This window comes from Vitis riparia, chromosome 10 (genome assembly GCF_004353265.1).
Source record: "Vitis riparia cultivar Riparia Gloire de Montpellier isolate 1030 chromosome 10, EGFV_Vit.rip_1.0, whole genome shotgun sequence".
Lineage (NCBI taxonomy): Eukaryota > Viridiplantae > Streptophyta > Magnoliopsida > Vitales > Vitaceae > Vitis > Vitis riparia.
Genome location: NC_048440.1, coordinates 8,045,440 through 8,117,528, shown reverse-complemented (window position 1 = coordinate 8,117,528; position 72,089 = coordinate 8,045,440). Strand labels below are relative to the sequence as shown.

General features: G+C 34.0%; 1 protein-coding gene across 1 annotated transcript; it reads left to right on the top strand.

Annotated features, from left to right (window-relative positions):
* The first annotated feature begins 27,523 nt into the window (after window positions 1–27,523).
* Window positions 27,524–71,636, top strand: LOC117923493 (exopolyphosphatase PRUNE1-like). Its single transcript, XM_034841807.1, has 13 exons — window positions 27,524–27,681; window positions 29,395–30,019; window positions 56,658–56,842; window positions 57,015–57,095; window positions 57,174–57,215; window positions 57,314–57,355; window positions 58,753–58,839; window positions 61,339–61,465; window positions 61,567–61,647; window positions 68,299–68,424; window positions 69,149–69,213; window positions 69,941–70,046; window positions 71,295–71,636. The coding sequence occupies exons 1-13, from the start codon at window positions 27,664–27,666 to the stop codon at window positions 71,393–71,395; spliced, it is 1,686 nt and encodes a 561-aa protein (XP_034697698.1). The 5' UTR covers window positions 27,524–27,663; the 3' UTR covers window positions 71,396–71,636.
* The last annotated feature ends 453 nt before the right edge of the window (window positions 71,637–72,089 follow it).

The window sequence follows — 72,089 nt, the reverse complement described above, 5'->3', positions numbered from 1 at the left end:
AAATATATAGTAATTTCTCTTACCTCAAAGAAGCATTCAAAAATCTTGAAGAAAATAATCATAAAGAATCTACTTTTCACCTAACATAACATAAGAGAAATAACTATTACTATTTATTTATTATCTTAGGTTTGACAATTCTAAAAATTTTAGGTATTCAAATTAATATTTTTAATTATGAAAGATAATTTAATTAATCTAGTCCTTATTTAAGTAAAATTAATAAATTTCTAATTCACCTAAAAACTTTTTGTTTTTTTTTTTCCAATTTATTTCTAAAAACACAACATAATTTAATTAAACTATAATTCATTTTACTAATTAAATTCTATACTATTTATTAACTTACCATCCATCATTAATATAATTATTAATAAACCAACAACTACCTAACCTGCTACTTCCCCATTTTCAACATCTTACATCCCCGTTTTCAACACTTAAGATATTGTGACTATTTTCTTTTTCTTTATTCTTCTACTTACTACCACCAAAAAGTCATTTACAAGTTATATAACACTGTCATACTTACACGGACAACTTGTACTTTTTTGTTTTTTTGTATTCCTTTCTATTCTTCTAGCTCTTGTTTTCTCTACAGTTACACTTCCAGAAATCACGTAAACCCTATATTGTCTAATAATTACTATACACAAAAACCACAAAACCTATTATTATTATTAGTATTACACTTCCAGAAATCATCTAAACCTTATTTTATTTTATTTTTGTAAATTCCTTTGCTTAGATCTATTCATCTAAAAATTCGAATTTTCTCTATTTTTATCAATAAAACAATCTATATTCATAATTTCCAATATTTTGATCTAAAAAAAAAATCAAATAAACTAACCTTATCCTAGATCGAATTCTTCCAATGATTTTTTTTTTTATATATAAAAATTAGAAACTAATTAACAAATCTAAAATAATAATTTAATAGTTAAAATCTTACTCAAAAAAGACTTCAAACCCTATACCTCCAAACCTTCAGCTTTATGTTCTCCAATTCTCTAATTTTTTTGTTAATAGGGTTTTCTGAATAGAGAAGATAAGAAAGAAAAGAAAATCTAATTTATACCTAGGACTATTTATTGCAAAATGACCTTTCTACCTTTATTAAAAGTATTTAATTACTTTTTTTTTAACTACTTTACCCAAAAATTAATTTAGGGTATTACATTTTCCCCTCTTTAACAAAAGTTTAGTCATCTTTAACAAAAGTTTAGTCCTCTAAACTTGACATACATGGGTCTTGAAAAAAATGTAAATGTTTTTCTCTCATCTCCTCTTCTAATTCCCAAGTGGCTTCTTGAACAATGTGATTGCTCCATTGGACCTTTACCAACTTGACAACAACATGACATAGTACATTGTCCATTACATCTCCAATCTAAATTAGTACTTCTTCATAAGTCAAGTCCTCAAAAATTTGAATAGGCTCCAACTCCACAACATGAGAGAGATAAAAAACATATTTCCTCAAAGTCAAAATGTGAAATACATTATGAATCTTAGATGGGCTTGGGAGCAAAATCACTTTATATGCCAAAGTGTCTATTCTTTCTAATATTTCAAATGGACTCACAATTGAGAACTGAGCTTTCCATTTTTCCCAAATCTCATCACAAACTTCATATGAAAAACTTTTAAGAAAACATGATCACCTACCTTAAATTCCAAATCTCGCATGCGATTGTCAACATAACTCTTTTGTCTACTTTGAGTTTCTTTTAATATATTTTTTTTATCAAGACAATCTTTTCAACAGTCAACTACATAAGTTCAGGCCTCAAAAGTTTCCTTTCTCCAACATCATCCTAACAAACAAGAGATCGACATTTCCTACTATACAACCCCCCAAAAGGTGCCATCCCAATGCTAGCTTGCAAGCTATTATTATAGGCAAACTCTACTAAAGGTAAATAATCATCCCAATTACCTTTCAAGTCTAAAGCACAAGTTCTCAATAAGTCTTCCAAAACCCGAGTTATCATTTTTGATTGACCATTGGTTTGAGGATGGAAGACAATACTGAAATTTAACTTAGTGCCAAGAGTCTTTTGTAGACGATGCCAAAATCTAGAAGTAAAACAAAGATCCCTATCGAATACTATAGAAACAAGTACCCCATGCATTCTTACAATCTTCTTAACATATAAAGAAGTCAAACAGTCCATAGAGAAGTTGAATTTCTTGGGCAAAAAGTGAGCAGACTTTGTCAATTGCTCAACAATCACCTGAATAACATTATTACCACCTAAGGTTCTTTGCAATCTTGTTGCAAAATCCATAGTAATATGTTTCCACTTCATTCAAGAATATAAAGGGGTTGTAAAGACCCTGTTGATTGTTGATTTTTAGTTTTCACCTATTGACACACCAAACACTAAGCCACAAATTGTACAATATCTCACTTCATACATGACCAACAATAATTCTATCTCAAATCATTGTACATCTTCGTTTTTTCTAGGTGGATCACAAGCCTAGAACAATGTGCTTCCTCTAAAACCCCCCTTCTTAAGTCTCCATTATTTGGGACACAAAGTTTAGTCCCAAATCACAAGATCCCATTATCTGATAAAACAAAGTCAGGCTTATTGCCCTTTTTAACTTTCTCCACGAGTTGTACTATTTTCAAATTATTATTTTTTAAGGTCTCAATTATCCCAACTAAGTCTGGTTGTACTCCAAAATTCGCCACAAGTGCTCCTAAGTTTAGAACTTTAATATGGACTTGAAAACTTCTCAAATCCTCTAATAATCACTTTGACAACCTCTAATAGCTCCTAAGGAACCAACTAAATTCCTGCTCAAGGCATCAACTACAATATTTTTGCTTCCCTAGATGATACTTAATAATACAATCATAGTCCTTAAGTAGTTATATACATCTCATTTGTCTCATGTTCAATTCCCTTAAGGAAAACAAATACTTTAAACTCTTATAATCTATGAATATTTCACAAGTTTCACCAAAAATAAAATGTCTCTAAATCTTAAGTGCAAAAATCACTATAGCCAACTCCAAATCATGAGTGGGGTAATTTCGCTCATAAGGCTTCAATTGTCTAGAAGCATAAGCCACAACTTCCCATATTGCATAAGGACACAACCCAAACCTTAATGAGAGGTATCACTATACACCACAAATCCCCTTAAACTTGAAGAGATAGTCAAAATAGGAGTTGTCACTAATCTGCTCTTCAACTCTTGAAAGCTATGTTCATAGTCATTAAACCACTCAAACTTAACCACTTTCTGTGTCAACTTAGTCAAAGGTGGGGTGATCTAATAGAACCCCTCAATAAACTGCCTATAGTAACCAACAAGTCCCAAGAAACTTTAGATCTCAGTCATAGTACTAGGTCTCCTCCAATTTGCTACAGTATCTACTTTTCTAAGGTTAACTAAGATGTCATCCTTAGTTACCACATGCCCAAGAAAAGAGACTCTATCTAATCTAAACTCACACTTTTTCAATTTAGCATGCAACTACTTATCTCTTAGGATTTGCAATACAATACTCAAATGATGCTCATGCTCCTTTCCATTCCTTGATGAAACTATTTTTTTTTTTTTTGAGATTTTTATATATGATAATGTTGCTTGGAAAAAGCCATTTTCATAAAATTTTCAGTAAAAACTATCATTTTAACAAGGATGAAAATATTGGTTTTTACACATATATTGGTAACCCAATTTTATGGATATATTGAGTTATATTGAGAAATATTGATGGATATTTTAACATAAAATATTGGTGAGATAAAAATTGATCAAAACTCATGGAAACGTAAAGAAAATTCTAAGAAATGTATAAGAAGTGATAATAGATATTTTAAGGTTGTTTTGTTAAAAAAATTGATATGTGTATAATATAGCTTATGACATCCAACAATAATGTACATATTTAAATGTACATTTTATAGAAATTTATCTAATTTGGATGCATTTAATGGTTCGACCTTTAATTTCATACATGGGGTCATGGGTTCTCACTTCAATTAATTTTTCATTGTAAGGATGAGATTCAATCCCATATTGGCTAGAAACAAGACTTAAAATAAGTATTTAACCAAAAGTACCAATACATGCCAACTATGGCTAGTAGGTTGGGCTAGGCTTAAAAGAGCTTGTTGCGATGTGAGAGGTATCCATTGGGTAGGTCTATGAAAGCCTATTTCAAAATTTGGAAATTCAAGCTCAATAAATCGACGACATGGCTTAGAAATCATTGGAAATTTGGTGAAAATCAACTAAATATTAATATATCACCAAAAAATTGACAAAAACAAACGTGAATATAAGGATAGACTAGATGGTCGAGATATCAAGGCTTGTTATCATGTCGGTTACCTCTGATACACAATATTTTAGTGATATATTGCCAAAATTTTCTAACATTTTAAACCATGCATTTTATGACTAAAACTAGAAAATCATATTTTGATTTAGTTGAAATTTGCTTTCAAAAGTATTTTTATTGAATTCAAATGAGGGTTTTGAATCATTTATATTGTAAATTTAAAGTAAATGGATAAATAAATAAAAAATAGTAAATGAATACATTTACCTAAGCAAGGTTTTGGAAATATAATCGTTCTCACAGAGGGTTGGATGCACATCAAAAAACGATGTAGTAATAATAACTATTCTTAAAATAAGAACCTTCAACCTAAGGTCTTACATATAGTAGTAATAATATGTATAACTAAATTTACAACCCTAATTTTGTTTCAATATCTAACACCAAATAACATAAAACACTCAAAAGACATAGAGGTTTTCACATTGAATATAGCTAACATGTTTTCAAACTTCACATAATGCTTCTAGTATCTTTGCCCTTTTGTGCATATTTAGATTTGTTTGAAGAATCATTTTTAGAAAATAATGAGTTATAGCTTAATAGACAAGAGTTTGTTTATAAAAATTAAATATATAAGACACCATTTCAATGTTTTTCAGTAACACCATAGAAGAATTCATCCCAAGACATGTAAAATCGCCAAGCTATACATTTATTTTCATAACCATAAATTTTTAGGGGCCTTAACTCGAGGATATATGTTTATGCCCCTATAATATTTAAACATATGTTTTCTTGGGGTTGTTTTAGGTATTTTACCTTAGGGTACTTTACTCTCTTTCTTTTAAGGATTGTCACTTAGGGATCATTCCTTTATATTATTTTATAAGGCCATCCTTCATGGTGTTTTTTCTCAATTGCTTAGTGTCTCAAGCATTTTTTTTTTTAGGATAGAGCCCTTAAAAGTATGACATGATGTAATAAATTTGAAAATTTTTATTTATTTAATGATATTCCAATTTCACTTTTATCTATCCTTATTCCATGTATTATACTTTATGAGCATTCTTGCTTACATATTTTATATTGTGTGTGACTTAGGTGCATTAGGAGTAGCACAAAAGATTCAAGTCATAGGTTCCTTGCAATTAGATGACTTGTTCATAGTTGATTTGTGGATTTAGGTAACCATTAGAGATTGTACTGCACCACATCCTAATTGGAAGGATGACTGGTCTTGGCTATCGAGATGAGTTTCCCATGGTGAGTGCACTAGTATGCATGTTTATACATTGGACAAGACCTACAATGAGTCATGACTTGAGGCTATCAAGTAGTTATGACCTCACCAAGCTGTTTTATTATATTATCTCTCAATCTTGAGAGAATATTGAGCTTGTGTTAAAGTTATTAACGACTTTGACCTACGGGTGAGATCGTAAGTTAATCATATATTCCCTATATTGATGTAAACCAATAGTAGTAAGTATTCTTTATAGAAGCACCATGATATCTCATGGGATTGAAACAAAATGTTCCCTTAGGTGATCCTAAGGAGATGTGTTCATGGAAACTATGTCCATAATAGTTCCTTAAGTGGAACTTGACATAGACTCTTTGAGAAGCTAAGACATGTCAATTGAACACACAATATGAGGATTTGTAACTTAAGGATAGTAGAGATAGTCATGAAAGACTAATAGTTTTCATCTTGTTAGGCTACGAACACCAATTCATGAGGAAAATGAATGTTATAGATAGTAGGTCACAGACCCAAGCACATAGTGTCTTGTTGTTATTTGCATAGGATACTAGAGTTCAATTGAGTCTCTATAGTAGAATGTTGAATCAACTTCAAAACTAGATTCTAAGGGAGTCAGTACTCCAATGGGTCCTAGTAGTCCTCACTCAGAGTTCATATACCTTGTTGAAATAGGTTATGAGGTCGGATTAGCTCTAGGTCCACTTTTGCATATAAGGGCATTTTGGTAATTGCACAAAGTTGCACAAGGGTAAGTGCACAATGTCTTTGGATTGGGCTAATTGATTAATTAGTATGCCTTGTTGGGTTAATTAATCTAAGTGACCCAAGCCCATGTGGGCTCAAATCACTTAAATCTAGTTAAGAACCCTATAAATACCACTTAAGGGTTAGGGTTTCCATTAGTTTTGTCTTCCGCCATCTAGAGAAAAAGAGAGAGTCATAGCCTTCACCTTTCTTTCCTCCCCATTGGAAGTGTGCCAAGAACAAGGTTGAGTTATCGAGTTAAAGATCATGGGTTTACTAGACTTTCAACAACTTCAAGATCATCTTCAACACTTGGAATTTAAGGTTTGGGAACATCCAAACCTAAAGGTTAGTACTTTAACCCTAAAAAAATCAATTTTTATTTTGTTTAAATATTGGTATTACTTCTGTTTCTTATAACTAAGATTTTCTATGTTGCTCGTGATGCAAATTAGAGTATATTCCATATACAACAATTCATATCTAAATAGAGAACCCATCTTATTAAAGAAAACCTAGATCTAGAGAACATATCTACATAGAGAAATCAATATAAATATAAAAACATTAGATTTAGAGAATGAGTGTTTTATTTGCGATTTGGTTGTTCCTGGATCATATCTAGTTGGTGAAGAGTCAATATGGATGTTGTAGACCAACAAATTCCACTTGACTATTCTTTTTCTTGAATCCTAGCTCACAAGTAGGTAGAATCCCTTTTAAAGGGGTGGAGTCTAGGGTTCTTCTCTCTAAAAGTTTATATAATAGAAGAAAATCTCAAAGTCTTAACCTCTAAGGAGGTTTATATAGGTTTCCTTATGGGTTTAAGTGACTTAATCTTATCTTGGGCTTAGGTCACTTAATCTAGTCTACTTAGGTCATAATTAATTAATCAATCCTATTGGGCTCTAATTAATTAATTAGTTTAATAAATAAATAAAAAATCATTTATAGCTCTTTTGCAACCTTAAGTATTTACCAAAATGGCATTTATACACACATATGAATGTAGAACCTAAACATCCCTTGATATCTATGTCACAAAGGAATAAGCTCGAGTAAGGACCATTGAGACTCATAGGAAAATATTAGCTTTCTCATAATCCAATTCAAAATTTGACTTCACATCCCACTACTAAGAGCCAACTATACTCTAACCTCCTATGATATTAAAACAAAGTACTAGAACTTGGGTCTATGTCCTTCTATCTAGTATATGCAAGCTCCCTTTGAATTGATGTCAATAATTTAAAGAGGTGAATGTTATCAACCTCTCAAGATTACATTTATCATCCTTGAGCATCAACTTCTTTTATTATGTGATCAACTAATATGCTTTAACTCTTTAAGAGCCTATGTCAAATTCTAATTAAGGAATTACTACGAGCATATATTTCCTTATCACATATCCTTAGGATCAATCAAGGGGACACATTGTCTCAAAATTATAAGATATCATGGTGCCTTTCTTGAGTATACTTGATGTCATTTGCCTTAATCAATAGTGACCCTATCCACAAGGAATATATACCTTAGGGTGTCACTCATAGTTCAAAATCATTGAAGATTATGGCACTAGTTTAGTATCCTCTCAAGGTTGAGAGCTCATATAGCTTAGTAGCTTGGTGTAGTCATGGCTATCCAATAGTTAATGTCATGACTCACCATATGTCTTATCCAATGTGTAATCATACACAAGAGTGCACTTATCATGGAAAACCTATCTCAGTGACTAAGAAAATTCATCTATCAAATTATGAGGTAGTGCACTACAACCTCAAATGGATTGCCTAAATCCATAGATTAGTTGTAAACAACTTATCTACTTGCAAGGAACCCATATCTTGGATTTTATATGTAACTACTAATGCATCCAAGTCATGTAGAATTCAAAATATGCCAAACTTGAATGTTCTAATAATATAATGCATGAATAGGATATATAAATTGGGAAACTAGAATCATACTATAAAAAAATCTATTATTATTACATTATGTTATACATTTAAGGGCCATGAGCAATAAGTTTTAGCATACCAATGAATATAACTAGTCAGTATATATCAATATTTTATCAAAAATGAATAATTCAATATGTTAACTATTTTCATAATTGATACAAAATCCAAAATTATTCTAAAATGATAAATTCTCTACCTATTAAGCAAATTTATTATTCTTTAACTTTTAGCTTTTCTACTTTGATTTCCTTTTCAATTTCAACTCTAAGTTTAGAGAAAAATAGAGAAAATTTCAATATTTTCTTTTTTGTTTTCTAATTTCTCCCTTACATGTTTAAGATTGCTCATCAAAGAGACATAACTATAAGTTAGTAGCTTACTTATTTCTAGTTGCTACCATGTGTCACAAAATTAGTCATCCTAAGTTTCCTAATCCGACTTTCCATTTATACCTATTGTAGCCCCTTTTTAATTGATTTTGGTGTTGCCAAATGACTACAACAACTATCATATATGATGCTCAAAGTTTGATAAGTTCTTAGCCACATAAATAATCAAGCAATTAACTAAGCGTTAGTTTATATTGTTGTTGAAATTAGTAGCTTCTTTGTAGAGAAATCCTACTATTATGATCCATCATTAAGCCATTATTCTAGCTTACTTATCATATTCCTTGCCTAGCTAATAATTTTCAACTATGTCTTCTTTTCAAAATTTGTTGTTCTTAAAGCATTTACTTACATAAAGAGACTAAGTAAATTGATATTAAACTTTTAATAATTTTAAGTCATTACATGTTGCATTAATTTAATTGCATTTTGTAGAAGTTTTTAGTGCCTTACCATGGCCTAGACCCCCTACACATATCTAGACTTATTACCAAGTACATTAAAGTAGATTTGATTCAAGGTCTATTGTATTAAGTTGACAAGGATGACTTAGAAGATTGACTTTGCCTCCCTAATATCCTCTCCCTGTATTACTTTACAAAGTGTTACATATGTTACTTATAAAATCATAATATCTAAGTCAAACCTATAAATAGAAGGGTTGTGTACATGTAGCTCCTCACAATATGGTGTCATCCATGCCCCTATTGTCTCTTTAAAATGAGTCTTTTTTTATAGAATATAAGGCTTTTGCTAAGTCTTTAAGTCTTTCCATTTTAATGAAAGACATATTGAAACTTAACATTGATAATGATAAAGAATTAATTATATATATAACAATAAAACTAGTTAACCAACTCATATTGAAGCCAAATAAAATACTTTGAACTAGCATAATGATTTTTAAGGAGTTCCTTACTGCCTTTGTTTGAATTTTGAAAATAGTTACTAATTAATAATAAATTTGTCTAACCTTAAACTCATATGAAAGGAAAATGCCACATATAACTTGTCAATCCTACTTATAAGTAGGATTTTAATTAATCTCCGATATGTGGTATTTTGATTTTCTCATAAGAGGAAATAATATAAAATAAAATTATTATTTTACCTCTTCATTCCATTAATCAAGTCTAATGAATCATCTTTACAAAGCTAGAGACTCTATTTGTCAACCCCTTCCACAACACTAGGTGATTATGTCAAACCTTTACCAATCTTATTTTTGTTTTTGATTTCGTCAAACCTTTTATAGCACAAGGTTCAGACAAAAAAAAAAAAAAAATGGTTTCTAATTTTTAGAGTTATGGATGTTTATTAGATTGTTAGATATGTGATTCATCATTGTTCTTTACAACTAAGGTTCCAACAACTTTTTGTTGCATTTCTTATCAGGTTTACCTTCTTTTTTCAATCTTTCTTCTTTTACTTCTTTCTTTGTCTTTTTTTTTTCTTTGAAAATTTGTAGTGGTTGTTTTGTTTATAATTGCGATTTTGTGTGGGTTTGTATTGATTTGAAAGTTTTAGGTATTTTTTGGGATTATGCTAGATATTTGATTTTGACTCAAATATAATTAAGATAGTAATTAAAGATAATTACCAATCTCTAGAGAGATTATGCCTGAGAAGTTGGTTCTTCTCATGTCAAATTTTAAGAGGCTTTTCAATTCACCTATTTTAGATAGAATATTCCTTTCAAATCAGTTTCCATTTAGTAGAAGAATTTGCAAGCTTGATAAATTTTCAACAAAAGTTGGGAGGAACCCAGATAAACAATTGTTTGAGAGATCTAGTTAGACAAGTTTTGAGGGTATACATTGTTTGTTTCTTTTAGAAACCGCCTAGTGAAGTAATTATTCTATAATTCCATGAGTAGTAGCTAAGGCAAGTATAAAAAACCATTCGATATAATAAATCTACTCAAATAATTTTGCTCTAATTAGACTCTCAATAGAGTCTTACATTGATCAAGATCACTTGGTAGAGGCCTAAAATGAAAATTATTAAGTAAAATTTGTATTCTTAGTCTCCTTCCAAAGCAAAAAGATTTAGGGTTGCCTTTTTTTCCATTCTAAATATAAACCTTATTAATACATCCAGATAAATTATTTCTAACATACTAATTTGTATTTGGTATTTAGGCATAATTGGAAACTGTTTCTATATACAAGGAATAAATATGATTTATTTTATCTTATAACAAAAACAAAATCTTGGACGAATGTTGAAAGAATTAATAAGAGTCCTAGAAAATATTAGGAATGCAATGGAAGGATTAAAAAATTGATCTGGACGAATCATTAGGAAAAATGTAGGAGTGAAAAGGAAAATACATGGAATAATGTTGTAATTTTCTCCTACATGTATGTAGAAGGCATGAAAATAAAAAGATACCATTGCCATTATTATTTGAAGACCACATGTGATAGGACTTAATTTGAATTTTGTAAACACATTCCAACCCAAAGGGCCTCAACATTTTTTTTAAGTTAGTTGCTTTTTTATTGCATTTATTTTGTCTATTGGGTAATCCAATCCTTGAAATTTCAATAACTCTTGCAAAAGCCATTTTTTGGTTGTTTGGTTGATTAGCTGATTGAATAGAAGCATCCAACATTGATAATAATATTTTATCAAGTGGATAAGATAGGTATAATTTTTAATATGTGTTTAGATAAAAAAAAAAAAAAAACAAATTTTATTCAATACATATCTCTTTCTTTGAATAAAAATATATTACTTCTATTTGAAAAATTAATTTTTCTCACATTACTAGCAAGCCAAAGCTAATGAGGTGTAAGATATAAGAGTTTATTAGTTGAGAAAGAGCAACATCGAGAGTATTTTTTTTCCCTATCCTTATATAGTATTTTTTTTTTAATCTTGTAAATTATTCAATTATATTTACAATAAATACTGGTAAAAAATCACATAAATATAAGCTCTAAATCCAATAGAATTTTTACTTTAGGGTTTTGTTGAGAAATAAAAGTTGTTTTGGATATATTAAAAAAAATTTATTTGGATCTATTAATAAGATTTATATTCAAATGGATGTCTAGAGAATGTAAATATAAATTTTAATTTATTTAGGATTTGAATTTTTTTTCATTTGTTTAAGATTTGAAAAAAAGAAAGATAATGTAGACAAAATATAGGAATTTATCAATCAAGGAAGAGAAAGATATAGGCAGTTATTTGGGACGAAACAAATTTTTAACCTATTAGAAGATTCGTTTACTAAAAGGTGAAAAGTAAAATTTAAATTTTTAATTGTCCCTTGAATGATTCATGTTTTGCTTAAATTTTAAAACCAATATCTTGATTTGATAGGTAGAATTATTTATACATATAGTGATGAATTAGATTACAACTTCATATTTTGGCAACCAACATGTAGTATAATTTTTTCCTTTTTTTCTCTTTTTGTGATCAAGACTCTTGCACAACTATGGACCTTATTGAGATGGAAAGGAAAAAAACAACTTACCTTGAGTCTATATATCATAGAGAACATAATTGATATGTTTACTGCATTTGATACTATTATAAGTGTTATCAAAAGTGAACATTCATGAAAAGACCTACAAATAGAGTATTTTTGTGACTTGAAAATCTTCATCAATTGATTATGAGAGTGATATAGCATGTATATGTTAGGATAGAGCCCTTAAAAACATGACATGATGTAATAAACATGTGGATTATTATTATTTATTTAATAAAGTTCCAATTCACTTTTAACTATCTTATTTCCATAGATTATACCTTGTAAGCACTCCTACCTACATTTTTTTACATTGTATGTGACTTGGTTGCATTAGAAGTTACGGTTCCTTATAAATGGATCACTTGTTCATAACTGGTTCGTGGGTCTAGGCAACCCATTAGAGGTTGTAGTGTACCACCTCTTAATTAGAGGGATGATTGGTTTTAACTATTCGAATGATTTTCCCATGGTGAGTACACTAATGTGTATGGTTACATGTTGAAAAAAGACTCATCGTGAGTCATGACTTAAGACCATAAAATAATCATAATTTCACCAAGTTGCTTCATTGTGTTGTCCCCCAACCTTAAGTGAATATTGAACTTGTGTTAAAATTAGCAATGACTTTAACTTATGGGTGAGATCATAAGCTAATCATATATTCTTTATCGAATAGGTCACTATTGATACAAGATGGTAGCAATGACTATTTTCAATAGAGGCACCATGATATTTTATGGGATTGAGATAAAGTGTCCACTTGAGTAATTCTAAGGAGGCATGTTTATGAAAACTATGGTCATAATAGTTCCTTAAGTGAGACTTGACATTTGCTCTCAGAGATTTAAGACATGTCAAGTTGAAAACACAATAGGAGGATCTCTAACTCAAAGATAATAGAAGTAGTCTTGAAAGGTTGATAGTTTTCACCTTGTTAGACTAAGGATACCAGTTCATGATGAGATTGAATGCAATGGATAATAGGTCATGTGGACTCAAACACATTCACTATGAATTTTGAACTCACCCATTGTCCATATCGTTTTACCATGTTTTTGAATTTGAAATACGTAATTTTTATTCAAAATGGGTAATTTGAACTCAACATTTTCCAAAAGTATCCTTACATTCCTTTGAGTTTTAAATGACCAAAAACCATTTCAAATTTAAGTTCTCGATTTTGAACTCACCATTCTTTTCTGCCCAGTTCACTTGAAATATGCATAATTTTCTTATTTTAGCTCCGATTCAAACATAGTTTAAAGCGTTAGACTTCTAAATTCTCAATATTTAAAATTATATATAGTTTTCCCAAAATTGACCTCAAGAATTGCTCTATATTTTAACTCAAATTGAAAGTGTATGCTACTATCAGATTTTGAGTTCCAAATTTCCATGTGAACTTGATTGTATTTTCTTCCAACCTCCTCCCATTATAGTTGTTTGCCCTCTATCCCACGTCATTCCATTTGTTACTAGTATTTCATCCCTATGAACTACTTATTACACCCTTGCTTGGACTCTTAATGGTTCAGAAGTTCCAAGTCTCTCAATTATGCATGTTTAAACCATTTTACTTCCTTGGTTGATAATGACTTTTACACTTATCATATTTTTTTCATCCCTTAAACCTAGAATTAGACTCAAAATAGAAGTTAAATTCATAAGTAAGGTCTTAGCATCAATTTGAATTAAGTTAGATGATTTAAGCTTTTTATATCGTATAAATCGTGTTATATATGTGTCATTAAAGCACATATTTTAGCTCTAATAAGAAATACTTCTCAAAAAGCTACTATCTCCAAAGCAAAAATGATTTGGGTTGAAAAATCAAAATGTACTAACTCTCAAGGACCTAAGAAAATATAGTTACCTAAATTTACTTGACTTATCTTGTAGGGCTCAAAGAAAGACAAATGGTTCTTGGATAGTGGTTATTCAAGATATATGGCCAAAGATGGGTCAAATTTTGCATTTCTTACAAAGAAAAAAAAGTAATTTTGTGAATTTGGGAGATACTACAAATGGGAGAATAACTAGACAAGGAAATGTTGGTAACAATGGTTGTTCCCTAACTGAAAATATCTTACTTGTTGATGGTTTAAAGCATAACCTCTTGAGGAATAGTCAACTTTGCAATAAATGTTTTAAAGTGACTTTTGAATCATCTCATTGCATCATTAAGGAAATTCAAAATCACCAAAACATTTTTATAGGCCACAAAAGTGATAATGTTTACACTATTAATATTAAAAAAATATAATGGTTATAACAAATGTTTTTCTACCATGCATAATCAAAGTTGATTATGGTATAGACAGTTAGGGCGTGCTAACATAAACCTCATATCCTAACTTAACAATCATGAACTCATAAGAAGCCTTCCCAAAATTAATTTTCAAAAAGGTAAAATTTGTAATGCTTGTCAAGTGAGAAAGCAAATAAAAATTTCTTTTAAAAACAAAAACTTCATTTCTACATCAAAACCTCTAGAACTCTTTTATATGGATCTCTTTGGTCCCTTTAGGATACCAACTCTTAAAGGAAAAGTTCATGTCTATGTTATTGTGGATGAATTCTTTAGATTCACATAAGGTCTTATTTTAAAGTAATAATAAAGCTTTCTAAGCATTCTTAAGGTTTTGCAAAAAGATTCAAAATAAAAAGGGGTTTACTATTACTTACATAAGAAGTGATCATGAGGAAAAAATTTGAAAACCTTGATTTTGAAACATTTTGCAATGAGCATGGAATAGACCACAAGTTTTTTGCTCTTAGAACTCAACAACATGGGTTAGTTCAAAGAAAAAATAAAACTTTACAAAAAATGACAAGAACCATGTTATATAAAAATAATTCACCAAAATATTTTTAGATGAAAATAGTTAATACTACTTGTTATTTTTTAAATCATGTTTTCTAAAAAGGGTCATTCTCAAGAAAACTCTTTATGAATTTTGGAAAAAAAAAACCTAACATTGGTTATTTTTAGGTTTTTGGTTACTAATGTTTTTATCTTAAACACCAAAGAAAATCTCGTTTTTTTTTTCTTTGCAAAATCAAATGTTAGGATTTTTATTAGATATTCTTTTTCTAACAAAGCTTCTAAAGTTTTAACAAAATGATTATGGTTGTAGAGGAGTCTATCCTTGTTATTTTTTTATTTATGAATCTAACAATATTTTTCAAGAAAGAGTTAATGTTGATGATAAGCTAGGCTTGGAAGATTACATGGAAAGACTACTAATTGAAGATGGAAATCATCAAGAACAAAGGGAGGCTGATCCAAAGAATGAAATATCTCTCTTGGCACTTCCACCTCCTCAACAAGAGCAAGAAGAATCAAGTTAAGATCTTCCAAGAGATTAGAAGCTTGTCATCAATCATTCACAAGACTAAATTATAAGTAATCCATCTAGTGGGGCAAGAACTAGATATTCCTTAAGAAATATTTTCAATAATTTGACTTTATTTCTCAAATAGAACTTAAAAATATTCATGAAGCTAAAATTGATGAAAATTGGACATTTGCTATGCAAGAAGAGTTAAATCAATTTGAGAAAAAATAAGTTTTGGAATTAGTCACTAGATTGTCAAAGCAAACTATAATTGGAACTAAATGAGTTTTTAAAAATAAAATGAATAAAAATGGAGTAATAGTTAGAAAAAAAGTTAGGTTAGTAGCCCAAAGGTTCAATCAAGAAGAAAATATATATTATGAAAAAACTTTTGCACTTGTTGCTAGATTAGAAGCCATTAGAATGCTACTTACATTTGCTTGTTTCAAAAACTTTGTTTTATATTAGATGAATGTTAAAAGTGCTTTCTTAAATGGATATATTTCAAAGGAAGTTTATGTTGAACAACCTCTCAGTTTTACTAGCTATAATTTTCCTAACTATGTTTTCAAACTTAAAATGGTATTTTATGGATTAAAGCAAGCACCTAGAGCTTGGTATGAAAAATTAAGTAATTTTCTTTTGGAAAATGGTTTTTAAATGGGAAATATTGACACAACTCTTTTCATTAAAACCAAAAACAAGGATATGTTTATTGTACAATATAAGTTGATGACATTATATTTGGAGCTACTAATGTTTCTTTGTATAAAGAATTTGTTAAATGTATGCTAATGTGTTTAAAATGGGCATGATGGGAGAGCTCAACTATTTCCTTAGGCATCAAATTAAACAACTAAAAGATAACATTGTCATCAATCAAGCCAAGTACATTAAATACTTAAAAGGTTCAAGATGGAGGATGTAAAGACCATAAGAGCACCAATAAGCTCCTTCATCAAGCTTAACAAGGATGAGTAAGGTAAATCTATTGACTTAACTATCTATAGAGACATGATAAGTTCTTTGCTTTACTTAATCGCTAGTAGATCAAATATTATATATGTTTAGAATATGTTTGTGTGCTAAATTAAGATCTTATCCTAAAGAATCTCATCTAAGTTTCATAAAAGGAATCCTAAGATATTTAAAAGGAACAATTGGCCTAGGATTGTTATATCCTAAGTGTGATAAATATAACTTAATTGGATTTTCAGATGCCGACTTTGTTGAACGCAAAATTGATCGAAAAAATGCCAATGATACTTGTCATTTTCTAGGGCAAGCACTAACTTTATGGCATAGTAAGAAGCAAAATTTGGTTACATTATTCATGACAAATGTCAAATACATTGTCAACAATTTATGTTGTGCACAAAGTTTTTGAATGAAACAAACCTTGAGTGACTTTGGTTTATGTTTTGAACATGTACTTATTAAATGTGATAACACAAGTGTTATTAGTATTTCTAAAAATCCAATGCAACACTCTAGGACTAAGCACATTGAAATTATGCATCACTTTCTTAGAGATCATGTACAAAAAAGATAATATCACACTTGAATTTGTAGACACTAAAGATCAATTAGCTGATATTTTCGCAAAACCTCTTAATAAAGATTGATTTATTGACATAAAAAGAAAAGTAGGGGTTATCTCATTTTGAAATGATCTTGCTTATGCTCACATGACTTAAATGCTTTATAGTATGCTTCATGATAAATTTAATGTTTGCCATGTATTGCTTTTGATGTCATTTATACTTAAAAGATTGCATATTATTTAGACATATCTTAAAAAGATTAATTATTTAGACATATTATTTAGTCTTTTTCTCACCTTTAATTTCTCTCTTTATCTACCATTTTTTTCTCTCCACAATAACTAGTTAGTCTTTCATGGCTTCCCAGTAAGGTGCAACTACTTCAAAGACACAAGGGAAGTGTCCAATTATTAGTTTTGAGGTTAAAGCATGGAGAAAAACATGTTTTAATACCCAGTCATTTGTTTTGGTGGAGTACCAACAATACCATTGTTTATTCTCCATTTGAAAGGTGGTTTCGACTTGAGACATAAATTTTATTCAATTGTCATTTTTTCTTTGAGGAGTTATTTACTTGAATGGGATGGTTGTCTTCTATTGCAAGCTAAGATCTTGTATACTCAACATTGGTCCACATATTCTATTCCAATATGCGCTATGAGCTAAGTGGTTTGATTACTTTATTTGTGCAAGGTGAGAGGATTGAGCTTCATGGGCACAATATTTGTCATATTCTAGACATAACCTTAGTTGGATTATATCTTTTTAAGACTAAGGGATGACTAAGTATTAAAGATTTTAACATTAGTAGAGTTATCTAGAAACTTTGTGGTTTACCTACTAACACATCGATAATCATGCCATCTTCTTATGTGCTTAGGTTCAATTCCTTAAAACATAACTTATAAAGGTTTTTAAATAAAATGCTTAAGTTACTAGAAGATTAAAACCCTAAAGTGAACCATTTTTGGCAAATTCTAGTGCAACAAGTAGAGAGTGACCTAAATTGATTGAATTGGTTAGGGAACCAACTCAACCAATTGTGTTCTCTGGATTAGGTTATCCGAATTGAGAACCAATCAAGCCTACTCAAAATTTGCTCTTTCTTCACATAGATGGTGTGTAGCTAGTTGAGGTATATTCGAAAACTAGTCAAGGCCTGGTCTCGCATTAAAAATACTAACAATAACTTATAAAACATCAATTGCACCAATGGATAGTCAACTAGTTGAATCGGAGCTTGATCTATTGAGGCCTTTTATGTTGTTTTAGGTGCCTAAATTATTTTTCTATAAATTGAAGAACTCCTTTGCATTTATTGATAAGAGAACACTTGCATTGAATGATTTTTCACCTACTCTCTTTTTCAAAGTCCTTAATTTAAGTTCATTGAATCTACACTTGTAAAACCTTTAGTGTACCATTGAAATCCATCTTAGTCTTTTTTATAAATTGAATAACTCCCTTGCATTTATTGATAAGAGAACACTTGCGCATTGAATGGTTTTTCACCTACTTTCTTTTTTTCAAAGCCCTTAATTTAAGTGCATTGAATCTACACTTGCAAATCCTTGAGTACACCATTGAAATCCATCTTAGTTTTTTCTTTGCATTGAACTACACTTGTACTAGGATTGAGATGATCAAAATCTCCATATTCTTACTCTTTCTTAAGTGATATAAACTTAAAGTTAGTTGAAAACCTTGAAGGCGTTATAGTACCTAGTGGAATTGATGAATCTAATTGTAAAGCTTAAAGGCTTGAGTTGAAGCATTGGATAGTGGAAATCTTACTCGGTTAGGAGATTGAGGGAAGTGGATGTAAGTGGATTTTGGAACCACTATAAAAAAGTTGACAGTTCTCTTCCCTTTACTGTTTACTTTATTGTACTTTTATTTAAGTGTTTTTCAATTTAATTAACTATTTTTTTAAAAAAATTAATCACCTCATTCACCCTCCTCTTAGGTGATTTTCTTAATCAGAATAGACTTGTTTCATAAGATACAATCCTCTCACTAAGATAAGACACTCGCATACTAAAACTATTAGGAATAGTAGGTTCTTGTAGTCTTAGATCCATATTATCTTATGTAAATGTGAGATTATCTTTCAATAATCTCTATTCTATATCACCTTTTGCTTTATCACTAATTATATAGTCATTATCAGAAATCTTGCCTTTGATCCTATAAAATACATTTTGATCATCTTGACAATAAAAGTAATAACCCTCGAAACCTTCATGCATACCTTATAAACTAGTATACTCCTTACCTTATTTTTTACTCATATAAATTTGGCTTAAACACATGTGTTAAACATCCCTACATGAGAATATGTTGCAAATTAAGTTTATGACCTATCCACATCTCCTTAAGAGTTAAAGGTACTGACTAGGTAAATAAAGTAAGATATAGTTTCTATGACATATCCTAAAAGGATTTGGGAAGTGATGAGACTGCATCTCATTAAGAAAAATAAAATTCATTCTTAAAAAATGAAGACCATAAAATTTTGATAAGGTGTAGACCCCCTTGGGTAGGAGAATGATTTTTTTTTTCCCTTTTTCTGACTACCCTGAAAGTGAGTTATTTTAGGCGGCCAGAGGGGACTGGAAGTGAAAGAAAAAAAACTTATGGGTTAGCTGTTTTGGGTGGCCAGATGGGACGAGAAGCAGGAGGAGAAAATTGGGTGAGCTGTTTGAAAAGGAAAAGGGAACGTCCAAAAAAGGAAAAGAAGAGGCACAAGGAAGAAGGAGCAAGAAATCAACCTGTCATCCTTCTCCTGGTCTAGGTACGATTCCAACTTACTTTACATTTCCCATTTGGAACTATTCTCCTTAGTTTTCTTGTTGTTGGTGGGTTCATCTTGGTGCTTGAGAGCAACTTGTGCATGCTTTGTTTTTTTTTTTTCTTTTCTTTCCTTTCTCCTCTGTTTTTGGCATATTTTGGAATATTGGGTGATCATGAGACAAGGATGTTTATAGAATGCAGGTTTGGGAAGCAGTTGTGGCATTTGATCATGTGGAAGCAACACCCCACCAGAACAGAGTGCCTTATTCCATTATACCAGCAACCCATTGCTAAATACCAAACTCTCTCTACTTCCTTCCCGTCTTTATGGCTTTCTGGTGACTCCATGGAATATTGTTCAAGATTGGCCGCCACCTTCACAACATTTCCACGCATTCACCAAACCTGTCACCATACTTCCATTATCATCCTTCTCAACTTGTCACAACCCGCATAGCCCACACAATCACCACTTTCTCTCACCCTTCCCATCATAGTTGCGGTTCCTCTCCGATAGCTCGATGTGCAGCCACCATGTGCCATATATCCCATTATGTTCCTATGGTCGTAGCTCCATGTGACACCATCAGCATCTCCAATTCCACCATTTTATTTTTAGGTCATCTTTCCTCCATCTTGACAACCATCACCACAGTCGGTGATCGTCGACTCCTCCATGGTGCGCCATTGCAACGTTGTTCATCTACTCAGGACTGCCATGTTCTTCTCCTTCATCACCATCATCCTTCATACTCGCCGAGCTGATCACCACACTAACTTCAGTTTGTCGCTCCATGACAAGCTCACCATCATCGTCATCCATCACCAAGCCCCGACCTCCACTTTTTCTTCGTATCCAATGAATCCATTGTCGGGAACGCCACTTCCATTTGTTTATACTGGTAATACAAGGGATGCACCAAATGGAGTTCAACATGCATGGCCACCTTCATTTTTCCATCCTTCATATCCATTGGATCCATCACCAAGCCTCAACCTCCATTTATTCTCCGTACCCAATGTCTTACCTTAAGAGCTGGTTCACGCAACTAATTTCCTAGGGTTTTTGGAAGTTGTGATGACGAAAATGGACCTATGTGAACGGCTTTTGGATCTGCTTAAACCTTTGGTGACTATCATTGTGACCGATGCTCTTTTGTTCTGGATTGTGGGAGTAGAATGCTTGACATGCTTAGTTTATGGTAGGCATTATGCTTGATGGGTTTGGCGCTTCAACATGTTGATCAGTCTTTGTATTGGTTCATGTTTCTAATATCAAAGTCACTTCGAGCCAATATTCTCATACGCAAGTGGATAGACCATGGCAATGTAGCAAAAATCCATCTGGGAGCAGTTCATTTCCAAGCAATCAATATGCTGCATTCCTATGTCAACCTAGCATGCAATTTTGTAAATTGGTTTCTAAGTGGGGTTTTCCAAGGAAAAAGTTGTTGGGGACGGGCCCCATGCATGGCCACCTTTGGCATGCAATGGCTATGTCCCATCCTTTATATATATATATATATCTTTTCATCCTCACATGTCAAAATTAAAATTCTCAAAAATTCAGTTTTCAAATATATTTTTTTAAAAACTCTGATTTTTAAGTTCTTCAAAATTCCAATTCTTGAATGTAATTTTCAAGTTTCCATTCTCAAATAAGTTCTTCAAAATTCGAATTTCCATTTTTAAATAATTTTCCACGATTCCGATTTTCAAACTTAATTCTTTTTTTAAAAAAATTCCAATTTCTTTCAAATTTAATTTGCAAAATTCCAATTCTTAATTTAATTTTCAAAACCCCAATTCACAAATAATTTTCAAAATTCTAATTCCTTTCAAATTTAATTTTCAAAATTCCAATTCTTAAATTTAATTTTCAAAACTTCAATTCTCAAATAATTTTCGAAATTCCAATTCCTTTCAATTTTAATTTCCAAAATTCTAATTCTTAAATTTAATTTTCAAAACTCCAATTCTTAAATAATTTTCAAAATTCTAATTTCTTTCAAATTTAATTTTCAAAATTCCCATTCTTAAATTTAATTTTCAAAACTCCAATTCTCAAATAATTTTCAAAATTCCAATTCTTAAATTTAATTTCCAATTCTCAAATAATTTTCAAAATTTCAATTTCTTTAAAATTTAATTTCCAAAATTCCCATTCTTAAATTTAATTCCCAATACTTTAATTTTTAAATAATTTTCGAGACTCCAATTTTCAAATAAATTTCAAAAATCCAGTTTTCTCTTAAACAATTTTAATTCCAATCCAATTTTCAGATATTTTTTAATTCTGCAACTTTTCATCGTTTATTACGGTTTTTAGGTTGCCAAAAATCCCGATTTTAATAAGCTTGTTGTCATTCTCATTTTGGTATGTACTTGTACAAATTTTCTTCGATTTTCAAATAATTTTCTGTTTCTCTTGATTTTAAATAAGTAAGAATGAATTTTTTCATAATTCCAAAATAATGGAATTTGTGAGACTAATTCATGCAAGATAAATTGGGCTTTGGTGGGGGCCCTACATATGAGTTTTCTCTTCTGATTGTCAACTACTATACTTAACAAATATTGCTTGATTTTTGTTTTGATCTTTGATATGCATGCGATAATTTTGTACTTGAACTAACCTTGTTTCCATGATAACGCACTATTATTTGTTGTTGAGGTACGTTCTCACTCCTACTTCATTTATTTATTCGTTCTCATGCTCAATTTGTTTCGTTATTCTGTCATTTTATTGGTGTTCATTGATCTCCTAGTTAATTGTCATGTTTGTTTCACCTTATTTAGTAGAGACCCATTTTTAGGGGTTTAGAGGGGTGGTACGGTCTTTACCGTACCTTCTCAATGAGTAACCTGACCCTCGGACCCATACTCGGTTTTTTATAGACCTGTTTTTTTTCCTTCAGGAGTCACACTTAAGGTTTTTCTTTCTTATTTTGTTTTTACCTTAAAAAATAAAATAAAAATAAGTGGTGACTCCAAGTCTTTTCTAAAATCATATTTTTACCAAATCAAGTAAAAAACAAATTGCACCATCGAGTGGGAACGCATCGAGCGAAATGCAGGGTTCACATAAGGGTTTTTCACTCACATGAAAATTTTCTAAATTAAATATAATAAAATTTTACTAAACATACATGTTAGTATAACATATTTATAAGCCACTATATGTATTATTGTATGTGATGTTATTATCTTACATTTGTTTATCATTCTTTTTCGTTTTCTTTACTCTATTTTCATTTTAAATTAGTGTAATAAAATCTCTTATCCACCTAAATGAATTACAATATGAAAACTTAGTTTCTTATAATAATAATTGAACAAAATGTTTATATAAAATACTTGAAAAATAATATTTGATTATTCTAGATTGTGTTGACAAGGTGTGGTGTTTTATGTATTTTTGGTCACTTATTTGTTTCAACTTCTTGAAAAATGATATTTATTTTTTTTAAAAAAAATTGAAAATACTACATTGGTTGGGAGATTGCATTATTTATTTATTTTTTAGTTTATGTAATGTTAAATATGAAAGCAATAGTCTTTCCTTCAACATTGTTATTTGGAATCCTTAAAAACATTCTTTTCACCGAGTAACCAAACTTGTTTTTATTTCTTTTGTAAACTAAGACTACGTTTGAGAATGATTCTAGAAAGCGTTTCTAACATTTCTAACACTTGAATGATAAATTTTTCAAGTATTAGAAATATTAAAAGCGCTTTCTAGAATTATTGTCAAACAGACTCTAAATAAAACATTTAAAAAAAAAATGTTATTGAAGCAAATTAACTATGGTTATTCATTTCATGCTTTCTTTAGTTCAATACTTTAATTGTAAGGCTCTATAGATATTTTGACATTTTATTTCTTGGATGCCATGTGTTTAATCTCTTCCATGAAACAACACTCAAAAAGTCACTTCACACATAGAAGATAATTATGAGAGTTATTTCCTTATTCAATAGGATGATATAGAGGCTTAGGGAAAAAAAGCATCACTCCTATACAAGGATGAAAATATCAATAATTACGGATATATCGTTATTTCGATTTTACGGATAATATAGAAGCTTAGGGAAAAAAAGCATCACTCCTATGCAAGGATGAAAATATCGGTAATTACAGATATATCGTTATTTCGATTTTACGGATATATTGGATATATCGGGGATATATTGGATATATCGGAGATATATTGGTGGATATTTTGACATAAAATATAGGTAGACCTAAAATTGACCAAAACTTGTAAAAATATAAAATAAAACTTTTAGAAATGAAATTAAAAGTATAATTGACATTTTAAAGTTATTTTGTTGAATAAATTAATGTATATATAATATATATAATATTGTACGTGTTAGCCCAAGGGTTCTCCTAATCAGGTTTTGATGATAACAAACCACGGTTAAGTGACTAATTGTTTTAAACTGTTAAGAATCTCAGACTTAATCTCAAAAATTCATCAAGGACCAAACGAATACGGGATCGAGATCATTTGGAAGACTTGTGATCATAGGAAATGAATGTAAGATGATAGCATGAGTGCACTTAGAACGTTCATACCTTTTCATGCATCTTAGAAAACTCGGTTTATTCTCTAAAACTTGATTTTCTTTAAAAACCCGAGTTTTATCAAATATACCTTAGGCAAATTGATTCAAAATTGACATATTAACTCACCTAAAGACTTTGCCTAAGTATTGGAAAAGAAAGAAATAAAAAAGGATAGGTTTTCGGGGCCAAAAGGCTCAACCGGTTGTGGCTATGGCCAACCGGCTCAACCGGTTGGGGAACCAGTCGACCGATTGCCCTTGTCTGGTCGAGGTTCGGTCAAGGGAGACACAAAATTTTCTCTCTCTCCCAGTAGCTTTCTCTTCCCGGTCGAGCCTTACCCTTGTCCGGTCGAGGTCCAGTCGAGGTCCGGTCGAGGTCCAGTCGAGGTCCGGTCGAGGCAACGGTAACCTGCCATGCATTAAATGCACCAACGGCTAGTGATCCGGTCGACCCTTTGCTCGTCCGGTCGAGGCTACTTTTCTGCTGTTTTTGTCTCCCGAGCTTAGAAACCTATAAATAGAGAGCTCCTCTTCATTTATGAGTAAAAGAACAATTGCATTCAAAGCTTACCTACCTGTTCTTGATCAAAAAGCTCTCATTTTCTTTCTAAGTGCATCAAACCATTACTTGCATATTCTTAGTGCACTCTTGCAATTCATCCTAGCTTTCTCTTGTACTTGAGCCATCCTTAAGCTAAGTTGAGAGTTTCATCCTTGTGTAAACTGAGTGTGAAAGCCTTCAAGTGGTTCAAATCTTGAAGAGATTGTGTGAGAGCCCATTGGAGCCGGAATCCAAGTGTAAGACGATTGAAAGCTTGATTGAAGCTTCAAGTTAGTGGAATCCTCACTCGGTTAGGAGATTGAGGAGAGTGGACGTAGGCAAGGGAGGGCCGAACCACTATAAACCCGAGTTTGAATTCTCTAACTTTATCTCTTTCCTTTATTTATTTTGTGCATATTTTATTGTGTGGAAAAAGATTTTGAAAAACCCAATTCACCCCCCCTTTTGGGTATTTTCCTTAATTATTAATAGCCTTTGTTTTATCAGTACGTATCAATAAAAAATATAAATTTGATAAGTGTATATTGATTATTAAATTATATCAAATATTATTTGATGATTATATTGTGATATTTGATTATAATATATTTCGGTGGATATTTTGATACAAAATATCCGTAGGCCTAAAATTGATCAAAACTTATAAAAAAAAATATAAAATAAAACTCTTAGAAATGAAATTAAAAGCATAATAGACATTTTAAAGTTATTTTTTTTAATAAATTGATATATATATATATATATATATATATATATATATATATATATATATATATATATATATATAATACTGTACATGTTAGTAAAAAATATAAATTTGATAAGTGAACATTGATTATTAAATTATATAAAATATTATTTGATGATAATATTGTGATATGTGATTATAATATGTTTAATTTTAAAATCTATTTAATATTATAAAATAAATGATGATAAATTTTTAATATATTAATAATATTAAAAACACTATGAATAAAATTATGATATATTTTTACTAATCAATTAAATGAAAATTTTTCATTCAATTATAAAATAGTTATAATTAATTTGTTATTTAAAAAGTTTTTTTTAATATTTTATTTATATCCTAACTTTTGATATATATTTCTTTAGTGCATAGTACATATCTAAGGGCAATTTTGCCCTAGTGGAGTTAGGGATGCATGTTGAACCTTTTGTTGGGGGTTCAAATCCCCCGACAGCAGCAAAAAAAAAAACTCAATTTTGAGCTTAGTTGTCGTTGACCATCGATATATCCATGATATTTTCTTTCCTGCTCCTATGATATTAAAAGTAACATTTGTTGTCTTATCTTAATATCGATAGAAGCTTTTGAAAAAAAATTGAAGTGTGGGTTACCATTTTGTTTCTTTTAAATTTTATTTTTAACTAATATTCATGAATTAAATCTTATAATAAGAAAAACGAAATTAGCTTTTTTCGATTGAAATTGAGGTAATTGCTTCTTGAGTTTTTTTTTTCCTATTTTAATTTAGCTAAATCTTCATTTTGGGATAACTAGAAGTTTCTCCTAATCATTTTTTAAAATTTTTAAATATAAATTACTATTGTAAAAGGAATTTAAAACAAATATGTTATACCATTTGAAAATGAAATACCAAATAATATATTTGGGAGACCAAAAACAGTTTTTGATTCTTAACAAGGTATTTATCTTTTTATCTATTCATCTTTTATTTATTTTTATTTAATTTTTTTACGTGTATTACATTGTAGTAGCACATAGTTTTTTTCCTTCATAGAAAAAAAATTAAAATATATTTTAAAAACAAAGGGGTTTTGTATAAGTAAATTGATAAAATTGAAGGAACTTAACAAGAAAAGTGTGCAAAAGAATTTACCATCTATAAATGTGCTTGGAATTTGGATTGAACATGGAAAAGAGTATGAATTATTCCATGAATCTTGATTTGAATCTTGAAAGAATAAATTTACATCCTCAATTATTCCATGAAAAAGAGTATTACTTGGTTTGGTCCATGAATCTTGGAAGAATAAATTTACATAATTTTTTTTGGACTTTTTCCATATTCCTTCGCGTCCTTTATCACGTGTGCACTTACTAGTGGTAAAAAGGGGGAAGAATCATTTAAAATGTTTTCCACTAATCAGAATATTTAAAACAATATATTTATATCAATCAAAATTAAATTTTTGATATGAACATATTACTTTTGACTGAATATAAAAAGTTGAATATTTCAATTTTTTTCTATTGAACGACGAAACAAACACCACCTCTTATATTATTGTAGGGTGAGTGACATCGGTAAGACTCTTTGGTTAAAAAAATGTAGCACTTCATCCCCTTTCAACTACATAGAAATTTATGGCAAAAACACTCTTATATTTCAATGCAACAAAAATACAGGAGGAAAACCATATAGCAGATTTTTAATTCAGTGCTAAGCAAAAGAAATCCGAAGAGGCAGGTGGGATCCACCCTATGTCTCATCAGAAATACGAATATAAAATGGGGTGTTCCATTGTGATGTTCAATTGGCAGAAACAGGGGGGCAGAGTTGATGCAATGGCGGACTCAACCATGATACCCACATTGTTGTTTTGTTTCTTTACGAATCTGCCGTCTCCTCTTCCCTCAAATACTATGCATTTTGCTCATTCTCCTCTTCCTCTTCCTCCTCTTCCTCCTCATTCCTCAACTCCATGTCTGGCTCTCACCAGGTCTCTACTCAACTCTCTGCTTCTTCTTCAATTTCCAATATTATATACTGCTTTCTTCTTTTTATGTTTTTTGGTTTGCTTTTTTTTTTTTTTTTCCTACTTTCTTGGATAGTTTTTCTGTTTCTATAGTCTTCACAGATGAAAATGAGATGTGCTCTCGTTAATATTTGTGGGTTACTGGAATAAAAGCCTTTAATCCTAACTGCAGGCTCGTTCAACTAGAGTTCTTTTCTGGCCTTTGAACCGCCCTTTTGACAATTGAGGCTTTTCTCTCCTACTGAAGTCCCCGAGTTGTTTTGTATATTGTTCTTAATTAGAGGAGGTTTCACACGAGGTGAAATGGTGAGGTGTGTGAAAGTTTGAGGTAAGATTGGAGCAAAACTGAGAGGCAAAAGGGGTATGAAAAACTCCCATGTCTAAGAATTTTGGAAAGTAGTCTTCAATTTTTCTTGGATTTGTTGTAAAAATGGTGCCTTCATGATGCTCCTTTATGAAACTATCATTAACCACTTCCTATATGGGTTCAAAGCGTGTGAACCTTGCCTTGGTAAGCCTCCCAGTCTAGCCTCTTAAATCAGGCCCATTTGCATTCGGTATTAGGAGGGTCAGCCCTACCATCAAGATGCATTAAGCCTTATTCTTAAGTTAAAGCTCTGTCAAGGATGACGCTATGAGTGGATATACGAATTTACTTGGAATGCACCAAAATTTGTGGGTTCTTGAAATGCTTGGCCATCTAGTTGGAGTTGGGCATCATGCCACAGTACTGCAATACTTCAAAATGGGAGGAGGTACGGAGATGGCAATATAGTGTATGAATGCAGAGGTGAAAACTCTCTGATCAAAAAAGAAAAAAAAAAGTGCAGAGGTAAAAACCCTTGGTGGCATTTTTCCATGGTCTGAAACTATATGCTTGCTAAGGTTGTGGAGTATGACTAAACAGATTCCATGATATTGTCTCATTGAGAAAAATTTTAAACATAAATACTGCACAGAAACTTTCAGTAATTAAATATTTGGGAAACACTACAAAAAGGGGCACTTATGGGATTACCAAGATCTCTCTCTTCAGTTCTTGCATCTTCCAAGCACATTCCTCACCTATTTGTGGGCCCTGCATATGGGTGTTCTTCAAAATCCCAATGCCAAAATGCCTCTGAGGGTTAGAGGTTTGTACTCTTTTAGCAAGACCGGTCTTGTTCTTTAATTTCACTATGATCATTGGTTTATGCGAGGGCAGCTCACACTATGCATGTGAAGACAGACTCTTTGTAGCCATACTTTAAATATGATATGCAATTTGTATTGGAGAGCACGATGTGGGTTAATGGTAGCTTCTGTTGTTTTGATTAATTTCATTTAGTTAGTTTTTCTTCTTACGGTCCATCAACTCATGAATCTTATTCCCTTGATATATGCAAACAAAGCATCTCTCTTACAAGCCTTGATAGACAAGCTTTTCCATTAAGTTAGCATTTCAATTCAGTTTGCATTAAAGAGCAACTTAAAAGCATAAATGCGAAGTATTTTTTGTCCTTGATTTCCATATATTTATCAGCATGATAACTTAAATAGTGTTGATATTATGTAGAGTTAAACATATCTTTTAGTTGCCATCAGTTTATTTTTGCCTTATCATCATGGTTTGGTAGGTTGTATTTTTTTTTAATTCTGTTTTTTTTTTTTTTTTTTTTTTTTTTTTTTGCTTTCCAGGAACCGTATATCCGTAAACAACTTAGAAAAGGTGGTGCTACCTTGATGGACCGGTATTCTAACTTTGGAATTCATGGAAGTGTTACCAGCCGAAAAATTTCCAGGGCAAGTTCAGATGCTGGTGACTCAGGACCAAGATCAATTGTTTCAGATATATCTGAAAAGGTTGTAGACAAGTCCTCAGAGGATGTAGTCTCAGATAGTCTTGTTGAACCTTCTGGTCAATCCTTATCAGGGAAGAAATCAAAATTACCCAGAAAAACTTCATTTGCATTTCCAATTATTAAGTCTGATCTGAATGTTGACTTGGATGAAGGAGATGATACAGTGGAAACCAGCTTGACTGCTCATGAAACAGATGTAGATTGCTATACTTCTTCTGATACTGCAAGGCCCACAATTGAAAGATCCTATAGTGTGAATAAAAGGAAATCAAGTCTTTCTAAAATTCCACTTCCACAGTCTGCAGCATCGTTTTATATTGGGGACTCACCACACATGGAAGTTGTGGAATCATGTGAAAGCATTAACAGGCTGAATTCGTATTTGAAAGCTAGTAGAGATGAAGTCAATGCTGGTGTTCCAGGCAGGTTTTTACATGCTGTGATGGGGCAAGATTTCTCAGGTAACCCACTTTGTTGAACTCTTAGATTACCAGATCTGAGCCTAGATCTCTTTTCTTCATCTCTTCTTTGACCTCCCTCTTTCGCTTTTAAGCATTTATGCAGCATGTGTTCAGCATTGTGTTTGTGAACATGCAATGAATTCTTTAGATGTTATCTGCTACCTAATAGAAATTCATTATTCATGACAAAATGTGTGGAAGAATTTAGAACTCTCTATTTGATTTCCTCCCCAAAGTAACTGATGCTTAATATAAAAGTGGTAAAAATCTACTGATCAGATGGTTGGAATCGCTAGATTATGTTCATATACCAAGTAAATCCAGGTATTGATTCATTAGTTCTGAAAGGTTGTGGGCTAACCTTACAACTGAAATAGATTTTGGAATAGTAAACCTTCAGGAATGCTTCCCCCAACCATTAAAGGAAAGGCTCAATGAAGGGAAGGAGTTAGTCACTGCCCAGGTGATCAGATTCCAAACTGATTGAGATCCCACTTTCTGTTGGCAGTGGAGTTATGAGACTCCAAAATCCAGGGAGATGTTCTTGAAGACATGGTGAGGTCTAAGCTACACCCTTCTCTGCTACCAAATCATAGACTGTCCAGAGAAGACCAAAAGTTCTCCTCCTTCTCTTGGGACAAATCTTTCTACAGGGTGTTTCTTTCCTTGGTCGGTCTTTCTTTCTTCTGTTTTATGCTATAGGGTTGACTAATGATCTTCACATCTGAAGTAAGACTGGACTACAGTCCACCCTCACTCCAGATGCAAAGAATGGCTTAGCAAACTCTTAAGGCACCAGTCTTTGTTAAAAGTTTTAAACCCTGCTTTGATGTAATTTCATTGTGTTAGAAATTGAATCTATCTATCGTTTTATTTGGTGTTATTTAGTTTTTGAAATTTCATCACACTACTATAAATTTTGCATACTCCAAGCTCTGTAAAGTTTGCTGGATTTCTTGAAAATTTCATGGAGGAACCTTCAATATTCTTAAATATTTCTTCAAATTAGAAGAATTCTTTGGTATGACAAGAAAATGATTACAAAACTTTACCCCCTTATCTCCATTTTCATTTTGAGGTTGTGTCCTTAATTTCATGATACATTCATATTTAGTCCTTTTTTTTTCATTTTTATTTTGTGCTTTTGTTTGTGTTTTTGTTTTTTGTTTTTTCCGTATTTTTCTCTTCCTTAGTTGAAGAGATGGCAATATGTTATGAGTATTTGTTTATTTTTATTTTGTGTGTGTATGCTACGAGTGTTTGTTAATTTTTTTTTTTTTTTTGCTTCATTTGGAGAGATGGTAGTATGCTATGAGTGTTTGTTAATGTTTTTTTTTTTTTTTGATCAGTAAGTGAGATTTGTATTAAGAAGCATAAAAAAGGACGCACCAAAGCACACACAATGTATACAATGACAGCCAAAAAGGGTCAAAAAAAGGAAGAGAAAACAAAAAACTACTTCCTCCCTCAAAAAGACCCAACCAATCAATGAAATCTATTATGGACATCAATCTTTCACCTATAAACAGTTTGGTCCAAGTTATCAAGTTACACAAAAACAAGTATTTCGGCCTTTGAATTGAGAGTTCCACATTCTCAAAAGATGTTCTATTTCTCTCTTTCCAAATAGTCCAGAAAAGGCATAAAGGAGCCGCCCTCCAAACTTTTTTCCGTTTTCTTCCAACAAAGGAATCATGCTAACCTAGTAGAGTCTTTCTAACTGTAGACTGCATCACCCAATAACTTTGAAGAGAAAGAATATAAGCTCCCACAACACCCTTGCCTTGTCACATTGCAAAAGGATGTGGTCAATTGACTCCTCATGAGACAAACATAGGAAACAACGGTTGGCCAAAGACCAACCCCTCATTTGAAGTTGATCAAGAGTCAAAGCTTTTCCCCAAGCCGCCTCCCAAGCAAAAAAGCTCACCTTAGGAAGAACCCATGCATTCCACACAACACTAGAAGGGAATTGCACTACCCTTCCTGTCTCTAGGCTAGCATAAAGAGATTTAATAGAAAAAATCCCACTCTTCGAATCAACCCAACACACTTTATCCTCGTTATCCTCTTCTACCACTTTATCTTGAAGCCTTGCCAAAAAACGTTTCACAATAGCAATCTCCCAATCATTTAGAGGCCTTAGGAAGTTAGGATTCCACCCCCCTTATTTGAATGTTGCCACAACTCTGCCACCCAAGCATCTTTAGAGTTAGAAAGGACAAATAAAGAGGGAAATGAAACATTTAATGACTCATCCCTGCTCCGGTTATCTTTCCAAAACTTTATCCTTTTTCCATTGTCCACCAAAAAGGATAATTTACCGCTAACTAAATCCCACAACTTCCTTTAGTCTTCCATAACCCAATACCATAGCCTCCTCTCACTTCCTTAGAGCACCAACCCCCTTCCAAATCCCCATATTTACCACTAATGATGTGTCTCCAAAAGGCCTCCCTTTCTGAAGCAAAGCGCCAAATCCACTTACAAAGGAAGGCCTTGTTAAGCGAGTGAAGGTGCCTAACACCTAGGCCTCTCCTCCTTCTGTCAAAGCAAACAGTATCCCACTTCACTAGATGAGACTTACTATCTAAGGTCCCATCTTCCCAAAGGAAGTCCCTTTGAATTTTTTCCAATCTTAACCGCACAATCCTCAGTATCTGGAAAAGAGACAAAAAGTAGATTAACATACTAGATAACATATTTCTAATCAACATTAGTCTTCCCCCTTTGGAAATATATTGTCTTTTCCACAATACCAATCTTTTACGGAATCTTTCTTCCACCCCATCCCAAGCCATCAACGAATTATAAGGGGCGCGTAGTGGGAGCCCCAAATAAGTGGTTAGGAGCGCTCCTACTTTACAAACCTAATACAAGGGCCAACTCATCTAGGTTCCCCGCTTTCCCCACCGGAATGAGCTCACTCTTAGTTAAATTAATTTTCAGACCCGAAATAGCTTCAAACCACATGAGCAACTAGCTTAAGTAGGTCAATTGGGTATGGGAGGCCTCACAAAAGCTACCATCTTTCCTATAAGGTTAAATTGTTAGCAATGGTATGTGGGACTTGTAATTGAGAGGCCAAGCTCTGATATGATTTTAGACTAGAAATTTTCCTAAAAGCTTAAGTTGTTAGGTTAAAAGCTAAAAATGTATATCAGGTTGATACCCTCCCTCACTTGCGACCTTATACCTTGTGGAATTCTGGGTTTAGAGCCCTCTTTTATAGGGTAATTTGAGGAGATCATGGGTTGTAGCCTATTTTAGTTAAGTTTTTATTTGTTTAAAGAAAGAGATTACGATAATATCTCCAGCCTTTATTTCCTACCTTATTGGGATTGTTTTTCCCACTATTTAGCTGCTAAAATCAAGGAGATTTATTGACAATCTGCTGTCATATTTCTTATACAAGATCCTTTGTAATCAGCTGGATTTTCAGAATGAATTGAATAGAGTTTTCTCCTCATTCTACGTGGTATTGAAGTCTCCTCTGAACCATAATAATGCTGGATGATTAAGTATGACACGACCACCGATAAGATGAGTTCCACTTCCAATCAAGAAGTTGTTATCTCCAACAACAATGGCAGATCAGAAATCTTTATTCTTCCCATTACAAGGGATAAACTAAATGAACACAATTTTCTTGTGGAACAACAAAGGATATATATGGGATGCAGCAAAAGAAACCTACTCCGACAATGAAAATACTGCTGAACTCTTTGAGATAAAGAATATTCTACATGATCTACGACAAGGGGAACACTCAGTCACTCAATACTTCAATACCCTCACCCGCCACTAGCAACAACTGGATATATTTGAAGAATTAGAGTGGGAATGTCCTGTAGACTGTAATAAATACAAGAAAATTGTTGAAAAAGAAAGGATCTTCAAGTTTCTGTTAGGTCTCAATAAAAACTTGGATGCAGTGAGGGGAAGAATCCTTGGAATTAAGCCTTTGCCATCATCCAAGAAGCATTCTCTGAGGTTTGAAGGGAGGAAAGCAGGAAGAAGGTCATGATGGGAAATCAAAGAATCTCTACCACCGTTGAGAGTTCAACACTTGTCTCTCACAGAGTAAATTTTTCAAGCAACGACAATTGAACTTGTACAGGCAGGCCTTGGTGTGATCATTGTTGTAAACCAGGACATACCAAAGACACTTGTTGGAAGTTACATGGTAAGCCTGCTGATTGGAAACCAATAAGGTCACCACTTGAACGTGAAAGCTGTGGCTTCATGACTATAGGAGACAATCGTGCAACTTTTGAGGCAACTCTATTCAGCAAAAAGCAAATGAATCTCCTTTAAAAATTGTTCAGCCAATCTCAACCAAGTCCTATTATTGGAACCGGTTCAATAGCACCGAAAGATAACTTTTTAAGTGCTCTAAGCATCAAAACTGAGAAACCATGTTCATGGATAATCAACTTTGGTGCTTCTGATCACACGACTGAAAATGCTACTTTGTTTCACATTTACAACCCCTATTCTGAAAAGTATGAGGTTTGAATTGCTGATGGATCTTTATCCATAGTGGTTGGTATAAATTCCATTGTTATCTCAAAGAACCTGACCTTGAGATCTGTTCTTTTGTTTCTAAATCCGACTTGTAACTTTTTATCCATTAATAAAATAACAAGGGACCTTAATTGTATTACTATGTTTTTTCCCACATATTGTGAATTTCAAGAATTAGACTCGGGGATGACGATTGACAATGTAAAGGAGTGTGTGGGACCTACATTCTCGGAGTTGATGACTCCCTTGAAGAACAAACTCAAAATGCAAGTTGTGTTTCCACTCCTGCCTTAGTAAGCCAGTTCAACAGGGATTCTATCTTAGTTGTTGGTTCTAATAATGATGGTGCAATCATGTTATGGCACTATAGATTGGGTCACCCTAGTTTTTTGTATTCGGAAAAGTTGTTTCCTTCATTGTACAATGACAAAAATCTGAAGTTTTTCAGTGTGAGAATTGTCAATTTTCCAAACATGTTCAAAATACTTATCCAAATCAGCCATACAAGCTTCTCATCCCATCTCAGTCATTCACAGTGATATTTAGGGGCCATCTAGGGTAAATAATGTTTCCGGGGCTAGATGGTTTGCGTCTTTTGTTGGTGATCACACTTGAACTACTTGGATGTTCCTCATGAAAGAAACATCCGAAGTTGGTCCAATCTTCCAGAACTTCAACTTTATGCTCTAAACACAATTCCCAACACAAATTCAAGTCCTTAGAACTAACAATGCCAAAGAATGCTTTCATTCTATCCTCAGGGAGTACCTATTGGATGATGGTATAGTTCATCATAGTTCTTATGTAGGCACCCCACAACAAAATGGAGTCGTTGAAAGAAAAAATAGACACCTCCTTGAAGTTGCTAGGTCCTTTAAGTTCACAACACATGTGCCAAAATATTTCTAGGGGGAAGTTGTTCTTATTGCTTCATATCTTATCAATAGGATGCCATCTAGAGTCCAAAGTTTTCAAACCCCTTGCCAAACCCTTATCCAAGCCTATCTTCACACTCAGATCATCTCCTCTTTGCCCTAAAAAGCATTTGGCTGCATTGCATTTGTTCATGTTTACCAACAACACGAGTAAACTAGATCCTAAAGTCATAAAGCATTTATTTCTTGGTTATTCGCCCATTAAAAAGGTTATAAATGTTATTCATCTGTCACTGGTAAATTCTACAATTTTATGGATGTAACCTTTTTTGAAAATCAACCATTCTACCACAAAACTAATTTTCAGGGAGAGAACTCAATCACACAAGAATATTAGTTTTGGTTAAATGAGGATATTGTTTGGTCTAATCCTATTACCTTGTTCGCACCAATTTCTCCTCAAAATATCTAGTTTGAACCCATTCACAACACAGATTCCCAAACCAACACACAACCTGCAAATGATAAAGAGTTATGTGTTTATTCAAGAAAATAGAAAGCCCAAGAGAAGATAGAGCATTATACACTCCCCAACCAAAACCAAGCATCCAACCCGAGTTTAGACAATCTTGATTCCCTTTTAGGTAATAAAGCTCATGAATTCTTTTATCAATAAAAATTATCTTCTGATAAAAAAAAAAAAATACAGTTCATAAATCTTTTTTTGATGATTCTCGTAGTAATGATCTTAATATTCCTATTGCCTAGAGGAAAGGTGCTAGATTGTGTACTTAACATTTGATTTCCAAGTTTGTATCTTATGGAAATTTATCCTTGGGTTACCGTGCCTTTGTTACTAATCTCTCTAATGTAGAAATTCCAAATAATATATTGGAAGCTCTTAAAAATCAGAATGGAGGGCATCGATTAGAGATGAAATCTGAGCTCTTGAAAAGAATGGAACTTGGGAACTCTCAGACTTACTAAAAGGAAAACAACCTATAGGATGTAAATGGATCTTTATGGAAGAATGTAATTAGGAAAGATTGTAGTTATTCTAGAATAGGGTAAAAAAAATGTCGTATATTAATTGAATAAGGGAAACATGCTTCCTTTTATAGATAAGTTACAATAAATCAAACTAAATCTACAACTATACACCTAGATTTCAAGGAACAAAATAAAATCTATAAATTTAAAATATACAAAAACTTATCCCTAAAAAATTGTAACAACCAAATCGGAATTTCTTTGATTTGGTTGAGATTCTCAACACTCCCCCTCAAGCTGGCTTGAAGCTGTCATTCATGGCCAGCTTGCTTACTAAATCATCAAACTGCTTCTTTACCAATCCCTTAGTGAGTATATTTGCAACTTGTTCAACCGTAGGTATATAGGCCATAACAATCAATCCATTTTCCAGTTTCTCCTTGATAAAATGTTTATCAACCTTGACATGTTTAGTTCTATCATGGAGTACTGGATTATGTGAAATGACAATGACAACTTTATCATAAAAAAAGACCTTCATAGGTAAAGGGCTAGCAGCCTTAAGTTCCTCAAGTAATTGTTTAGTCCACAAAACTTCATAAATGCCATGGGCTACTGCTCTAAGCTCAGCTTCAGCACTACTTCTAGCCACAATATTCTGTTTTTTTTTATTTATTTATAGGAAACGACAAAAATATCTATTGATAGAAAAAAGAAGTACAAGAGAAGGATGAGGAATCCTCCCACCAAAGAAAAGCTAAACTACAAGAATACAAAAACAAGAATCTGCAATGTAAAAACAAACAATCTCTCTAGGTTAGACCACCCGTTGGAGTTACATACTGTTAGCCAATTTAGTTGTAACACATTAAGGGGAATCCCCTTAAAAACCATGACACAAAAAACCCAAAAAGAAGAAAGGAAGTGAATAGAATCCCAAAGATTCTCTGAATTCTTGCTTTATCCTCAAATATCCTCGCATTTCTTTTCCGCCACACAACCCAAATTAAAGTAATGCACGCAGCTTGCCACAAAACTATCCCTCTCTTAGATAATCCAAAACCCTTACAATTGATGGACATCATGTCAAAGATGCTCCTTGGGGGAACCCAGTCCATCTTGGCTAACTGAAATAATCTGTGCCACAACCCCATCGTCAAAGAACAATGTAGGAAAAGATGATTTGCTGATTCACCATGCTTCATGCACAACTTACAAATGTCAAGACTAAGAGCTTTGTAGGGCCTTCTCAATTGTAGCAAGTCATTAGTATTTACCTTCTTATGTGTCACTAACCAGACAAAGGACTTGACTTTGAAAGGGACTTGAGAATTCCAAATGAACTTAGTAGGGAAAACTGGAGAAGAACTAGTGGGACAAGGGTAGAAAGAAAGACTTGACTGTAAAAAGCCTTGAAGAAGATAAAGACGAGGATCTCGCATCTGAAACTGATGGTGATAAATGCAAACAATCAAGTGATTGCATGAGACATTCTAAATCTTTTTATCTCAAAATCGGAAAGGTTACAATAGAAATTAAAGTTCCAAGAGAAGGGGTGAGTAAAACCGAGAATTGAAGATGTAAGAATATTTTTATCTGTGACTACTCTAAATAGTCTTGGATATTGGGAACCCAAAGGTTGGTCTCCCCACCATAAGTCTTCCCAGAACCGAATTTTTTCCCCATCTCTTACCACAAACCGAGTATACTTGGAAAAATCCTGAAAGACTTGTGCAATAGCCTTCCAAGGACAATGATGTGACCATCTGACTATAGTGTTTACATCCTAACCATTAGAATGTGTCCCATAAATGCTTAAGATGAAATCTCTCAATTTTTGCAGCCACTGAAGCGAGAATCTTAAACAAGGAGAGAAAGTAGCTAGGAATATGGGTAAGACAAGACTAGATAAGAGTTATCCTACCTCCAAAAGATAAGTAAGCCTTTTGCCACCCATCTAATCTCCGCGAGATTCTCTCAATCACTGGATCTCAATATCCACAAGCCTTTGGATCCCCTCGCAAAGGAAGACCCAGGTAGAGTATAGGTCAATCAGAAGCCTTGCAATCAAGTAACTCGGCCAACCTAGAAAGATGATTCTGATCAAGATTGATGCCAAAAAGATTACTCTTGTCAAGGTTAACCTTAAACCTAGAAATATGCCCAAACACTAGCAATAAACTCTTGAGAGTCTGCAGTTCTTCCTCACAAGTGTTAGAAAAGAAAATGGTATCATCTGTAAATTGCAGATGGGACACCTTAATTCTGTTCCTACCAACCCTGAAACCCTCTAACGAATTTCTTTCCTTTGCTCTCAACAACATCCTGCTCAGTACATCTACGACTAAAGTAAACAAAAAAGGGGATAAAGGGTCACCTTGTCTTAATCCTCATGACTTGACCCATCCTTTAGCATTTCCATTCACTAAAACTGCAAAAGAGACCGTGGACAAACAACCTCTCATCCATTTCCTCCATCTAGGACTAAACCCCTTTTTTCTCTAACACATGATCCAAATAATCCCAACTCACATGGTCGTAAGCCTTTTCAAAGTCAATTTTGAAGATAACTCTTTCCTCCCCTGATAATCTTTTCTCATCCACTATCTCATTGGCTATAAGAACTACATCCAAAATTTGTCTCCCTTGAACAAAAACACCTTGAGTAGAATGGATAGTTTCATGTAGAACCCCTCTTAAACGCCTTGATAGAACTTTGGCTAATATCTTGTAGAGACTAGTGATCAAACTAATAGGTCTAAAGTCTGAGATTTTCTGTCAGACTTTTTTTGTGCAAAAGAACAATGAAGGAAGCATTAGTGCTTTGATTAATAATCCCGCTTCTGTGAAACTCTGCAAACATCCTCACTAAATCCTCCTCGATCACATCCGAACAATCTTGAAACATTACAATGGTAAAACCATCAGGCCTCGACGCCTTATCACTATCTAACTAAAAAATGGCCTTAGAAATCTCTTCTTCAGTAAAAGGGGAGTCCAACCTAGACGCACTCTCTTCAGATATAAGGGACCAATCTAATCCTTCAACTCTCCAAGACTCTTTAGGAGGACTTGGGTAGAGCTTTTCAAAGTAAAGTAAAATCTCCTCTGTGATGCTCTCAGAATTATTCAATACTAAACCTCTTTCGTTCTCCAAAAGCTTGATGAATTTCCTATTTCGCCTGCCATTAGCCACTTTGTGAAAAAAAATTGAATTGCAATCCCCTTCTTTAACCCATTTCACCCTAGCTTTTTGCCTCCAATGAATTTCTTCCCTCAAAATTAATTCCTCTAACTTCCCTTTTCTTAAAACTCTATGAACTGAAAGTTCAGAAGTGAGAATCCTTTCTTGTTCAACGGCATCAAAGTTAGCTATTTCATTCAGGATACTTTTTTTCCTTTCGTTTAGCTCTCCAAAAGAAACCTTATTCCAATATTTCAATTTGGCCTTAACAAATTGTAACTTCCTCATGAACTTGTGACCTTCCCAACCATTTCCTTGAAAACCTCTCCACCAACTATTGAAGCACTCTTTGAAACTAGGATGTTGCAACCACATATTCTCAAACCTAAAAGGTGTTGGGCCCCACTTGAAAGGATTGGTATCCAAAACTATCGTCCAATGATCCGATGTCCATCTAGGAAGAACTTCTTAAAGGCTTTGAGGGAAGAAATGCTCTCACTCATTTGAGTAAAGAAACCGATCCAATCTCTTACACACAGGTGACTCTTGTATGTTTGACCAAGTGAATGGTGCGTTTTGTAAAAGGGGGTCAAATAATTCATAGTCTCTTATAAAACCATCAAAGTCCTTCATGCTTGAAGTTAAACTAGAGCCTCCCAATTTTTCTAAACTTCTCCCTATAACATTAAAATCACCGCCCACACACCATAAAGGAAAAGAAAGGCCAAAAATGTCTAAAAGCTCCACCCAAAAATCCTTCCTAAGTAAGGGACTATTTGGACCATAAACTACGGACAACCATAGGGGTCTGTATCCATCCAACATAAACTTGACTGAGACAAAAAATGAGCCTATTACCACCTCTTCACTGCACAGTTTTTTAGAGTCTTAAATAATCAAAATCCCACCTGAAGCCCCGTACGCTAGAAGAGTAGCCCATTCCTTATTTCTAATCGTCCAAACACTACCAACAAACCTTCTGTCACACACCACCCTTTTTGTTTCCTGAATCATCACAACATCCGGATTCTCTAGCCTCAAAAAATCTTTAACCACCCTTCGTTTTTTCCTTAATCCCAAACCCCTGGTATTCCAACGAATGATTTTCATGGAAAAACCTCACTGACCCTAAACCTCCAAACCAGTTCCAACAGGTCTCAAATACCTGTGGAGAATCTATTCTTCCACCTGGAATACACCTTAATATCCAGAAAACTTAAAACTTCATGAACTTCAACCATTTTCCTGGGGAAAAAGCCTTTTATTTGGAACTCGCCCATCGGGGAGAACTCAACATTTTTTTTTATTGGAAACGACACAAAGATTTATTGATAGATAAAAATAAGTACAAAAGAAGGATGAGGAATCCTCCTGCCAAAGAAAGCTAAACTATAGAAAAATACACTGAAAAACAAGCAAACACTCTAAAAAGACCACTCCCTAAGGAGTACACACTGCTATCCAATCAAGTTGTATCACATTAAGGGGAGAACTCAACATCACCCTGGCTAACTGTAACCAGCTTGGATACCTCATTAGGCAAATTGGGCTTAGACTTAAGGGGGTTAAAACCCTCGGGCATTTGGTTCAGATAAGCAAACTGGGACTCCACAACATCAAGGTTAGGATTGCCAACGGACATTTGACATAGAGTACCATCGTCGTCTTTTTTGGAAAAAATTTCAGAGTTTACTCGATTTTCCACAGGAAACTGAGACTGAATGATTGAACTGGGAAGAATGGGAATAGAAGGACTCATAATTGGAAGTGCCAAGCCACAGGAAGGGGGAAAAGAAGACAAGGATGACTAAAAAGGTGAAGACGAAGAAACCTCCATGTTTTCCGCTACCAACATTCCACAAGTCCCCATAAAGTTGAGCCCTTTACCTCTGATTACTGGATTAGAAGGAAAGACCGTGATTGAAGAGCCACGATGATCGAAACCTACACGGCCCATAAATCCTTCTCTATCTTCATCGTTAGAAGGATTGCGCAAAACTGCTTCTCTTCTTGACGACGAAGCCCCTTTCCCCGAACACCTCATTCGGAGTCCTGACGATCGACAATAAGTGAGAGGACTTGCATTGAATCCTCGTTTCATCTGAGATCCCACCCTAAAAGCATCTTCCTTTGGAGGAGCTTCACAATCTGACGATGGCTTTTCTTGCGTTAGAGGCTCGCTACAGCTTCGAAACCCTTGTCGGCGATCAAAACTTGGAGGAAAAAGAGTAGTCCACAGCTTCTTTGAACCAAACTTCACTTCATTCATTGCGGAGCCCCTCGGCTGAACATCAGAAACCTCTGAGACAAATTCCCCTTTCCCATTGCAAAGACGTCTTCAATTCGTAATGAGCCATACTTAATAAAGGGCTTCTTACCTCCTATTTCTTGGCCTAACTTCGAAAATGGGCCTTTTAAATTACAGCCCCTCTCACAGCCCAAGTTTGCATCAACTAGTGGACTGGGGTTGGGAAGAGATTGGGCCCTTCTTTCTAGCTTTGAAATAGAGGCCTAATGCCCTTCCTCATTTGAGTAGGCCTTGTCCCATTAGGCCCAAGCTTCGCCTGCCTTCTTTGACCCAGTTGGCCTAAGTCTCTATTTGTTTGAATTCAAAATGGACGACGAGGGAGGTTGGAACCAATTGTTCCCCACAGTCGGTCCTCTCTTGCCATGTGTCCCCACGGGAATGCTTCAGCCTTTTGACTTTCTTCTCCCTTCTTCATTTTGCCATCTGCCCTAACACAAGAATTTCCGTCAACCGTTGATCTATCTCTCTCAACCTGTCTTCCACCACCTGTCCCCGAGTGAGTTGCAAAAACCTCCCGAGTCAACTCACCCATTTCTCTACCTCTCCTAACTTCTTCAACTCCGACCACTACGACAGAAATTGTGAACACCCATCCCCCGTCTATCACCTCGATCAAAGCTAGGAGAACTAACCGTTCCTTCATTGAAATTCTTACCCTCGCCTTGCTAAGATCAAACAATTTCAACGTTCACCAATCGATTTCAGTCACCGTCCCCCACTGCTCCACTATTTTCTTCAGATGTACCTTAGACCATAAATGAAAGTGCAGTCCCCGTAATTCTATCCAACTTCCTCTGAACTTCCCCTCAACTTCTAAATTTTCCTTTGATGACCACCTTCTCAACTCGACTGTATACCCTCCCTTAATCTTGAGAAGCCTTATATCTTGGAGAAAGAGAGCTTCCTCTATCGTTTCCACAAAAAAAAGGTTTATTTTTTAACATTCTGCTTTTTACTTTGCCAAGTCACAAGATTGACTCTAACAAAAGTACAATACCCCGAAGTTGATCTCCTATCAATTACACTTCTTACTCAATCTGCATCATTAAATACATCCACTTGGAGATGTCATCGGTTCTCATATAGAAGTCCTTTTCCTGGAGTCCCCTTTAAGTACCTTAAAATTTTGTACACAACATCAAAGTGTCCTTAATTTGGCGAGTACATGAATTGGCTCACCATGCTTACTGCAAATGCAATATCGGGACTAGTATGAGAGATAAATAAGTCTCCAAACTAGGCGTTGATATTTCCCTTTGTCAATCACCTCTACTAGACTTGCTAGTTGGAGTTTCAAATTTGGTTCTATGGGAGTTTTTGCAACCTTGCTCCTAAATAAACCTATTTCACTTAATAAGTCAAGTATTTATTTTCTTTAAGAAATGAAGATACCTTTCTTGGATCTAGCAAACTCCATACCAAGAAAGTATTTCAGGGGACTCAAATCTTTTATCTCAAATTCACGAGTTAAAGCTTTCTTCAATCTTTCAAGTTATAGATTGTCATCACCAGTTAGAATAATGTCATCCACATAAACTATCAACACAACAATCTTTCCTTCTCCTGAGTGTTTATAAAACATTGTATGGTCGGCTTGACTTTGAATATATCCTTGAAGCTTGATTACCTTCCAAATATCTCAAACCAAGACCTAGGAGACTGCTTAAGACCATACAAGGACTTCTTTAATCTGTAAACCTTTTCTTTTCCTAGCTTTTCTTTGAAACTCGGTGGTAAATCCATAAACACTTCTTTCTCCAAATTTCCATTTAAGAAAGCGTTCTTCACATCTAATTGGTGTAAAGGCCAATTAAAATGTACTGTAAGAGAAAGTAAAATCCAAATGGAATTGATCTTTGCAATAGGTGCAAAGGTCTCTTGGTAGTCAATTCCATAGGTTTGTGTGAAACCTTTGGCCACTAACCTTGCTTTGTATCTTTCAATGCTACCATCGGGCTTACACTTGACTGTAAAAACCCACTTGCATCCCACTGTCTTCTTCTCCTTAGGTAAATCAACAATTTCTCATGGTCTACTTTTTAGAAGAGCATTCATTTCTTCTTGAATTGTTGACCTCCACTTTGAGTGTCCTAGTGCTTCCTGTATAGTTCTAGGAATAAACAAGTGAGAGACATTTAAAGTGAAAGCTCTATATTTTTCTGAGAGTCTTTGATAAGATAATTATTTGGCAATGGGCTCCTTTTCGAATTACAATAGGGATATCAAGATAAAAAAGAGGTTAGTGGAGTTCATAGGAAGATTACCTAAATTTTGAGAACTAAGAGGTGATAATTGACCATGCTCAAGATTGACTTGATTATTCTTAGTATTAGAATTAAACTTGCACCTTGTATAAACATGAAGCTCAGTGAACATAGGTTGTAGAGTTTCTCTCCCTGTTTGTGATGCAATTTTATTTGGCCTAGATAGATTAGTATTTTCCTCTTTTTCCCTAAGTAACACATCTGTTTTTTCCTTTATTTTAGGAAGAAAAATATTAGGTTTTGGTTGTTCTTGTTGCCAAAACTGATCTTCATTAAAGCTCCCCCCTGAAGAGTAGTTTTGTTATAAAAAAGAATCTTTTCAATAAAGTTTATATCCATGCTAACATGAATTTTCCTAGTGATAGGATTAAAACATTTATACCCTTTTTTATTAGGAGCATAACCTAGAAAAATACATTTTTTTGGTTCTTGGATCAAATTTGGATCGGAGATGAGTTGGCACATGGACAAACACTGTACAATAGAAAATTTTAAAGGGTAAATCTGAGGTGAGGTGTGTGTTTGGAAAAGAATTCTTAAGAGTTTGTAAAGGTGTTGCATAGTTTAGAACCCTTGTAGGTATTCTATTAATCAAATAACAACTCGTTAAAATCACATCCCCCCAAAGGTGCGTAGGAACATTCATATGAGACATAAGTGCTCTACCTACTTCAAGTAAATATCTGTTTTTACGTTTTGCAATTCCATTTTGTTGAGGAGTGTCCTTACAAGTTGATTGATGTAAAATACCTTTTTCTAGCAAAAAATCACCTAAACTATCGTTATAAAATTTTGTTCCATTGTCACTCTAAAGAATACTTATTTTGGTTTGAAATTGGTTTTCAACCATAGAATAAAAATCCTGAAAGAGTTTTGCAACCTCAGATTTAGAGTTCATTAGATAAAGCCAACATAGGTGTGTGTGATCATCAATAAACGTCACAAACCATTTTTTCCCAGTTAAAGTAGTAATCCTAGAAAGACCCCAAACATCACTATGTATCAAATAAAAAGACTTTGAGGCATAATATGATTTTATTTTATAAGAATTGTGATGACTTTTGGCCAAAAAATAAGTTTCACAATCAAAAGAAGTACAAGCCAATACTTTAACTAAACCTGAAAACAAATGTTTTAAATAGAAAAAATTAGGATGTCCTAATCTATTATGCCATAGTATTATTTGATCATGCATAGGGCTTGAATGAACACTATCAATAAAACCTTGAGCTTGTTTATTCTCAAACCAGTTGTCATCAAAATAGTAAAGATTGTCGATCAATTTAGCACTGCCAATCATCATCCCCGAGTTTAAATCTTGGAACTCACAAAGAGAGGCACAAAAAACAACACGACAATTAGAATTCTTAGATAAACGACTTATGGATAAGAGATTACAAGAGAGTTTTGGGACATGTAAAACATATTGTAAAACAATCTTATCAAACAAACGAATAAAGCCTTGCCCAGTGATAGAAGATAAGCTTCCATTTGCAATATGTATTTTTTTATTTCTAGAACAAGGTGTCTAAGAGATAAACAAATGAGATAAATTAGTCATGTGGTCAGAGGCACCTGAATCTATGATCCAAGGTACACATAATGAAAGAGAATATGCACACGAAAGGCTACCTGATTGAGCTAGAGATGCGATAAGAGTACCAGGAGTTGGCGAAGCAGGTTTCAGCAACTGCAGCAGTTGGTCTAATTGTTCTTTGCTCAATGAGGGTGTCTCGGCATCATGTGCTTTAGCAAGGGAACGATTAGAGTTGCCTTGCTTATTAGTCTCCCATTCAATGGGCTTCCAATTAGCTGGCATCCCATGTAATGTCCAGCAGGTTTCATGAGTGTGGCGTGGTTTATTACAATGATCACACCAAACTCTTGGCTTGTCATCTGGTTATTAGGACTGCGAGAAGCCACTACTGTAGTGCCCAATAAGGTTGAGTTTTCCATAGGTCTAGAGAGCTTCTTCCCAAGCATAACATTCTGCTGGCTTTCCCCACAATGCACTGCAGAGAACACTTCACCTTGAAAAAGGAGAGGTTGTCGACCAATGATTCTACCCCGAACTTCATCAAACTTAACATTAAGACAGCTAAAAATTTGAATATCCGTGAACTTTCTACCATCTTCTTAAAATATTTACAATCATCCGGATTTTTCCACTCATAGTCATTGAATAAGTCAAGATCCTACCATAAACCCCTAAGCACATTAAAATATTTGGTAACCGAATTCTTACCTTGACGGATATCGCCCAGTTTGAGTTATAACTCATAGATTTGAGACTGATTTCCAAGGTTTGAATACATTTGAATAATGTTGTCCCAAAGAACTTTGATAGTAGGATAACACATATAATTTGAGCTAATCTCCTCCTTTATAGAATTTACCAGCCATGCCATGATCATGGAGTTTTCTGCATCCCAAGTGGCATAGCTAGGGTTGGTCTTCATTGGTTCTTTGGTGTCACTAGTTAAATAACCAATTTTGCCTCAACCCTTAATGTACATCCCAACAAATTGTGACCACCTGAGAAAATTGTTCTCATTAAGGCGGATTGTAGTGATTTGGACAGAGTGGGAATGAGAATTGGATGTGGGTAATTTTGAGGAATTGGAACTAGCAGTAATGGAAGGAGTAGATTCGGAAATTTCTTATATGGTAAAGAGATAGCAACAAAAAAGGAAGAAGAACAAAATTGGAAAGAAAGGGAATAGCCAATTAAGTCAGCTCTGATACCATCTAGAATAGGGTAAAAAAATGTCGTATATTAATTGAATAAGGAAGGCAAACATGCTTCCTTTTATAGATAAGCTACAACAAGTCAAACTAAATCTACAATTGTACACCTAGATTTCTAGGAACAAAATAAAATCTCTAAATTTAAAATATACAACAACTTATCCCTAAAAAGCAACAACAAATTATGCTAAAAAAATAGGTAACAACGAGATTAGAATTTCTTTGATTTGACTGAGATTCTCAACAATTATATATTTTTGTAATTAAGGAGAGGATTTAGACAATCTCGTAATCAAGGGGATTTGATAGAATTAGGCTAGGAAAGTTTTTATTTTTTGTGCTAGGAATATTTGTATAAATATGTGGGTATGTATAAATTGAGATTAAGGAAGAAATTTATTCTCTTACTTTCGAAGTCTTCTTCAGATTCTACAAAGCTCTAGGCTCGTAATTCTGGGTAGGGAAGAATTTTTTCGGCCTTTATTGCCAAGTGAAAGACCAAAGTAGACCTTAAAGTTTCCTATTGCATGAACCAAGCCATTGCAACAAATCGAGATCGTGAATGCAATGCCAAAGCAACTGTTGTCATCACACTGTTGTGCCACTACTACAAGACATCTTTGTCTTCGCTTCGCATTGCCGTCGCTCCACACAAAGGTTGTGTCGTGCCACTGCTACAAGAAAAATCATGTTGTTGATATATCGTGCGACCTTCATCTTGTCTTAGCCTCACTTCGCCCTTGGATCTTCCTTATCCTTGGCCTTCCCTTTTCCTTGCTATCGGCCTTCTACCCTCGTGTTGTTGCAAATTCCTTGCAAAAGAGAAATCGTTCTATATCACGTTATCACTGTTGTTGCAAGTGAGGAACTTTTCCCTTCTACAGACGTTCCTTGCATTGTAGATATTGTCGGAAACCAAGAGTGTCGAACCTCCGATGTACTTCTATGGTCGCTGAGAGTGTTGGACCTCTGATTCCACTACTATGGCCACCCTATCCTACATCGACTCTAGTGAGGAATTTTAACGCGGTCCCGAAGCCTAAACATAGGTAGGTTCTTTTAACTTAAGAGCCCTTTTATATTTCCAAACAAAAAAAGAAAGGAAAAAAAATATCCAAGGTATTAGAAACCATCGTTCAATATGAAGGAATGATAGCTAATTACAATGGAGGGCAACAAAAGGATATTGGATAAGCACACTTGTGTTGTTTTGAACTAGTTGAAAAAAGATCCTTGAAACTAGGTGGGTTCAATTGGAAGGAGATTGAAAAACTGAGAATTTTGTTGAGAAATCTTGAGAAACCTTCAGGTATCTACTCATTAGCAGTTTCAAGTAAGTCTCTTGTTCCCATTGGATTAAAATACTTGAATGAAACCTTTGCCAACTCATGGGTTATAGATTCAGGTGCCATAGATCACATGACTCATTCATCATACCAATTTAACAACTAGAACCCTTGTCCAAGCAATAGGAAAATAGTTACAGTCGATGGTTCATTAACCATCATCACAGGTGTAGGAGATATCCAAATTAGTCCTATACTCACTTAGAAATGTGCTTCATGTTTTTACTTTGTATTTTCTTGTATTTGATTCTTTGTAGTTTTGTTTTTCTTTGGTGGGAGGATTCCTCATCCTTCTCTTGTACTTCCTTTTTATCAATATATCCCTTATTTCCTATCAAAAAAAAGAAAAAAAAAAAGAAATGTGCTTCATGTTTCAAAGTTGTATACTAATCTTGTCTCTATACAAAAACTTAAACCCTACTCATTATGTATTTCAAGACTAGCATTTGGGGAAAATGATTGGACTTGCTAAGGAATGAAATGGGCTATACTATCTTGAGATACCAGGCAAATCATCCATATCTCTTCTTTCTAAGCACCACCTTTTTAAAGAAAAAATTTGGTTTCATCATTATAGGCTTGAACATCTATTGTTTAGAACTCTTAAGATCTTGTTTCCTTCTTTGTTTATGAAATTAGATGTTAAGAGTTTTTCACTGTGAGATATGTGAACTAGCGAAACACAAGCGTTCAACCTTTTCAATCAATAATAAAAGGAGTTCAGAGCCTTTCTATCTAATTCATAGTGATATTTAGGGTCCTTCTCCTGTCCCAAATATATTTGGGGCACGCTAGTTTGTGTCCTTCATTGATGATTTTACTAGGGTCTCTTGGATCTTTATACTTAAATACAAATTTGATGTGAGTTTGGTTCTCCCAAATTTCCATTACAAGATAAAAAACTAGTTTGGTGTCACTATCAAGAGGTTTCAGTCAAACAATGCTAGTGATTATTTCAGTCAATTCCTAACTCCATACTTTCATCATGAAGGTATAATTCATGAGTCATCGTATGTAAACACTTTGTTGAGAGAAAAAATGGTCACCTCCTTGATACAACACAAATTTTTTTGTTCTAAAAACATGTGTCTATATCTTATTAGGGGGAAGCACAAACTGATTACCTTCTAGGGTCTTAGGTTTCAAAAGTCTCATGGAAATACTCTCATCATTTTATCTTAATATAAGAATCACAAACTATCTCACTCCTAAGATATTGAGTATGAGTCCTTTGTGCATGTCCAAAGTCCAAACAAGGGAAAATTAGACCTAAGAGCAATTAAATGTATTTTGTGGGATACTTGTCAACTCAAAAGGGATATAAGTGTTAACCATCCACCATCCAAATTTTTTTTTGTTTTAATTGATGTTTCTTTCAACGAAAGTGAGTCTTATTTTCCCACTCCTTATCTTTAGAGGGAGAATTTCATCAAGGAAGACAAGGATCAAGATTTTTGTTTCATTGATTCCTTTCTCATTGACCCTTCTAAAGTGTTTGATCTAGTATCTATACCTCTTATTAATCGTATTGACCTTCTTAAAGTGTTTGATCCAGTATTTGTACCCTCCTCTGAACTTGAGTCACCTGAGTTATCTATTGAGCCTGCTCTTGAGAATTGAATGATTGGCAAAGTGTATCCAAGAAAGAAAGTTGTAGTTCCTCAATACAATTCCAAGAATCTGAACCGACTTCTAGAAATGAGTTAACAATCTTTCATCCTCCCTTACAAATTGAGTCAAAACTTCAGTTTGAAAAACTCATAGACCAAAACCTTCCTATTTCCATTAGGAAAGGAACGAGGGAATGCACTAAACGCTCCTTTTATCCACTTTCTCATGTTGTGTCATTCGAAAAGTTGTCTCCATTCCATAAAAGTTTTCTTACAAGTTTGAACAATAGTCATATTTCTACCACTCTATCCAAGGTTTTATCTAATGAAAATTGGAGACAAGCCATGAATAAAAAATGGAGGCCTTGGAGAAAAATAAAACTTGGGAGTTGGTAGATTTGATTGTAGGAAAAAGACTAGTGGGATGTAAGTGGGTCTATATTGTTAAGTATAGAGTAGATGAGACATTAGAAAGGTACAAGGCAAGATTGGTGGCTAAAGGATATACTTAAACATATGGTGTGGATTATCTCGAGACATTTGCTTTAGTTGCCAAGATGAACATAGTCAAAGTTTTGTTATCATTGGCAACAAATTATAACTGGGATCTACAATAGTTCAATGTAAAAAATGCATTTCTGAATGGAGATGTGGAAGAAGAGATTTATATGGAAGTCCCTCCTAGATTTGGAAGTGATCTAGCCACTAAAAAAATGTGCAAACTAAAGAAAGTTTTATATGGACTGAAACAGTCACCAAGGGCATGGTTTGAAAGGTTTGCTAAAGTGATAAAAAACATGGGATATAGACAAAGTCAAGGAAATTAAACATTGTTCATTAAACATTCAAATTCAAGGGGAGTTACAATTCTTTTGGTATATGTAGACGACATCATTGTGATGGGAAATGATGAAAAGGAGAGAAACTTTGAGGCAATGCTTGACCAAGGAGTTTGAGATTAAAAAGTTAGGAAGGTTGAAACACTTCCTAGGAATCGAGGTTGCATATTTTAATTATTTCTCAATAGAAATATGTAATAGACCTTCTTAAGGAAACAAAGAAGTTAGCGTGTAAACTAACAAGCACACTAGTAGATCCTAATTATGAGCTTGGAGAGGCTAAGGAAGATGTTGCGGTAAATAGAGAGATGTATCAATATCTGGTAGGAAAACTCATTTATCTCTCTGACACAAGATCGGATATAGCATATGTTGTGAGTGTGATTAGCTAGTTCATGCACAGTCCAAAAGAGATTCATCAACATGCTGCTAACCAAGTGCTATGATACCTTAAGGGATCTCCAAGAAAGGGCATTCTATTTAAACAAAACTCAAGACTAGTACTTAAAGCATACACAGATGCAAATTATGCTAGATCTGTGGTTGATTGAAGATCAACCACTGGGTATTGTACCTTTCTTGGTGGGAATCTAGTAACACGGAGAAGTAAGAAACAAAGTTTGGTAGTGAAGTCTAGTGTAGAAGCAGAATTTTTTGCAATGACCCAAGGAGTTTGTGAACTACTATGGTTGAAGATTGTTTTGGAAGATTTGAAGATTAAAGGGGATGGCCCAATGAAACTTCATTGCGATAATAAATCTGCAATCAGTATTGCACATAATCCAGTGCAACATGATCGAACGAAGGACATAGAGGTAGACATTTTATCAGGAAGAAACTAGATAGTGGGTTGATCTGTACTCCTTATGTATCTACTGACCACCAACTTGTAAATATACTGACCAAAGGTTTAAGAAGTACAACATTTGAAGCAAGTGTATCCAAGCTGGGAATGAAAAATATCTATTCACTAGTTTGAGGGGAAGTGTGGAAGAATGTAATTAGGAAATATTATAGTTGTATATTTTTGTAATTAATGAGAGGGTTTGGACAACTCTGTAATCAAGGAGATTTGATAGAATTAGGTTAGGAAAGTTTCTATCTTTTGTGCTAGGAATATGTGTATGAATATGTGGGTATGTACAAATTGAGATTAAGGAAGAAATTTATTCTTTTACCTTCGTCGTCTTCTTCCGATTCTACAATCTTTAATGTCAAATATAAAATTGTTGGGAGTGTAGATAGGTACAAAGCACAGCTCATCATTATCAAGTATGCTTGAGGGCATTCAGTTTATCAAGGATGTTGTCGTCAACATGGCTTCTCCCTAATAAGATTTAGGAACATGTGTTTGGAACAAAAGTGCTCGTGTAACCTTAAGTATCTGCTTTTCCGTTCAGCGACCCCATTTTGTTGCAGAGTATCTACATAGGAACAATAATGAACGATACCTTATTTTTGATGAAAAGTTGATATTTGATTAAAATAGTTCCTTCTATAATCACTTGTTAAACTCTTAATGCATACCCTAAATTGGTTTTTGATCATTTTGAAAAAATTTGGAAAAACTTCACTTTGGATTTTTGTTTCAAGAGAAAAATCCATGTTACCCTTGTGCAATCATCAATAAATGAGACAAACCATTTTGCACCCGAAATATTAGGAATTTTAGATGGTCCCCAAATATCAAAGTGAATCAAAGAAAATGGCGAAGATGATCTTATATTACTCAAAGGAAAGGAAACATAATGATGTTTAGAAAACTCACAAATATCACAATGTAAATTGTTAACATCTACGTTTTTTAATAGTAAAGGAAACTTATCTTTGAGTAAACTAAATGGTGGATGTCCAAGACAAAAGTGTTGAAGTCAAATGCCATCTTCATTGAAGGAAAAATTATTAGATAAATAGGAATGTGAAGGCTAGTTGCTACTTCCACCCCTTGTCTTAAGGAAATAGAGTCCATTCTTTTCCTTAGCATGTCCAATTGTCCTCCCCATAACCCAATCCTATGGATAGAAAGTCACTCTACAATCTAAATCTTTAGTAACTTGATGAACAAACAATAGATTGATAGACAATTTAGGAACATGCAACTCATTTTTTAGCAAAAGAGAGGGGAATAAAGTAACATTTCCCTGACCTACAACGGTAGTGAAAGAGCCTTCTACAATTTTGATTTTCTCATTACTAGGACAAGGATTATAAGTGATAAATGAATGAGAAGATTATGTCATATGATCGGTTGCTCCCTAGTCTATGACCCAAGAATCATTGTGGAGTGTGTTTGAGGCACTAAGAGCATAAGAACTAGGAAACTTACCTGATTATGCAAATGAACATGATCCGTTGTTTTTTCAAGGGAATTAAGGAGATTTCTCAGCCTTTCTATCTCCTCTTTATTGAATCCTCTAGTCTTCGAGCTGCTTGAATTGGAATTCTCATAAGGATGACCTTCTGCATGAGTTAAGTGAGCCTGTTTTCTTTGCTATCCACCCTTAAAACCACCATTTCGGCCTACTCCTTGGGGTTTCCAATGGAGTTCCAACAAGTTTCTTTGGTGTAACGAGGCTTCTTATAGTAAGTGTACCATACTCCATCATGGCTGGACGAACTTGTTGACTCATTCTTAATGGTCTTGATTGTGCTTCCATGTTTCTCAACATGCCTTTTGATTCCTTCATCACTTGTTTTTGTGGAAACCATGACAGCCCCTTTTGAGAGTTGTGATTCAAGCATGGCACCTCTTCGGCTTAGATTATTAAGAAAACACCTTGCAATGAGGGTAGAGTTTCTTTCCCTAAAACTTGCACTCAGACTTGGTCAAACTCAATAGTAAGTCTTGTAAGAAACTGAAAAATCCTTTCCCTTTCTACAAACTTTAATAACATAGCAACATCTTCACTACACTTCATTTGAAAAATTTTATAATAGTCCAATTCAAGCCAAAGTCCTTTCATGACATTATAGTATTCAGTGATTGAAAGAGTACCTTGTTTGGTGGTTGTTATTTTTGTCTTGATTTCATAAATTAAGGTTGCATCTTGCATCTTGCATCTTGGAATAGGTTTGACGACCTGTTTCCTAAATCTCCCTTATTGTCGTTAGAACCATAAAAGTCCCGCTTACTTCAGGCAACATTGAATTCCATAACCAAGACATGATCATGGAATCTTTCTTGTCCCATTTGACAAATGTAGGATCATTCTGAGCAGGTTCGGTTACCATCAAATGACTTAATTTCCCTTTTCCTTTCAAAAAAGTCTTCACCACTAGTGACCACTGTTAGTAGTTTCTGCCATTCAATCAATATGACGATTGAATATTCTACAACTTCTCTTTTGGAGAGTTTTGTTTCAACTCTCAAGATTGGCTTTCAGTAATCATAGCAATAAGGTTAACTTTAGATGTTTTAGACATGGCTGAATAATGGGTAGGACTGAACAATAAACAGTTAGAAGGGATTTCTCAAATAATCAATTTTTTGAGAAAAAATTTTCAGCAAAAAAACTGTAGGATTTTGTAGAAATGTTTTCCCAAAGAGCAAGAGTTTTGATACCATGAAGAAAAAAAAAATATTTTATGCTATATTGAATAATCTTTTACAAAAGAAAAATATATATACAGATTACCTACAACCTATTTAAGGAGAGTTTGACATCTTATCACAATCTTATCAATCCCCAAAAACTAGGGGCAACCTCACTAATTACATGAAAATTAGGAAAGTGTTACAATTAGGAAACTACTATGTTTTACCAAAATCCCTACAACTATATTTTAATTTCTGCAAGTCAAAGAATCGCTTAAATTCTCTAACAATAGTAGGTTATTAGAATTTTACTAAACTTTGGATGTTATAATAAGAATTAGAGTCATAATAAGTTATTGGAATCCTAGTAGACTTTGAATTTCTTAAAGAAACCTATAAATAAGGCTAATCAATGTAAATCAGAGGGATGAATTGATTGATATTAATAATATTATTTTTTTTTTCATTGTAATTATTGCAATCCTCAATGGTGAGACTCCATTGATTTTCTTCTAAGTGAAACTCCTAGAAAGCCTTAGTGAGACTCTAAGGTTTCTATCTTCTCTTCTTCGTTTCTTCTTTCTCTTTACTTTTTATTTTATTTTATTTTATTCTCTATCATAAGCTTTATTTCTTGTTCTTCTCTTTACACGCTAAAAAAAACAAAAAAAAAACACTAGCCCACCTACTTTTGAGTGTAGGCAACCATCCTAGGGTTGTCCTACATCGCACATTCTTCAACTAATGGCTAAGTGTAGATTACTCCAGGAGGTTTTAGAAGCTTCATGTTGTTCTATATAAGCTTAAGAGAGAGTCATTTGAGTAGATTGTGACACTTTTCCCTATATATGTCGTCAACGTTTTCATTGTCACCTCAACTTGAAATTTCTCGATTTGTTTCCAGAACTTGCACAAGGCGTTCACATGTTCCCAGCTTGCCTGCCTCTCAGGTAATTCTTTCCATCTAACTAGATACTTTATTACAAGTGGGACCCCTTGTCTCCTAGTGACTCGTTTAGCTAGGATATTCTCCACCTTTTTCTCCTGTGGGGTTTTGGATGGATGAAAGTGCTTACAACTTCGATGCTTGGATGGATGAAGATCGGTACACAAGAGGCTAGTAATCCAGTAGGTCGTGGGAGATATCAATGCCTGGTGGGAAAGCTTATTTATCTATCTCACACCAGGCCTGACATTGCCTTTATAGTTAGTCGAGTTAGTCAATACATGCATGCTCCAATTGAGGAACACATGGAGGCAGTTTATAGGATTTTAAAATACTTGAAAGGAACACTTGGCCTGGGTCTTTTCTTTGGGAAAAATGGTGAAAGAAGCATAGAAGCTTATAAGGATGCTGACTGGGCAGGAGCTATTGATGATAGGAAGTCTACTTCCAGATATTGTACTTTTGTTTGGGGAAATTTGGTAACATGGAGAAGCAAGAAGCAAACAATTGTAGCTAGAAGTACTGCCGAAGCGGAATTGAGATCAGTAGCTCATGGGATTTGTGAAGTGTTGTGGCTAAAAATTCTTTTAGAAGAGTTGGAGGTAATGGTGAAGCTACCTTTAAGAATTTACTGTGATAATAAGGTTGCCATCAACATCTCACACAATCCGGTTCATCATGATAGGACGAAGCATGTTGAAGTTGATAAGCATTTCATCAAGGCAAAAATTGAGGATGGTACTATTTGCATGACTTATGTATACCTACTACAAAACAAGTTGTAGATGTTCTCACCAAAGGACTTCCAAGGCCATTGTTTGAAAAGAAGTTAATAGACAAGCTGGGCATGTTTAATTTGTACAGTCCAGCTTAAGGGGGAGTGTTAGTGTACTTACTGTTTTTTATTGTTTAGACAGGTGAGAGAATAAAGGGTGCTCTCTATTTTTTAGGAAGTTAGTTTCTATTCATATCTGCCAAGTTAGTAGAATTAAAAGGGCAGATCATTGCACATTGTTGGTTTTATGGTTTTGATGAATAAAATGCAGTGCTTGAGATTGTTTCTCTCCTTTTATTAGGTTTTTTTTTTTTCAAAGAGGGTTACTTTTGTAATCAAACATACACTGTCTAACACCATTGGGACAGAGTCTAGACAAGGGAGGGGCAGTGCTATTTCAGTGATCTCAAAGGAGGTCACTACAATAATCAGAAACTTCAGAGGGTTTGGTATAATTTAGCCATTTTCTTTTGTGTTAAAGGAGCGGAACAACCACTGAAAATATCTCTCTTGAAGTCATAGGTGTAATGGAAAACTAGTTGTGAGTACAAATGCTGCATATTCAAAGTTCAGAGAAAATATAATTAACACTGTTAAATCTAAGAAAACAAGAAATAGAAAAAAAAAATGAAATATGTATATGAACATTCTTATTATAAAACATTCTTTTTGTTGTTGCTTTTGATTACAGATGTTAGCTTGGTTGCTTCAACCATCATGTATGCCTTCTACTTGAATGAAACACGGAAAATTGGCCAGTTCTGCACTGTACCAGTCATCAACATGAAGAGGGCAGACCTAAGCTCTCATGCTGAAATAAAATGGTTGCTCAATTCATGTCAGATTGATCAATCATCCTTGATATTTCTGGATGAGGTTTGTTCCATTCTACTTTTTGAAACTTTAACTGTAAGATTATTGTGTTATTAACGCATTGAGTATCCTGTGCTACAAATGCAAAAATAATCCCAATAATGCATAGAGTATTGATACTTGCTCCTGCCTGTCTAACTAAATTTTTTCCCCTGAATGGTGGAATGTATTGCAGATTGACCTGTCATATTATGATCTATTTGGGGGTCTTAAATTAGTTCTACTAAACGGGGATAGACTCCCAACCAAACAGGAGGTAACATCTAACTGGAAATGTCGTTGTACTTTTTTCTATTGGAAATGATGGATATTTGTTAGTGTCTTCCTGGAACAGGCATTCAAGGAGGCCGTGGTTGAAATTTTTGGCTGCAAAAAGGTGTATCTTCTTCATGTGGTTGAATGATTCAATTTATCTCGTCTGACATCTTCACCATCTGAAATCGCATCTCACTGTTCGTACTTTTTGTTTTACAGGATTCTGAATATCCTTGGGTTGAGACTGTTACTGCAGGACAGGTATGATGATCAAGATTAATGTATTGTTCTGTGTGTTAACTTGTGAATAAGTTTTATGTCTCCCAGAAAAGTGAGACTTTCTTGTTTAACAGTAGGGCCAAAACTTGTTGGCTTAACGAGCACTCTAATCCCCTGTCCTCATGGTTCTTAAGTACTCCTCCATTTCCCATCTGCCCTGAGTTACTTAGAGAATGACCTAAAAGATTTAGTCGAAGGAATCCTTAGAGAGAGGCAGGGCCAGGGTTTAGGCTATGGTTTTGAGGTTGGGAGATCCACTTACACTAGCAGTATCTGGTCTCCACCAATCCTGGTATACTCCTCTACAGTTTATCCTAAATATTATATCAAATAAGTGTTACAATCATGGCTGTGAGTATTCCCATGTCTTTTGAACAATTTTTCTAGTTCACTTCAATTTATATTGTAATTCCTTTTGAAAGGATCCTTCAAATACATTTATGTTCAATCCAAATTCTGTTTGGATTTTGTCCTCAAAGTCCATTCCCATTGGAACGTACACCAATTCCAATTCTTCTTGTCTAAAATTGCACTATAGGAAAAGAATATGGAGCATCTTTTCGAATGAGTGTTGGTTCTCTACAAACTAGAACATTTGAAGTAGATGGCCAGCATGCCCTTTAGGCAGTGCTTCAAAAAACCAAGTATAATTATAAAATTTACTGTTCTATTTTTTATTTTTTTATCTTTATTAGAAACACAATAGATCTTTTCTATTAATTGAAAAGAACAATAAGCACTAGGCATCCTTCCACAATGTACAAGATTAGATTTAGACAAGGAAATGGAATGCTTTACATGGATCCATATAGCTGAACAAAATAGGAGAAAAACCAAAAGTGAAACGACATTTGAAACAAACATTTGATAGACTCAAGGAGGAATATAATCACTAACAAAAGATACTAATTACTTTGCTCCTCTTTTGGCTAGCCCATCTACCTCTTGATTGGCTAAGCAAAGAACCCATCGAATAGGGAATCCCATCTCTGCAAAGATATCGAATATTTGACATAGCCATCCATCAAGTCTCCATGAACCTCTTTCCTTTTTAACCACAAAATACATTAATTCTTTTTACTTTTATTAATTACATTTCAGAGTAGTGTAAAGGAGGTTGTGCATGTTGGTTTTGTCATGTATATGCGCATGTGCTTTACTTCTATTTGATGCTATTTGTTCAAAATGGAAAAATGCCCTTTCAATAGGAGTTGTTACCTGTAAACTTAAATGTACTCTTGGCAATATCAGCTCCACATGTACACAAGGCATATAAATGTGTCTATGTGCATGCATTGACCTACATTTTCATATTTAAAACCAAGCCTATTGATATTATTCTAAATTGGTTAGTTTTCTTTTTTTCACCCTATATACAGGACTGCTCATGCTGTACACTTATTGCTGAAAACTTTGCACTGTATTCACCTGAGATTTTGGCTGGAAAAGGATTCAGTAGACTTTTGGTACGCAGTTCATCTAAATTCTCAAGTCCTAAGTTTAATCTTTTGTCTCTTCTGCTTTTTCTTGTGCTATTTGCTGTTTTATTGGTAAGAGAAGTTCTGTCCATAGCAAGAATGCATATCATAAATACTATACAGAACAGAGCTCAAGTTTCAAACCACAAACTGAACCCACCTAGAGGGCCAAAGTACGAAAACTAGTCCAACTACTCCAACCCCACACAGCCTAAATGAGCCACTCAAAAAACAATAGCAAAATACATCACTCCTACCACTACATTTTAGATCATACCATATATATAAACAACCCTTTATTGCAAACTAGGCATTTAGATGAGTTGAAACCATTGCAAGGCAACTCCAGTGTTGCAATGCAGTGAGGTGTAAGAAATTGAGAGAATATCAGGCACGAGTGAGGCAATCTGCTGACTCACCAAATGACTACCTGCAAGTTGCAACAGAAGAACTGGACAATCAGCATTCAGAATAATATGGCCCACAACCAGATTAGCAACTCAATAAAGTAATTGCAAACAAGCTCTAACTTCCATGTATAAAGGACTATTCAAATATAGTGGGCATCATTAGCCGCTCTACTAGAATTCACTTCCTGATATGCTATAAAGCCTAACCCACACAACTGTTAGTCCTCTTCTAAGCAACATCAAACATGAAGTGAGCCAACTTTAATTGGCATTTGAGAGGAGCACCTCCATGCATAGAGGTCTATGATGAATACTGGCAATAAGGTTAGGTTCCCTGGTAGAATTTTGAGCTAGAGGGAGCCGGTCACACAATTCATTAGCTTGAGAGATCATAGTGAAAGAATTGAATATAGGATGGAAAATCAACTCCATTCTGTTGGCTAAAATAACCAGTAAAATCACCACCATATGATGGAAATGTTCTGGTAAGTTGTGATTCATTAGCAATACCAGTCTATGACACAATTGTAACTGTTAGCTGTATATATCTGTACATACCATAATGTGGTTGTTTCCTTAGGGATAATACCTTCCTAATCAGGTCTCTCAATTGTATATATATATGTATTATTCCTCTGATAAATTATAAGGAATTTAGAAGTACCTTGATTCGGTTACAATAACCATTTTGCAAAAGGATGGGATGGGACACTATTAAAAATGAAGAATCAAAGATAATCTGCCATAACATCCAGGTCGTTTTGCATTCTAGAAAAAGATGGTTCATGTTTTGTTCCTCCATTCAACATAGGGCACAAGAAATAAAATAGAATGCTTCTGTTATTGCCTTGTGTTTTTGATAGGCAAATTATAGATTATATTCGTAGGCAGTTAAATAAAAGGGGGGCATCCCAAGTACGTAGGAAATATACAAAGCACATCAGAAGATGAACAACTAAGAAGCCGTGGGCACAACATTTGCCTAATACCACCCTAAGAAATATACATAGCACATCTATGAAATCTATAAAACAGAAGTTAGCAATCCATTGGACCTTAGAACCGTAGCATACAAGAATTTTATGTGCTTGTTTTTGACCATTTGGGAGGTGTCAAATCATAGAATGTTTGAAGACTTGGAGCTTTCAGTTTGATCTTTAAAAAAATATATTTTCTTTATTATCTTTCTGATGGCCCAGCAAGTGTTTGGGTGTGGATCTTTTTGTCTTTGGTGAACTTGATTGATTGCTTATGTGTTAGAATTCTGAAGTTTGCTAACTTCCCTTCCCCTTTATGGGCATTCTTTGAACACTTCTGTGTACATGGGTTATGCCCTCTTTTCGTTAGGCATCTCTTATAATAAATTCCTGTTTTCCTAATGAAAAAAATTATGTTTTTGAGCAATGTTAAAATTTCACATTCTTGATTGTTCATCCACTCAAAAGAGAACTTTACAACACTTACAGTTATAGACTAAAAATCTTAGTACCAATTAAACTAATCCCAATTTTCAACTAATACCCTAGTCGATAGTAACCCAAAGGGAGTAAGAAAACCCTCATGAATTTGATGCTACACTAGTGTAAACTGTATTGTTCTATGGTGTGGTGAATTCTACAGTAATGTGAATGATACTTACCACAGTAACTTGCTATAGTCTTAGTACAATAACTTGCAAGATGCTGCTATTGTAACTATGGGCCAAAACTTAGCTTCCTTGCTAAAGATTATTAATTTTTTAGTACCTCTAATTTAGAGTCCCTCTAATTTAAGGCTCAATTACACTATTATATGACTTAATGCTCCAAATAAATTGAATTTGGATTTTTCTTTTCCTTAATGTGCTCCGTGCCAGCCTTTCAATTTATTTTAATAAACTTTGCTAGCACTATGTTGCTTATCATCTTTCTCTTATTTTTTCGTTTACGTTTTTTCTTTTGGATGACTGCAATATATGATAGTTGAGACAATTATAAAATAATGTCCACTTAGTTTCAACCAAAGCTTCTCCTACTCATTAAAATATATTTCATTAGATTTGATTTTTTTTTTTCCTGGGCTTCCTATTGGTTTGCAGTTAGCAAGTATCCTTTTAGATACTGGAAACTTGACATACCACCATTGCACATCCAAGGATAAGTACATCGCGACACTCTTGATTAACGGTGCTGGTCGTTTTGGATGTAATGGCCTTTACCAGATATGTATGTTTTTAACTTTTACTAATCTACATATCTCAGAGTTTCAAGTCTCAGCTTCTTTTCAAGACTAATGGGGCTTATCTGCAACTTGTTAACATTTGCAGTGAGATACAAAATGTATGATGTATCTGACCTCAAGGTAAAAGATATACTGCGCAAGGATTTCAAGAAGTGGATGAGAGTAGGTCTGAGACTCACCTTTGATCATCTAACATGCAACTACACCTTTGATTATCTAACATGTGACTATATCATTATTGTGCTTAAATGTTTTTGTTATTAGAACATTATTGCCATGTTTGATCTATTCTTCTGTCCCATGCATACAGTACTACCCACATTAATGAATTGATATCGTGGGACAGTGGACTGAAAATGGCCTGATCATATGACCATAACCAACTTTGCTTAAACACAAAACATAGTTCTGATGTGGAAAATATCAGAGCTGCTGACCTAAATTTGGCAATCAGGTTGACCCCACTATATATGTTAAAAGGTGTTGGAAAGTTGAGATACTGCTGAACTCCTAGGGGATTTTCTAGCTGTATTGTGTGTTAATATAGAATTAGTCAACTCCTATTATTTGGAAAGTGTAAATTAATTGTAGTAATTATTTTGTTCCTTAATTTATGCTCTGTATAGCCTAAAAGTAGGAGACTTGTAAATCATCTTTAATGTATAAGAATCATACGACTTTGATTCCTCTACTTTCATTCTTTAGTTGGTATTAGAGCAGGAAAAATTTTTCTGCCTCTCTCCAGAAGAAATAAAAGACCCTAGCACCTCCTTTCAATTCTTCTTCATCAATTCATCTTCCCTCTGCAACACCAAAATACAGTCCTTTTGTTTCCCTCTGCCTCATTAAAAATACCCTTGTTCTGATTATTCAAACTGAGAATACCATGTCTGATATTTCATCTGAATCTTCCCCTGCAGCCCCATCAAAAAAATACCAAAACGCAAATTGCCCATTCCTCTGAATCCCACTCTGTCCAAATTACAAATATTTGGCTAAATGGAGAGAATTTCCTTAGATGTATATCCGAGGAAGAGGAGAGCTTGGATACCTGATTGGTGAAAAAAAGGCTCCTGCAGAAGAGGACCCATTATATGCTAGATGGGATGCAGAAAATTCTATGGTAATGACATGACTTGTGAATGCCATGGATGAAAACATTAGTGCTAATTACGTGTGCTATTCTACTGCAAAAGAACTCTGGGATAATGTTTGTCAAATGGATTCTGACTTTGGAAATCAGTCTCAAGTTTATGAGTTGCAACTACTGCTTGGCAAGATCCAGCAAGGAGATGATAATGGAACATTTGGCAAGACCTGGACTTATTCAATGATTATGAATGAAAGAGCCCGAGGATTTTAGTCACCACAAGAAGATGGTGGAAAGTGAGAACTTTTGAATTTTTGGCTGGCCTTAATGTCAAGTTTGACAAAGTGTGAGGAAGGATAATTGGTAGAGAACCCCTTCCCCCAATTGGAGAGGTATTTTTCTGAAGTAAGACATGAGGAAAGCCATTGAAAGGTCATGCTGGGCAATAAGGGAGGAGACAAACCAGTGGAGAGCACAGCACTAGTAGCTGCTATTGCCAATGCAAGTCAGTCCTATAGCAACCAAAGGAGTATGGATGAGAAACCTCAAGTGTGGTGTGACTATTGTAATAAACCACATCAAACTCAAGAAACCTGCTGGAAGATCCACAGGAAACCCACAAATTAGAAAAGCAACAAACCTGGTGATAAAGGCGGTCACAGGCCACCTTCATCCAATCAAGCTGTGACCAATTTTTTCGACAAGGAGCAGATGGATCATCTTCTTAACCTGCTGAAATCCAATCCACCATCTGGTATTCCTAATGATTCTCTTGCTCAAACTGGTAGTCCTCCTAGTGCCCTTTCTAGTTATTTAACATCAACACCATGGATTATTGATTCAAGTGCATCTGATCATTTGGCTAGTCTCTCTCACTTATTCAAATCCTATTCTCCTTGTCTCGGTAATAAAAATGTTAGGATTGCAGATGGAAGTTTTTCATCTATTGCAAGAAATGGTCAATTAAAATTTCAACAGAAATAGAATTAATATTTGTGCTTCATGTCCCTAACCTATCTTGCGACCTTTTTTCTGTGAGCAAACCATCAAAAGATTCTAACTATTGTGTAATATTTTTTTTTCCTACTTTGAATTTCAGGACTTGATTGGCAATGCTAGGATGATCGATAGTCTTTACTACTTTGATGACAACCTTTTCATCAATAAACAAGCTCTAGGCTTGAGTAGTAGTATGAGTTCAATTTTTGTTCGTGATCAAATAATGTTTTTACATCTTAGATTAGGACATCCTAGTTTTCCTTATCCAAAACATTTATTTTCTAGTTTGTTTAAAAATTTGGAATGTGCCTTTTTTATTGTGAAAGTTGTCATTTATCAAAAAGTCATCAAGTTTCCTACAAATCAAAACCTTATCATGCTTCAAAACCCTTTCATTTAATTCATAGTGATGTATAGGGTCCTTCAAAAGTTATCACTTTATCTAGAAAAAAATGGTTTGTGACTTTTATCGATGATCATACTCGACTCTGTTGGGTATATTTGATGAGTGAAAAATACAAAGTTGAAAAATTATTTAAGGATTTTTATGGTATGGTTGAAAATCAATTCCAAACTAAGATAAGTATATTTTGTATAGATAATGGTACGGAATATTTTAACACATGTTTAGGAGATTTTTTTAAAGAAAAGGACATTCAACATCAATCCATTTGTCATAGTACACATCAACAAAATGGAATTGCTAAGAGAAAGAATCGTCATTTACTTGAAGTTGGAAGGGCCATAATCTTTTCTATGAATGTTCCAAAATATTTATGAGGGGGATGCTATTTTAATTGTATGTTATTAGATTAATAGGATGTCTACCCATGTCTTAAAATTCATAACTCCATTGAAATGCCTCAAAAATATTTTTCCTGAAACTAGGATAACTTCAGATTTACCACTATGAGTATTTGGCTGCACAGTGTTTGTTCACATGCCTAGTCATCTTTGATCTAAACTTGATCCTAGAGCTGAAAAATGTGTTCATAGGGTATGCTCCAAATAAGAAAGGGTAAAAGTGTTTGAATCCAAAAACGAACAAAAGTCATATTAGTATGGATGTTTCCTTTCTAGAAAACCAACCTTATTTCAGTCAAAACTATCTTCAAGGGGAGAAACAAAGTAATGAAGATCAATTTTGGGAAACATCTATACCTATGCCTAGTGTTCTCTTTTTGGAACTTAACTCTCAGGACGAAAAAAATGTTTTAAATAATGAAAAGGAAGGAAATACCAATCTACCTATGCAAAGTATAAGTGTATCACAAACAGGGGGAGAAATATTGCAAAATGAACCTCCTTTTGAGCTTCGGGTTTTTAGTGGACAAAGGTATCATTATAATGGTAAAGATCAACCTACAATCCCAGTACATGTCCAATCATCACCGTCAAGAATTGGTCCCGTGGATATTCCAAGTAATCCTTCACTTTCAATTCCTTCTCCCATTATGAGCTTTCAGATCTTAATGTCCCTATAACACATAGGAAAGTTGTCCAAACACGTACCAAACATCCTATTGCTAAATATCTATCTTATCATAGACTCTCCCATGACCATAGGGCTTTTACTTATAACCTTTCTCATATGTTTGTTCCTAGAAACATTCAAGAAGCTCTAGATCATCCAAATTGGAAATTAGTAGTTCTAGAAGAGGTGAATGTTCTTCGAAAAAATGGTACTTAGGAGATTGTTGATCTACCAAAAGAAAAAAAGACTGTGGGCTGCCAATTAGTGTTTACAGTTAAGTGCAAGGCCGATGGTAGTGTGGAAAGATATAAGGTGAGACTTGTGACAAAAGGGTTTACACAAACCTATGGAATCGACTACAAAGAAACATTTGCACCGATAGCCAAGATAAACTCTATTTGGATCCTACTTTCTCTAGTTGTATACTCTAACTGGCCCTTACACCAGTTAGTTGTAAAAAAGGCATTCTTGAATGGAGATTTGGAAGAGGAAGTGGTTATGGATTTACTACTTGAATTTGAAGATAGACTTGGTAAAGATAAAGTGTGTAGATTAAGAATATCATCGTATGGCCATAAACAATCCACTAGAGCATGGTTTGAATGTTTTGAGAAAGCTGTGAAAGGTCGTGGTTACTATCTAAGTCAAGCTGATCATGCCATGTTCTATAGACACTCAAATGAAGGGAAAATTGCTATTTTGATTGTTTATGTGGATGACATAGTTTTGATAGGTGATGACAATGCTAAACTTGAGAGACTTAAAAAGGTGCTTGCAAATGATTTTGAAATCAAGGACTTCGGGGCATTGAAGTACTTCCTTGGAATGGAATTAGCCGAGCCAAAGAAGGTATTTTTGTCTCCCAATGAAAATATGTACTTGATCTACTCGGTGAAACAAGTCTATTGGGATGTAAGGCAATCGAGACACTTATTGAATCCAATTTGAAGCTACAACCTGCCAAACCTGAAGAATTGGCGAATAGGGATCAATTTCATTGACTTGTTGGAAGACTAATTTACTTGTCACATGCACATCCAAATATAGCCTTTGTGGCTAGCATGGTAAGTCAATTCATGCACTTACCAAGACTAAAACACTTTGATGTTGTTTATATTTGAAGGGAACCCCAGGAAAGAGTCTTTTGTTTGAGAACCGTGGTCACCTACAAATTGAAGCCTACACTAATGCAGATTGGGCTAGGAGTGTAATTGATAGAAGATCAACCTCTGGCTATCGTACCTTTGTTGGAGGCAACTTGGTTACATGGTGTAGTAAGAATCAAATGTAGTGGCAAGGAGTTGTGCAAAGGCTGAGTTTAGATCTGTGGTTCATGGAATTTGTGAAGTACTCTGGATCAAGAGACTTTTAGAAGACTTGCAAGTTTCTAGTCCATTACCCATGAAGGTATATTGTAACAATAAAGCTGCAATTTTGATCGCTCATAATCCAGTCTTTCATGACAGAACTAAGCACATTGAAGTCGATAAACCTATCAAAGAAAAGTTAGATAGTGGACTGATATGTATGCCTTATACTCCAACTAGTGAACAAGTTGTGGACATACTTACAAGTTACAAAGGGGCTACACTAGAAGCAATTCGACAATTTGATTGGCAAGTTGGCAATGGAAGATATCTTCAAACCAGCTTGAGGAGTGTTGGAAGGTTGAAATATGGCCAAAATCCTAAGGGATTTTCTAGCTGTATTGTGTGTAAATATAGAATTAGTCAACTCCTATAAGTTAGGGAAGTGTAAATTAATTATAGCAGTTATTTTGTTCCTTAATTTATGCTATGTATAGCCTGTAAGTAGGAGACTTGTAAATTATCTTTAATGTGTGAGAATCATTCAACTTCGATTCCTCTATTTTCATTCTTAGTAAAGGTCTATATAGGAACCATTCTGTGAGAACTTTCAGCAGTTTGTTTCATTATGGTATGAAGTATTCATGTGTGCTTTGACTTTTCAAGTTGACTTGAGGTACCCATGTTGATACAACATGGCATGGGAGTGAGTACAGGATCCTTGTCTGATATGTGCTCTTACTTTGGATTCAGCTGTGATTTCTTCCTTCCATTTTTTCTATGGCTGTAACGATTACAAAAGGAGAGAAGTGTTTTATGTGAGAGTGGGTTACAAAAAGGGATAATAAAATAAAACTAAATAGATGAACTATGACAGTAGAAGATGTAAACAACAAAGTAAAATAAGTTAACTAAATAAATATGCATTATAAATAACAAATAGTTTAACTATATGCACACATATTTTTAGCATTTTTACCAAAAATTATTGTAATACTAAGTATCCTATAGTTTGAGATTTCAAAGGATTGAACACCTAGACACATCCATGTCACCCATACCCAAACCTATGTAACATAAGTTTATTCAACCTAGGGACTCTTAAATTGATGTAGGTATCCTGAGTTGGTTTGTTGTAGATTCTAGATGGCCTAATGCTTTAACATATAGGTGGAGCTTAGCAATATTCACTCAGTAGATGTGGTGCCTAATGGTTGTTAGATTCCCAATTGAACATTTCTAAGTTGGTGATGTACATTTGTCAGACATTGGCACTCCATGAATTCTGACATTACACTCATAGGTTCCTTTACTTTAAGCATTTACTAAGCTCCAGTATGAAGTATGAATCATTTTTGTACATAAAGTGAATGGGATCACATTATTCAGCTAAGACACAAAAGTACTGCCAAGCATTCTGGTATAACACTCCTAGGTTTCCTTTCTTGAACATGGGCATTATGTCAGTTTACTTCTGTACCAATACAAACAAAGAGGTGATATCTAAGTCCCCACAAAGTGTGCCAAAAAAGAAACATGCCATATGGTTGATCAATATGTAGAGTAATCTAGTATGGAATTCTTTCCATTATTTATAAAAACTGACCATTTAAACAGAAAACTGAATTTTCTTTTGTGACTCTGATGTTGGCTTCCTTACAAATTTGCAAATTTAAAATTCTATTACATCCGTAAACATATTTTACAGGGTCTAATCCAATTGATTATCTTGTGCATGCACACATGCATTTGCATTTTTCTATTCCTCTTGTTGACAGAAAACAGACTTAACGAGCACGCATGACTACTGCTTACCTATGGACACAAGCATTTCTCAAACTTGTCAAAATAATTGTTCTTGGTTGTTGGCTATCACTGTTTTTGGATTTAGTTCTCTTCTACTGCTATGTTATGCATTCCATCAAAACATGACAATTGTTGAAGCAGGTAAGCCAGATGGTGCTGGCTCAAGAGGGATGGGCTCCTACATCGGGATGAGTTCTATCGGGATTTCAGTTGCTCAACTTCTTGTTCACAAGGATACTGCAACTCAAGAAATCGTATATTTCCAGCGTAAGTAGTTGATTTCATGCTCAGTACTGGGTAAAATATTTGTAGAGAGTTTTAGATAAAAATAGATAAGGGAATATCATTATTGCCAGAATGATCGTCTTTGTCAGGCCTTATTTTAACTGTTCTCTGCACAAATCTCTTTTCTTCCAGTTGACTGTATTAAGAGCCAATACTCAGTTCATTGACCTTAGATTGTTTCCCTATCTTTTCACAGTAGGCTCCTTTTACAACCAATCTCTCATCATGTGGGACACCACTACTGGCCCGCTGTCACAAAATCTCATTGTAAAACTCATTGAAATTTGAGCACACTAGATTTGTTCATATTATCTTTCTTCATATTTCTTTGACCAACATCACCTGTGATCTTTGACTAGTCATTGTAATCAATAAATGATATCTTAAGGCTCAAATTTAAAAGATGCCTTGGAGTCATGGTTCCAGACATCGTGTCTTATATTGTTAAATAGAGTATCTAATGTATGCCCTCCTTTCTGCTTCAATTCTCCACACCACACACCAACCAAACCAACTCCACCCACCCCTTCCCCCCTCTCTCTCTCTCTTTTCTCATAGCCTCTCCAGATTTGGACAAAAGAGTTTTGAGCTTCTTTTTTAACTGTATTCTTTATATCATATAATATTCTGGTTGAGTCAATGTTTACATTTTGGTTTTGGAGGACGCACTTACATTTGCTTTTTAATGTTTTCTATGACACTCCAGAGTCAGAGAAAATTCGGCTACTCATGATTGTTTCAGGGTATTATGACAGGCAGAAGAACTTCAAGGTTTGGATGATTTCTTGCTTTGTTATTTCATAAAAGTGTTATTATTTATTTATTTTGATAAGTATTCATAACAGTGTTATTGGATTAGGTGACCTGTTTTCACCTGCTGCAGAACTTGGATAAGAGTTCACATGCACATACAAGGCCTAAAATCTCGGTTTAGGCATGGTTACTAGAGATTTTAGTTTAGTATTGGCTATAACTAATATCCCTAGTTTTGAATTTTGTATTTTCTATATGGTTGTCACAACCAATTTTAGCATAAGAGCTTCTCCATCTATAATATTTTGAGAATAGAGATTTAAATTAAAATCAGGTTATCCAGAAAAACTAAACTTGGCATATAATTTTTGTAACCTTTCACCTGTCCTCTAGTGGTTGGAGGCAGGGAATGGGGAAAAGGAATGAGTTATGAGTTACATATTGTAAAAATGAAGATAAATATGACAAGTTAAAGAAAAATTTCAACTGACAAGGGAACATAAATCAAAATATTTAAATAGGTGAGTAGTTGAAATTTAAACAAGCAGTCAAGTTTTTATGACATGCATCTTTGTTTTGGGTATTTTCTGGGACAAAGAAATGTTGGGTCACACTTCTAAAAGCCTTATTCCTTCCATGCAGACTCTTGAAATCTGCCCATGCAGTTTTAAAAAGATTGGTCATGCTGCTTTCCATTGTATCATCTTGAAAATACTGACATTATTATATCCTTGTTGCAATTTAGAGAGAGCTCCTAGTCTCGGCTGAATCTGTGGACCTTATGAAGAATCTGCTCCATTTCTTCAATTCAAATGCCTCCCAATTGCCTCTCAAAGTTCTGCATCAACCAGGTCAGTTATGCTGCTAAGTTATACATCTGGTGAAGTTAGTTATACAGCAGATTTTAACTCCTAAATATGTTTTTTACATGACCCTCTAAAAGGTTGGTTGAGCCTATATATCCACATGCTACATTATAAGATATTCTGCCCAAGGCCCAAATTTTATTTTTGGCATCCTCTATGTTGGGGTGCAACATTGCTGCCCTTAGGCCCAGGGAATAGGACACCCAAATGATGGTTCTCAAAATAGGTCCATGCTTGGTGATGTTGAATGTAATAAAAAGTTTAGTCTATTCTTACTAGACTTCAATTGCTACTCAAACGAGATGGTCAAAGCTCAATCCACTCTATTCCCTAGTTAAATCCAAAATGCTGATTTTGAAACATTGGAATCAAAATTGGAATTAATTGGATTATCATCTTAAAGTGAAACTAGGCAAATTATGAATGTACTCTTGGCTATTTGATACATTGGCAACCAATGGTTCTTCTTGTGTTTGCCTTGTGTTGATTATAAGAAAAATAATGTCAATCCAAACATGCAGATGCAGACCTGAGAATAAACATCACCTGTTTAGCAAATGTGTTGCATGAAATAGCATCCTTAAAGCATTCACTTTACTGTTCATGTTGGGTTGTTTTTCACCTAAACAACACAAATAGACCAGGGTCACCAGGCAAACAAACAAACAAGTTTGTGTCTGCAGTTTTTTTTACACAATACGTACAATAAACAGCCCAAGTCTAACATTCTAACATGATCTGTTTATCATCTGGGTTAGTTGTCTCAACATATGAACAGCTCAAACATTACAAAAGTCAGCCTATGCCTGCAAATTTTGTGCTGGTTTCATATATCTTGTTGGCAGATGTGTCAGGGATTACCATTTCTAATCATACCACTATAATGATTCATATTTTCTTTGTCAATCCTTATGGTCATGACTCCAAGTTGATTTAAAACATTTCTGTGACTAGATGTTGCTTTCTAAATCAATGGTATTTTTTTTCCGCTTTATTATTTAAGGCCTCCATTATTGCCATTATCAGTCATAATAATATTTGTTTGGGTGTTGAATATTTGGGGTAATTAGCACCTAATACTAGGAACGCCAACTTTGCATAATTTGTTGTGTTTAAAAATGGCCACGCATGTAATCCTTACTGGCAGACTTGCTACATTTTACATGCATTACCAGTCATCAATGCACATCCGCTTCTGAATTCAAATAAAATGTATGTGATGTGGTCATGCAGGTCTCAGAGATGAGATGAGAGCATTTGAGGTGGATCAAGTTACATCAAGGAGAACCATTGAGCAGCTACTGGATGAATTTGGTGGGACATCAAAACGCTAATATAAGGTTTGCATAACAAAACAATTAGTATTCAGATATATTGTTCAGTGTGCAATAGACGAAAGAAAGAGAACTAGCAATAAATTGGTACTTGGTCTATGGCTGACTTCTTTGAAAGACATTTTGCACTCGTGTAGATGAATGAGTGACCATGGATTATTGGAATCCCTTTTAGCTAATCATTTGGGGTTACATTTTTGTTTTCTGCCAACATTTATTACATTGAGATGTTTATGAATCAGGTCTGATTCACTCTTTTAACTCTATATGGACTTTGCTAGACTACAAGGTTGAGTCTCTTGTGTGCTTGGACCAAAGCGGCATGACTAGATGAAGGTCTCGTTTACATTGGCTTCTTGGTTTTAGCTTTAGTTAGAAACTCAGGTTAAAATCATAATTTCAGAAAGACTATATTTTAAAATGGTGAATATGAAACAATTTTCTCTTGGGTATTTTCTTAACTTCGAATTTTTCACCTTTTAGAATTCTTTAGAAGTTTTCTTCCATTTTGATAATCTTCAATATTATTTTTAAAAAGAAGTAAATTCATGATACTTGCTTTAGGCTATGTATGGTTCTCGAAAAATTTAAGGGAAAATATATATATATGTATGTATGTATGTATGTATGTATAATTTAAAAATAATTAAAATTTAATCTACTCTTAAGTTAAAATAGTATTCATTAGAAAGTA

What these genes read in the sequence shown, in the direction of transcription:
- LOC117923493 (XM_034841807.1), top strand. An exon ending in GATGGGGCAAGATTTCTCAG is followed by an intron (nt 30,020 to 56,657) that starts GTAACCCACTTT and finishes TTTTGATTACAG; the next exon opens with ATGTTAGCTTGGTTGCTTCA. An exon ending in GACTCCCAACCAAACAGGAG is followed by an intron (nt 57,096 to 57,173) that starts GTAACATCTAAC and finishes TTCCTGGAACAG; the next exon opens with GCATTCAAGGAGGCCGTGGT.